This window comes from Phaseolus vulgaris, chromosome 7 (genome assembly GCF_000499845.2).
Source record: "Phaseolus vulgaris cultivar G19833 chromosome 7, P. vulgaris v2.0, whole genome shotgun sequence".
Taxonomy (NCBI): Eukaryota; Viridiplantae; Streptophyta; class Magnoliopsida; order Fabales; family Fabaceae; genus Phaseolus; species Phaseolus vulgaris.
In genome coordinates this window covers 9997160-10069248 of record NC_023753.2, presented here as the reverse complement: position 1 = coordinate 10069248, position 72089 = coordinate 9997160, and the positions used below count along the sequence as shown (strand labels likewise).

At 30.4% G+C, this 72089-nt stretch overlaps 4 protein-coding genes across 14 annotated transcripts; 2 read left to right on the top strand and 2 right to left on the bottom strand.

Moving 5' to 3' along the window:
- Positions 1–16675: 16675 nt before the first annotated feature.
- On the top strand, positions 16676–20131 carry LOC137828556 (auxin response factor 18-like). The gene is made up of 2 exons (XM_068635176.1): positions 16676–18227; positions 18985–20131. The coding sequence occupies exons 1-2, from the start codon at positions 17154–17156 to the stop codon at positions 19735–19737; spliced, it is 1827 nt and encodes a 608-aa protein (XP_068491277.1). The 5' UTR covers positions 16676–17153; the 3' UTR covers positions 19738–20131.
- An 11403-nt stretch (positions 20132–31534) lies between these two features.
- On the top strand, positions 31535–40952 carry LOC137829914 (uncharacterized). 2 transcript variants are annotated; one of them, XM_068636937.1, is made up of 18 exons: positions 31535–31873; positions 32213–32452; positions 32714–32786; positions 33925–34108; positions 34233–34285; positions 36135–36223; positions 36908–37144; positions 37346–37410; positions 38313–38373; positions 38457–38574; positions 38657–38738; positions 38845–38917; positions 39074–39135; positions 39446–39541; positions 39899–40053; positions 40136–40232; positions 40421–40498; positions 40594–40952. In XM_068636937.1, the coding sequence occupies exons 1-18, from the start codon at positions 31867–31869 to the stop codon at positions 40702–40704; spliced, it is 1881 nt and encodes a 626-aa protein (XP_068493038.1). In that variant the 5' UTR covers positions 31535–31866; the 3' UTR covers positions 40705–40952. The 2 variants fall into 2 exon arrangements, with proteins under 2 accessions (XP_068493038.1, XP_068493039.1); XM_068636938.1 differs by lacking the exon at positions 32213–32452.
- A 256-nt stretch (positions 40953–41208) lies between these two features.
- LOC137829916 (GCN5-related N-acetyltransferase 4, chloroplastic-like) lies at positions 41209–44064 on the bottom strand. Of its 3 annotated transcripts, none has more exons than XM_068636939.1 (3): positions 43758–44064; positions 42539–42935; positions 41209–41746 (listed from the first exon to the last, which is right to left on the bottom strand). In XM_068636939.1, the coding sequence occupies exons 1-3, from the start codon at positions 43903–43905 to the stop codon at positions 41470–41472; spliced, it is 822 nt and encodes a 273-aa protein (XP_068493040.1). In that variant the 5' UTR covers positions 43906–44064; the 3' UTR covers positions 41209–41469. The 3 variants fall into 3 exon arrangements, with proteins under 3 accessions (XP_068493040.1, XP_068493042.1, XP_068493041.1); XM_068636941.1 differs by having other exon boundaries at positions 43479–43945; XM_068636940.1 differs by lacking the exon at positions 43758–44064 and adding an exon at positions 43479–43727 and having other exon boundaries at positions 42539–42862.
- A 1510-nt stretch (positions 44065–45574) lies between these two features.
- On the bottom strand, positions 45575–62921 carry LOC137827720 (uncharacterized). 8 transcript variants are annotated; one of them, XM_068634002.1, is made up of 14 exons: positions 62825–62921; positions 62065–62436; positions 61166–61404; positions 58439–58595; positions 57078–57155; positions 55435–55509; positions 55219–55338; positions 54625–54789; positions 53927–54449; positions 53690–53846; positions 52091–52200; positions 50911–51023; positions 47079–47436; positions 45575–46063 (listed from the first exon to the last, which is right to left on the bottom strand). In XM_068634002.1, exons 2-14 carry the CDS (start codon positions 62398–62400, stop codon positions 45762–45764), a joined length of 2733 nt encoding a protein of 910 aa, XP_068490103.1. In that variant the 5' UTR covers positions 62401–62436; positions 62825–62921; the 3' UTR covers positions 45575–45761. The 8 variants fall into 8 exon arrangements, with proteins under 8 accessions (XP_068490103.1, XP_068490110.1, XP_068490106.1 ...); XM_068634009.1 differs by lacking the exon at positions 62825–62921 and having other exon boundaries at positions 53950–54449; positions 62065–62815; XM_068634005.1 differs by lacking the exon at positions 62825–62921 and having other exon boundaries at positions 58483–58595; positions 62065–62667.
- Between the last annotated feature and the right edge of the window lie 9168 nt (positions 62922–72089).

The window sequence follows — 72089 nt, the reverse complement described above, 5'->3', positions numbered from 1 at the left end:
ATAATAATGAATTATATAAATTGACAATAAAAATTTATGTGTCCTAAGTATGTTCCAGTTTTTTCAGTAGAAAAATGTTTTTTTATAGCTGGTTCAAAAGGATTTGTTCTTATTTTTATAATCATAATAAAAGTTTATACAATAAATTCGAGTTTTTAGAAAATTAATGTATTTCTCTTTTTTAAAATTGTGTTAGATTCATGCTAAAATTGTCAGAAATCCAACAAATATTTTTTGAATCGGACATTTCATCGATACATGTACTACGAGTGTTGTACAAATATCGGTGTCCGATACGTGTGTCCACATGAACACACTATTTGAAAGGAGTGTCCGACTCTTACACTTCCTCAGTGTTATCATTGTTTTAATTTTAATATTTATAGATATACCACTTAATAGACTAAATCACATTAACTTTTTATTCTTTTGTTAAATACATACAATATTTTAAAATAACGATACTGTTTTAAGAATTATTTCTTTGGAAAATAAAATGAAAAATCATACTTAAAATTAACAAAATTAAATAAAATTATCCGAAAATATAATAAGTAATTAAAAAATACAACTTAAAATAAAATTATATGAAACTGCTTTAAAATTAAATGTAAACTACTATAGTGATTAACTGGACTTCTTTTAATTTAGTCATGTAAACTTGCTGTTTGCATGTGATTACACATGTAGAAGCTGACTGGTATATAACTCATAAATTAAGTTTGGAACCTAACTTTAGGGGCTTATTACTTACATAATATTTCATAACAATTTTTTTCTGATAAAAAAATAAGAATTTGTTTAATATTTAAAATATTATTCATTTTAATTAATCTACACGTTTTTCTCTCTTTTTTATTGTAAAAAAATGCAGGTATACAATTTCCGTAAATTTAATGCACGACGACTATTTAGTGAAAAAAAAAAGTAACTAAACTTTTTAAAATTTATTATTTAATGACGTGATAAAGAAACAGTAAAAAAAGTTACTGTGTATTTTAGTCACAACTATTACGGAAGTCAATTTTTCCAATTAATTTAAAATACATAATTAAATAATCCACAAGTGTGTTTCATTCAAATTAGTTAAAAGGGAATAAATTTTTTGATGTGATAGTTTTGAAAAACCAACACATAATCATTTTTCAAATTTAATCAACTTCCTTTTTTTAATAAATGTATCATAATCACATAAAATTATCATTCCAATTAATTAGTGATGTTATATATCCAATCTATTAGTTATTCAATACTTTAGGAATGTCTTCACGAACACGTATAACTTTTTTATGTCTAATTTAGTTTCACATTTTATAAAAGTTGGGATTAAAAATAATTTATATACACATTTTTTTAAAATTATTTTTAAAAATAAAATCTTCAAATTCTAAAAGAGATAATATCTTAAATACTTTGATTGATATATTTTAAGTTCCAAACATATTAGAAAATTATTAAATAAAAATCAATTTTAAAAATAAAAAATAATTAATTAATATATTGACTAATTTAAATATTATTTTAAAAATTAAAAATATTATTAATATCTAAATTAATTTTTTTTATTGATAAATAATTTTTAAATTAATATCTAATTAGTTATCAATATTTTACTAAAAAAATCATTAAATAGAAATCAAATTTAGAAAAAAAAATAATTAGTTATTATATTAACTAAATTAGATATTAATTTAGAGATTAAAATTATTTTTCCTATCTAAAGTGGTTTCTATTATTAATAAAAATTTATAAAATGATTTTTAAATTGGTATCTAAATTAGTTACCTAAGTTTTCGCTACTAGTATTTTAGATTCTAAATTAATCTCTAAATGACTAATACAAATTAATTTAGAATATAGAATAGTAAGTAACTATAATCTTGATAGGGAATGAATAGAGATAATTTAAAAACTATATTATAAATTTTTATTAATAATAAAAACTAGTTTAGATACCAATAATTTTTTTAGTTTATAAAATGGTTTCTAATTTAGTCAAACAGTAATTAATTATTTTGATTTTTATAATTAATTTTTATTTAATAATTTTCTTGTAGTATTTTAGTTAAATTTAATTTTTATTTATGATTTATTTTAGTGGATATATCATTGTTAACACTACAAAATTGATTTGTTAAATAATTATGTGAAAGTGTGAACAGGATTATGTTGAATTATGGTGTTGAAGAAAAGAAACGTGGTTAAGAGTTATGGCTAAGATTTAATAAATGTAAGAGCTAAACAAGACTACAGAACAGATTGCCCACCAAGAACTGTTTGAAGGATATAAAAATTTACACAAAAACCTAAAAACAATATCATGTTCTTGGAGGACAAATATAGCATAGTGTGGCCCTTACCAATCTTTTAATGAAGACAATGAAAAGACTTAAAAAATTGTGCACCTCACCTATAAAAGTGACATTATTTAATGTGACTGATAACATTTTCAATCTTATTTTCATAATAAAAATAAAAATACATGTACTATTTTTTTTATCAACTCACTTTTCTTTAAAAAAAATTTGTATAGTTGCCAACTATAAAAAAGAAGAGAGAAAAGTGTGTAAAATTTTAAAATTTTAAATTTTTATTCACTTTTTGATATTGTAATTATATTATGTGGTAAAAATATATCAATTTTGATACTTTAAAATATATTAAAAAAATTAATATATCAAAATTTAGAATAAAAATACCAAAATATCAATAAAAAGTTTAAAATCAAAATTTTGTTACTTGTAAGTTTGTACTGTTGTCCAAAGAGTTGTTTGATTCGATCTATACTTAAAAAAATTATTAAATAAAAATTAATTTAAAAAAAATATTATTATATTAATTATATTAAATATTATTTTAAAAACTAAAATTTTTAATGATATTTATAAACTTGTCAGCTAATTAAATATTAATTTATATTTAATTAATAATAAAAATTATTTTAAATATTAATAAATTTTAGTTTTTTAAATATTGTCTAATTAGTCTAATATAGTGATTAATTTTTTTTTAAAATTATTTTTTATTTAATAATTTTCTTTTATTATTATTTTATAAATTTATTTATTTAACTTTTCTTTTATTTAACATATAATTCGATAGTATTAATTTATTTAGTAAGTTATTACATGACTTATAATAAAGAATTCAAGATTGTATATAATACATAATAAGTTAAAAATATCATAGTGACTCTTTTTTCATGAATTTTAAGTTCTTAAAATTTTATTATTATTGTAACTTATTCTTGTTTAATAATGATTATTTATAATGTTAATAGTGAGTTATTTTGTTTACAGGTCTTATATAATACCTATTTTTAATAAAACAGTATTATTTTATTTATTGTGTATCTCTTTATTTTTTTATTTTCTATTTGATATAACCAATTCATTTGGTCGGTTATCGATATCGATTAAAGTGGTTCATTCGGCTCCCACCAATACATTTATTAATTCTAATTTTTCATATAATATATAATAAAAAATTAATTTTAATATAAAAATAAATCTAATTTGATTATTTTTTATTTTTTAAGTGTGTTGGTGGACCACTCACGTGTTACAAGTTGAACCCGATTAGATCCAAAATTTTTATACATTATTAAGAGATTGTGTAATATAAAAGTAAATGTTGGTAAATGTTGGTGAATGTAGTTTTAGTGGTAATAGTAGTGGCAACATATATTTTATATTTTATATTTTATATTTTGAAATTTATAAATTTATCTTTTGAAAAACATATATTTATGTAATTTTTTAGTAAATATATATAATTATGTAAATATTAATATATTTTTACTTTTAGAATAGCAATAATGGAATCATCATTAAAATTAAGATTGGAGTAAATAAACTATTTAGACTCTTTTATTAGAGCAATTAGTAAGTATTACTTTGATTAACAACTTTTAAGATAATTTTGTTTTCATTTTAAGACTCACATAAACAAATTTTTGAATTCCTGGCTAGAGTATATTCAGAAACACTGAAAAATATGAGTGCAGCATAAAAAGTATTACGAGTGTTCAAAACATATTTCCTTATCCAAAGTCTAAAAACTGATGACATATATAAATGTTAAGATTCATTAAAAGTTGAAAAAAAAATCTTAAAATGTTTGTTTTCCATTATTTACTATAAAATAGACTAAAATATATTGTATAGTGATCTCTAAAAAAAGAAAGTATAATTTTTAAGAGGAGAATGAAAAGATGATATAAATATTAAATATCTTTTATGAAGAAAGTGAATTGTTATGAAGTGGGTGTATATTCATTTCATCACCACAAGTTTGATTGGTATTAATGATAGACAACTAAAGTTTGTTGTTCATGGAGTTGGTATGGTATCTATTTCATTACCACAAGTTTTATTGATATTTTTATTTTAGGTTCAGCCGTCAATTTCAGGTTGTTTTTCGCTGCAGTGGTTACAATTTAATATACACGTGAACATAAAAATCATAAAATAGATTTTATGGCCAATCAAATGCCATTAAATTAACGTGTGGTCTCATTATTTATTTCATTAATTTCTAAGACAGATATTATGACATGTTTCCAAAAGTGACTTAATTTACCAAATGGAGAGAAAAAAACTTCTATCCATAAATAGAGAACTTCGTGTAAGTACAACAACTTGCTCAATGATTTGTATTAAGATAGTTGATATATTAAAAAATGATTATTGTAGCTATCTTGTATTAAAGTAGTTCTATGCATTTACCTCATTTAGTTTATTTGAATTTTACAAAACCTTTCAAAACTTATTTTTTATTTAACTAACAATAGTTAATAATTTTAACACACCCATTGCAAAATGTATGCCACATAGGCATAAGGGTCAGAGTGGGAACAAGCATATATGTTAGTTTGTGAGCTTATAACTTGTGTTTTAGGGTAATTTTGAGTTCAACATTTGAATCGTGTCGAGTGATAGTTTGTTGAAAGAGAAATTGTTGAGTTGTAATATTTGTGATATAGTGAATTTCTCCATAGACATAGATTGAAGTAAGTTCATTAATATACTTCAGTCAAATTACATTAATCGTTGGCTTGTATGGTAAATCTATTGAGCTAATTCCTAGCAAACTAATGCGATGAGGTGTGGAGTTCAATCATCATGACATCTGCAAAGTACGACATTGCAAATCCATTAGTTTGAATGATTTTGGATTGTGGAGGTTGAAGATGCATGATCTTCTAGTTTAACAAGACCTCCTCGAAGCTTTGGAACGTGAATCCACACTTGATGCATCCGTGACAAAGAAGGATAAGAAAACATACTATAAGAAAATCATTAAATGGAAACTAATTTGAAAGACCAAAAATAATTAGTCACTATATTAATTAAATTATATACTATTTTAAAGACTAAAATAAATCATTGGTATCTAAATTAATTTCTATTATTAATAAATAGTTTTAAATTGATATCTAATTAACTACCAAGGTTACAAAAAAAAACATTAAATAATAACCAATTTTAGAGACAAAAAATAATTAGTCACTACATTGATTAAATTAGATACTATTTTAGAGACTAAAAAATTACTGGTATTTAAAGTGAATTCTATTATTAATAAAAAATTATAAAATGGTTTCTAAATTGGTATCTAAATTAGTTACCAAAATTTTAGTTACTAATATTTTATATTATAAATTTGTCTCTAAAAGACCAATAGATACTAATTTAGAATGTAAAGTAGCAAGTAGCTAAAATCTTGGTATCTAATGGTTAGATACTGATTTAGAAACTATTCAATAAATTTTTATTAATAATAGAAACTACTTTAGATACCAATACTTTTTTTAGCTTATAAAATGGTCTCTGATTTAGTCAAATAGTAACTAATTATTTTGGTCTCTAAAATTAGTTTCTATTTAATAATTTTTTTTTGTATTTGGAGAAGGCTTACAATGTAATCATTTTTAGCCTCGGTGATAAGGTGTTGAGGCAAGTCTCAAAGCAAAAGAGCACAACAAAATTATGGATGAAGCTTGAGAACTTATACATGACTAAGTCCTTGGTGAATCGTTGTATCTGACACAAAAAGTTGTACTTATATAAGATAAGTAATGAAAATGAATTAGTGAACAACACAATGATATCAACAAACTAATCCTTAATCTAGAGAACATTAATGTGCATAATGATAATGAAGATTAGGCGTTGTTGTTTGTGTTTATTGCCTAAGACGCACAATCACTTCAAGAAAACCTTGTTATATGGAAGAGAAACTTTATCTCATGAGGAAGTTCAGGCTGCTTGGAGCTCTAAAGAGCTTAACGAGAAGTTTGATGTTCAAGCATCTAATGCTAGAGATGTCCTTGTAACAAGGGGTAGATTGTCTACAAATGATAACAGAGGAGGTATAAGGAGGTCAAAGTTGAGGACGAAGAATGGTGGAAATACATCTTCTATAAGAGGTTACCATTGCATGAAGGAATGATACACAAAAAGTTTTGTCTAGAGAGGTAGAATATCAATATTGACAAATTGTCTAGATCTGACAAATTGTCTAATTGTCTGTCTGTGTCTGGTGAAGCAACTATGGTGGAAGACGCTTATGAATCATCAATGGTCCTTATGGTGTCAACAAATGTTGATGATTGTGAGTGGATAATGGACTTTGGATATTCATTCTTCATCTATGATTTCAAAAGTTTACATAACTTGAAGGAGGTTTTATTCTTCTTGGTGACAATAATTCTTGTAAGATAACTAGAGTTAGAATCATCAGGTTTGTCTACATGATGGAATTGAGATAATGCTTGAGGAAGTTAGGTTTGTACATAACTTGAAGCGCAATCTAATATCCCTTGGTGAGCTGAAAAAGAAGGGGTATGTGTTTAAAGGTGAAAGAGGAGTGTTGAAGGTGTTGAGGGGGTCCATGGTACTTATGAAGGGTGTGAAGAAGAATGACTTGTATGCCTTGGAAGATATTGCATCGTCTAACTCGACATTTACTATTCAGCATATCATTTTATCCAAGAGTGAGATAAGACATAAAAGGTTAGGTCATGTAAGCAAAAAATGCTTATTGGAGTTGAAAAAGCAATGCTTGTTTGGTAGTGACAAAATTGAATTGTTGAGATTTTGTGAACATTGTGTCTAAGGAAAAGCTTATACAATTCATTTTAACACAGTACAATAAAGGACAAAGGAAACCATTGATTTGGTCCATGTTGACTTTTGAGGATCTTCTACAACTCCAGCACACTCTGGTGCTAAATACTTCTTGTCTGTAGTAAACAACTACTCAGGCAAGATATGGATCTATCTTTAAAAGTTGAAGGATGAAGCCTTTAAGAATGTCAAGAGATGGAAGCATCTAATGAAGGACCATAGTCAAGTGGTTCAAAATTGATAACGGTCTTGAATTCTATTTAGAGTTGCTCAACATCTTCTACAAGGAGAATGACATTGCAAGGAATAAGAAGGTAATAAAGACTCCTCAATATAATGGCCTAGCTAAGAGGTTCAATAAAACCATTCTAGAAAGAGTGAGATGCATGTTGTTAAAAATAATATATAAAATAAAATCAAAATACAAATACAAATTCAAAATTAAATATATATTTTTTAATAAAATTAAATCATCCAGGTTTATATGTTAACAATATCTAAAATATTGTCATTCAATTATAAATTGTCTCATTAAAATATAAAAAAATTGTACTTTTGAAAAAGTATTACTTTAATAGAAAAATAAGGAAATAAATATAAAACATGTGATTAAATCAATTAATATTTTTTTTATATTTAAATATAATTTTAAGATAAGTATAATTATATTATGAAAAATACAACTATAAATATAAATAAAAAGAGTAAAAATATTATTTTATTAATAACACAAGGACATATTTAAAAAATTATATAAAAATATAAATTTCATTTAAGAAATTATAAGGAGGGATGAGATTAATTTTTAGAAAACTAAATTATTTCATTTTTATTTATAAAAAATTCATATTTGTTATATTTTTAAACTTTAATGTTTCATTAAATTTTAGTAAATATGTAGTTTTTTTTATATAAAAATGCTTTCTTGTTAGGCATCATTAAGCAACTTGACATCTCAGCTAGGCTGACACCTTAAGTAACAACAATCATTTGCCAATAATAGAAATTAATTTAGAAACAAAAAAAAGTTAGTCTAAAATGGTTTTTAATTTAGTCACTATAGCAACTAATTGTTTTTTTGTCTCTAAAATTGGTTTCTATTTCATGATTTTCTTGTAGTGTAATAACCAAAATAGCTCGAGAAACCTCAATCTTATTATGAAAACGGGCAAAATTCTTCATATGTCATATCATCCAAATAGAAAAAGTTATCACTACAAGCTTAATCAATTTAACCAAAGGACTACCATCACTCTTAATAAAAGAAAGAAGATCATCCTTATTAGAGAAATGAGAAGTAGGAAAAATCTCCCGAACCCAACTCCAAAAACCCAAAGCATTAAAGCATTCAAAAAATAAATGCGGAATAGATTCCTCGTGTTTTTCACAAAGCGTACACATAGAACAAATATGCAAACCTTTATTCTGAATATGTTAATTCGTAGGAAGTCGTCCATGAAAAACTTTCCAAAGTATAAGAGATTTGGAAGGCGGAATAAATGAAGACCAAATTAATTTACCCCAACCACAGGAAATTCCTGGTTTCAAGAAGAAAGTCCTACCCGATTTAACAGTGAAACGACCAGACTCATCTAAAATCTAATTAGGAATATCATGTTTTGTCCTGACCATGATATGACTAGAAAGATGAAACATCTATTGTAAAGACAATGAAATATTCCAATCACAACCTGTCCAAAACTGAGAAACTGTATCCAGAATGTTAGAACCATCAGATATCCCTTCAATATGTGCTAAAGAAGTAGTAGAACACCATTTATCATTCCTTAAATTAATAAAAGAACTTGTACCAATAGTCCAAGAAGTATAATCAAGTATAGTAGAATAAAACTACTTAATTCCTGGCCAAAGAGATGAAGATCTATAAACCATTCTAAGCACGTATTTTGATTTAAGAACCCTGGTTTTCAAGAGCAAAAACCAAGGTCTATTGGTATAAGCAAAGTTCCAAGCAAGCTTAAGAAGATAAGCATTATTTTCATGGTGAAGGTTAATAATCTTCAAACCGTCCTTCTCAAAAGGATAACAAACCGTAGCCTAATTACCAGCAATTATGCCTTTTTTTTCAGAATATCTCCAGTTTAAATAAAATTTCTACATCATTGCTTAACTTGCTTAAGAAGAGAAACAAACCATTTATACAAATTAAAACTATAAGCTAGAAGTCCCGTAATCACCGTATTAACCAACTCAATCTGACTCATCATGCTAAGAGATTTACCTTTCCAAGAAGCTAGCTTCAGTTTGACTTTATCAGCCAAAGGTTGAAGAAACCGATCCTTTGGAGCACCAACAAAGATAAACACTCCTAAATAAGTGAAAGGCAAACAATCATGACTACAAGAAAGAATATGTTGAATTTTGGTGACAAATCTTGTAGAATTATTCACGGTGAAAAAACTACTCTTAGAATTATTAACATCTTGATCCGAAAAATCACCATATGTTTTAAGAAAAATACTCAAATTCTTAATAGACTTATTATCCTGCCAACAGAAGAAAAAAAATGTCATTCACATATAGAATATGAGAGGGAGTGAGAAAACCTGACAGGCTAGCCATATGTAGAATCTTCTTATCATTCACAAGTTTAAAGAGATATCTACTAAGAACTTCCTCTACAAGACAAAAAAATAGAGGAGACAAAGGATCACCTTGTCTGACACCTCTACTACAAGGAAAAAATCCCACCAAATTCCCATTTATTCTGATTGAAAGCATAGCTGAACGAAGAATAGTACTAATCCAACAGACAAATAAGGGTGAAAACCAAAAGCGTGACAAAACTAATAGTAAAAGCTTCCAACTCAAAGTGTCAAAGACGTTATGAATATCAACTTTGTAAGCCGCATTACCTCCCCGAACCTTTCTAGAAAGCATGTTAATAGCTTTAGAAGTATTAATACAATCCTGAATATGTCTGCCCTGGACAAACCCATACTAATTAGGATAAATTATTCTGACAGCCACAAGAGCCCACAAGAGCAAGCCGATCTACCAAAATCTTAGAAATAATCTTAAATTTAAAATTAGCAACCACAATTGACTGTAATCTTTAATGAATCCAGCATCCTGAATCTAAGGAATAAGAGATATTATATTACTGTTCATTATAGGAAGAACACAATTTTGTTTAAAAATCTGTTGGACAAACACAAAAGAGATGGGTATTTTTTTCAAAACTAAAGAAGTACGATTGTTATTTAATGAAAAAATTACAAAATGAATTTATTTTGAATTTAAAAAAGTTATACAAGATGAAGAGTGATAAAGGTTATTTATGTTTTGATTTTTATTCAACCTTTTTTTTTTAACTATTTTGATATTTCTTAGGAAAGAAGAGAGGAGTGACAGAAGCATGGCCTTGGGTGTGGAAGAAATTGTAGCATTAGATAGTATGAAGTGTCTTTTCTACTTTGTTTTGTGTTCAAAAGCAGGCCCACCTCAGTAACTCACCGTATATTTTGGCTTTTGCATGCAACTGTAGTTCCTGTCTTACAAACATTATTTGTACCTTAACAATACAAACATTAAAATTACTACTACACTCATTTAAATGCCTGCACTGCTTCATTTAAAGTTCTTTTCAAAAATCATAATCCACTATATTAATACTATTTTTTTCAGAATTCAATTTTAATTCTTCAATTAATTTTACACTCATTTACATTTACGTTTTCTGTCTGTACTTCCTCTCATTTTTACATCAATTTCATTTTATTACGGCTGTGACTTCTGAACATATAATATCCAACCATCAAACCTTTTCCTTATCTATATCGGATTTTTATTCTTCAACTGTTTGCAATACTTATAGTTTCTTATTTTATTCATTTACTAGCTATTAATAAATGTAAATTATTGGTTATGCATAGAGGTGGGGTTAGGAATGAGAGGATAACTTTAATTTTATTTATTTAATTGAAGAAGAAAACGAGAAAATTATTTTTAAAAATTAGTAAAAAAAATTAATAATCCAGTATGTAGTCTCACATTTATTAAAGATAATTTATATACATATTTCTTCTTTAACTACTCCATACACTAATTATAACAAAATTGTCTTAAAATTTTACAGTCCAAAACAAACAATATTTCAAATTGAAAATTATCGAAGATAATTTATATATATATTTTCCCTTAACTCCTCAAGACACCTTTCATAACAAAACTGTCATAAAACTTTATACTCCAAAGAAAACAATATCTCAAATTAGAAATCATCAAGGATAGTTTATATATATTTTTCTCCCTTAACTCCTCCAAACATGTTAAGAAGTGGGTTTTAAGCCTAACTCAACCTCATAAAACCGACTCAATGAGGTGAGGTTTGCACCCATTTATATACTATGAAAGGCTGGGGTTTGCATCCATTTATATACTATGAAAGGCTCTAATCTCTAGTCGATGTGGGATTTCCAACACACCCCCTCACGCCGAGGCTACCAACTCGTGCGTGGAGATATATGTTATGGGTGGTCCGATAACGGCCCAATGGCGGGTGGCCTGATAAACTCAACAAATGCTCTCTAGGATAGGCTCGAAAATGGCTCTGATACCATGTTAAGAAGTGGGTTTTAAGCCTAACTCAACCTCATAAAACCGGCTCAACGAGGTGAGGTTTGCACCCATTTATATACTATGAAAGGCTCTAATCTCTAGTCGATGTGGGATTTCCAACAAAACACCTTTCATAACAAAACTGTCATAAAACTTTATACTCCAAAGAAAACAATATCTCAAATTAGAAATCATCAAGGATAGTTTATATACATTTTTCTCCCTTAACTCCTCGAAACACCTTTTATAATAAAATTGTCATAGGACAATATTTCAAATTAAAAATCAAGAATAATTTATATACATATTTTTCTCTTAATTTTTCCACATATCCTTTAATAATAAAATTATGACAAAATTTTAAATTTTAAATAAATAATATCTTAAATGATCTTTCTCCTTTAAAGACTTAATTTTTTCTGAAAATATTTTCAAGTATAAAACCAACTCTAAAGGGAATAATACTTAGATGATTTTTTTTATGAAATAATTGATATTATCTGTTTCTTTATTCGATAAGGGGAAAATTTGACATTAAGCGGTGGCAGTGACAGTAGTTAATTTATTTGTTTGCCGCTCCTCATATTATGGGTCTGAGGAACCAAACCCCACTTTTATTATTGTTTAGGCCTTAGCCTTAGGGTAGGGCCGAAGAGTTAGACCCTCCCTTAATGCAACTCTATTTCTTTTCCTTATTTTCACCACTCACATAAAACTCATTTCAAATAATATCAACTAAAACAAAACTTAAACTATTAATTTACATATCTTCTGTTTTTTTTTTATCAATATTAAACTTTTTTTTCATTAGTCTTTCTACCTTATTTCTCCTTCACGGTACAAAGTTGTAAGCCATGTGAATTCTTAAAGACATGCTTCGCCCATTTTTGTTTACTATTTTACTATTCCGAAGAAAATTTGTCAAAATTTGAGTAGTTCATATACATAATTTTATGTTCAAGCATTGTCATGAAAATATGTAAGATAAAATGAAAATAAACATAAAACAAAAGGGCCATGACAAAAGGGAGATATTTTCAGGATTCAATAATTCAAAATCCTTTTAACCCATTAATTTTTTGGTTCGGTCATTTCATTAAGTAATAGTATATGAAGTATTTTTTAAAAGAAATTGAGTTAATAACGTACATTATCTTAATTTCAGATATATTGAGTTTCATTTTACTTAACATACTTTTCATAAACCTTATTTTTATTTATTTTTTAATCAACACCCAGTACAATCACTTGCCATGCTAATTTTAAAGGTTAGCACACAAATTCTTGGATGTTTCTTTTCTCTTATATTCGTTGAAATATATATATAATTTTTATTTTTATTTTTTTGATTGTGTTCTGTGAGCAGAGCTGGATTCCCTTTTGACCTCATTAATATTCATGATTTCACATTAAAAGCTTCCCTTTCTTATTATACGATCTGTTGCATGTGTTACATTTAAAGTTTGATGATTTGATAAGTATTGGCATTAAATAGAAGTGGTAGTATCAATATTCGCAACTTTAGGTCACGACTTTATTTGCATGTGCTTTATTTATTGCAGCATTTTATATTGCTAATTACTGCGGATTAGGAATTACAAATAAAAATATTGTAAATATCATATTAAATGTTAGTAATGTCTTTTATCACGGTTTTACTAAAAATATGTACTTCCAATGTTTCTAAATAATGTGTAGTGAATTATGTTAAGACTGGCTAAAAGGAAAACATTGTATTTTCAAAATATTAATATAAAAATTAAAGAAGATCGTAGTAAAAATAATCCAGCTCTAAATAATTTTAATTCGCGGCTTACACAGGTTAAAAGTTAAACCTAGCTAGTTGCTAAAGTATGCGGCAAGCAACCAAGGATCATAAAAACACTTAATTAAAGCTTAGGAACGGGGTTTGCGAATTAAATTAAATAAAATAACTTAAACGAAAAAGATTTAATTAGATAATTAAATATCTAATTTAAGAATTAAGAGAAAATTAATTACACTTAATAATGAAATTCAAAATGGATGATATTCTAATAGAATAAATATATTAATTGTATTGTAATATTATAACATACACGTCAACACGAAATATTTTAACATTTTAATCTATGTTAGAAATCACATTTAAAAAAATTTGATAATGATCAATTTTAATAGTTTTCTTATTATAAGTAAGCAGGAGTAGATTTAAAGTTAGGATTATGAACAAAAATTAATTTTGCGTGAAAGTATATGACAAAAAATATATTTAATCATATTTTAGTTCAATGGTTAAAAAATGAATTTGCATAAAATCTCAATTAAAATCAATAATTACAAAAAAAAAGCTTTGTGCATTTTATTAATGCAACTAATTAAAATTCAAAACTTCTATAATTTAATCAAAATAAATTTAATTTATATGTCATGTTATTGATCTTAATTTTCCAAATTTAACTCTTAAACCTTAACTAAATATTGATGACCAAATTTATTTTTAATCAAAATTAAAATAAATACGTTCAATTAAATTATTTTTAAATATTGATGTCATCTTATTTTTAAAAACTAATTTTAAAAATCAAAATAATTAATTATTATTTAATTAAATTAGAGATCATTTTATAAACTAAACAAATTATTGGTATCTAAAGTAATTTCTATTATTAATAAAAATTTATAAAATAGTTTTTAAATCAGTATCTAATCATTAACTATCAAAATTTTGACTACTTACTACTATATATTCTAAATTAGTCCTTTAGAGACTAATTTATAATTTAAAATATTAGTAGTTAAAACCTGGTAACTAATTTAGATATCAATTTAGAAATCATTTTATCATTTTTTATTAATAATAAAAATTATTTTAGATACCAATAATTTTTTAATTTCTAAAAAAATATATAATTTAATCAATATAATGATTAATTATTTTTATCTTTAAATTTAATTGTTATTTAATGATTTTTTTAGTGTCATAAAATTATATAAATTGAAAACTTTAATTTAAAATAAAAATTTCAATTCATTGCTTAAGATCTTAATTCTTTAATTAAATGAAAAAGTATTCTTCCATAAATAAAGGAGCACAAAAATATGTGCTCCCTAAATAGACTTTTTTTTTTAATTTTTCCATATTTTTATTAAATAAACAATCAAATTTCAAAAAATCTATAATGTGTAAAATTATCATAATTTTGAGTAAAAATATATCTTAACCAGTAAATTATATAAATTTCCTAATTTGGTCCTGTAATTTGACTTAAAATTTCATCTAGTTCGTTTTATTGTTTGAAAGTCAATTAAAACTCTAGAACTTAACTTTCATGTCACGAAAATAAGGAAAATTTACGTAAAGGGGGTAATTTAAGGTATATATATATATTATAATTTAAGATAAATATTTTTTACTATAAAAATAGATAAATTGTGTCAAATTAAAGTTATTTTAAAATGAAAATATTTTAATTAAATAAAAAAGAAGTTGTGATGTATTTTACTATTTGTGGTGTGAAAGAAATTTTCTTTCAGGGAAAGTGATATATTGACACAATAAGTAATAAATACATACACCTAATATGCTAAAATATTAATATTTTTATTTATTTTATTTTATTTTTTAATTTAAAATATGATTATAAAGAGTTGTGAATTGTGTGTGTTTTACTATTGTCCTTTAGTGTTATAGGTGATTCGCTTATGAAGTAGTTGTAGATTAGAACGATTTCTTGTAGGACAAATTCATTTATATTCTGTAGCTAGTTGGATCAAATTTTTAAAAAACTATTTGTAAAGTTTTTTAATTACTTTTTTTCTATTTAAAAAAATTATTATTATTTATTTTATTTCTCACATCCATATATTATTTCCCAAACGACCTATGATAGCTTACGACTCAAAAGCAAAAATGAAGACTATTTTTCGCAAAGATCTTATGGGATGATACCGTAATATTTGTCTGCGCCATTTAGATATTACAAAGGAGAAAACATAACTACTTAGTATTGTCTAACCGTTGACCTAATTATTTGGTGAACATTTAAAACAACTCTATTTATACTTTATCCCCAGTAGTTTAATTGTGTGTGCCTATATATATAAATTCACTATTTTTTAAAATTACTTTACTGAAACCCTTTTTATAAATACTACTTCAAATAAGAAAGATCAAATAATTAATTTAATATATATTAAAAAGAAATAATTAAAACTTCATTGCAAGGTGAAAACATCAGTTATTTTAGAACAATTTTATATGGTTAAAAGTGTAGTTATTTTAGAATAGTAATATGTAACATTTTTTTATTAATATAATTAAGTAAACTCAAAAATTTAATATAGTAAGAATAAAAAATATATACAACAGGCACAAATCTATTTATTTTAATGTTTAGAAAAAATGTCCAGATAACAGATACAAATCGAATTTAAAGTTTACGTAGAAAATTACAAATTTTAAAATACTTTATAAACAAAGCCTTATAATATTTTGAGAATAAAAATATATTTAATGTTTCAATAAGTGATAAATAGCCGATTAAAAAACAAGAATAAAAAAGGAAAAGAAGAAAAAGAGAAAAAATGTATTAAGAAAGAAAAGAAAAGAAAACATCAGAACTATAGTTGGTTATGGAGATTTCATAATTAATCATTATCACGTTTTTCAAATATTTTTAAATAAAAAAGTATATAATTAATAAATATATAATAAAAAGTTAAAAGTTTCACTTATATATATATATATATATATTTCAATCAAAACTATTATTTTTCACTTATTTCCTTATTTTAGTTATTTTCTTTATTTTTGACTTATTTCCTTATTTTACTGAGTTCAATATTTTATTTATTTCTTTACTAAAGGAAAATAAGTAATATATTTATATATAATTTGATAGTGACATAAAAAAGGAAATTATTATATGGTTTTATCATTTATGAGTACGTGAGTTGTAAACTGTAATGTCGATTTTCAATTCATGTTTGTGTTATGGTCGGCAACTGAGAGAACCACATACGCGTGTGACAGTGAGAGAGAGAGAGCAGTGTGTGTCTTTATGTACTTCCAACATCCCACTCCCTCTCACTCCCACTCATCCTTTTTCTTCTCTTCTCTTCTCTTCTTCCACATCACATATTCTCTCTCTACTTTTTCTTCATCCACCAATCACCAACACGTCCACTTTTCTCTTTATTTACAACAATCTTCTTCTTCTTCTTCCATCATCAACCGTCACAATCTAACCACCTTCTCTTCTCTCTATCTCACTGATCATACCACATACTTCAAACAACCCTTTTCTCCTCTCTGCATCTCTGTCCTTTGTCCTTTATTTCCATACCTTCATCTGCTATTATTCTTCTCGGCCACAAAAAAAAACCCTCATTTCCTTCAAACCTTTTCTCTGGGTTGCCTTTTCTCGTGAAAAGCAAGGATATTTAATATTTTGCATTGAGATGTTTAAGGTTATGGAAAACATGGAGAGGAGTTCAGAAAGGTGCTTAGATTCTCAACTGTGGCATGCCTGTGCTGGTGCCATGGTTCAAATGCCACCTCTCAACACAAAAGTCTTCTACTTTCCCCAGGGCCACGCGGAACACGCTCATGGGAAAGTAGATTTTGGCCAAACCCGGGTTCCGCCACTCGTCCCTTGCAGACTCTCTGGAATGAAATACATGGCAGACCCTGACACAGACGAGGTGTATGTCAAAATGAGGCTGATCCCTTTGAGGGAACATGAATTGGATTTGGAGGATGATTGTTTCTTGGGGAACACTGGAGTGGAGGGTCAAGAGAAACCTCCTACCTCTTTTGCCAAGACACTCACACAATCTGATGCCAACAATGGTGGAGGGTTTTCTGTGCCTCGTTACTGTGCTGAAACCATCTTCCCGAGGTTGGACTATTCAGCTGAGCCTCCAGTTCAGACAATCATCGCCAAGGATATGCATGGACAGTGCTGGAAGTTTAGGCATATCTATAGAGGGACGCCTAGGAGGCATCTTTTGACCACTGGATGGAGCAATTTTGTGAACCAGAAGAGGCTTGTTGCTGGGGACTCCATTGTGTTTCTGAGGGCAGAAAACGGGGATCTTTGTGTTGGGATAAGGAGGGCTAAGAAAGGGATTGGTGGAGGGTCTGAGTTCTCTTCCGGATGGAACCCTCTCTTTGGTGGGGGTTCTGGATTCTTGTGTGGGAGTGAGAGCAGCTTGGTGGGTGGTGCAAAAGGTGGCGGTGACGAGATGGTGGGAAGAGTGGCTGCTGAATCTGTTGTTGAGGCTATATCTTGTGCTGTTAATGGTAGTCCCTTCGAGGTTGTGTACTATCCAAGAGCAAGTTCCCCTGAGTTTTGTGTTAAGGCTTCTGTTGTGAAGGCTGCAATGCAAATTCAGTGGTGTTCTGGGATGAGATTCAAAATGCCCTTTGAAACTGAGGATTCTTCTAGGATTAGCTGGTTCATGGGAACCATTTCTTCTGTTCAGGTTGCAGATCCCATTCGTTGGCCTGATTCTCCTTGGCGTCTTCTGCAGGTACTGTACACCCCATTATGGATTTCCTTTTACTATTGCGTTAACATGTTAACTTGTTCAGATCCCCTTCCTCAACTTGTCTTTGCTCAGAGCCTATACTTTATTCTCTCAGTGTGGTACTGATTTGACCACAGTGACACTGCTTCGTCAATGGTTAAACTATTCATTGGATTTCCAGTTAACTCCTTTTCACCCTCATTCTAAAACTGTTCAATGCTTAAAAAAGATGTAGCACAGTTTACACTTTGTCAGACAAGATGATTATTTCCTGATGCAATGTTTTTCTTTATCTTTCTTATTTATGTGTTGTGTTCCTTTCCTATTAAATAGTTGTTGGATTATACTCTGACTATAGCAAATTGTATGAGCTGTATTCAGCAGCATTTTAATTTACAATATAATTGTTTTCTATAAATGGATTTTCTTAATGTTCTAGGTCCATTTCAATTAAAGAATAACGGTCAATAGTAATAACTGTTGAACTACAGTAAAGTAGCAAATCATTTTAAGCGTGTCTGTTCAGTGCTGACAATTCTTTCTAGTAAGTACCATGGTTGCTTCAATTAGGCACTGCTCTCGATAGAGTGCCTTTGTTGATTGAACTTTACTTTTGGAAGTCCGAGTTACCTTACTTTTACCTTTTAACATTACTATGGCAGGATATTTGTCTTCATTTTTTTTTGTTGGTTGGTACTGTTTTGGCTTAAAGTATGCTTCAACATGAAAATAATCTAGAATTTGTGATGTCATGTTTCAGGTGGTGTGGGATGAACCAGATTTACTTCACAATGTCAAGTGTGTAAACCCTTGGCTGGTTGAACTAGTCTCTAACATGCCCACCTTCAATCTCTCTGCATACTCACCTCCTAGAAAGAAACAACGCTTCGTTCATGACCCATATTTTCAAGTCATCAACCAACTCCCAATGCCATCATTCTCTAGCAACCTTCTCAACTACACCAATTCTCTTTGTAACATTGAGAATAGTAGTTCTGCAGGCATACAGGGAGCCAGGCATGCTCAATTTGGACTATCTCCATCTGATTTTCCCTTCAACAAGCTCCCAGCAGAGATGCTTCTAGGAGGGTTCTCTAGGCTTGACCATGCAACAAAACCTATTAGGCCTCCTTGTGGAACCTATAAGAACAACACTTCTAATACTACTACTAAGACCAATGTTGACATATCTTGCCTGTTGACTGTGGGAAATCCTAACCAGAATTTCAAGGAATCCAATGCTACAAAAGCACCTCACATCTTGTTATTTGGAAAACTCATTCACACAGAGCAAAAGAGTTCAAACACTAGCTCTGCCAGTACAACTGGGAATAGTGTGTCCGAGGGGAATTCACTCAAGACATCTAATGCTTCTGATGGCTTAGGTTCTGCTTTGCACCAAAATAGCCCAATTGAGACGAATAATTCTGATGGAGGGTCTCCCTGGTACAAGGAACAGCACATGGCTGATCTTGGAACCGACAACGTTAACACGTTATGCATTGCTTTGTAACAAATGAACTTATTATTTTCAGTTGCTGCGCCAGTGAGTTCTTGAAGAAATCGTGCGGCTAACTATTTTTAACATATTTCAATAGCTTTAGTGCTTCCTTTTGTTGTATAGGTGTTGTTTTTCCTTCGGCATAATTCTCAGGCGCAAGTTAACAAAAATATTACCCATTTGATTCAGAAACATAATAGCTATTATGTGTTATTATTCCAACCAAGTAATCATGAACTAGAGGGGTAATATTTTTGTTAACTTGCACTCAGTTAAGTTTTCTCTCTTGCTACATTTCTTTAATGAGGGAAAATCCCTCTCCAATTATGCGATGATGTAAACTCATCATAGAGATTGTCTTTCTTCTTGGTTTAATATTCAAGTTTCCATAAACTTCTCATGGTCATCTTTATCCAAAAATACCAATCCCTCTCTGTTTCGACTCTTTAATCATTTCTGTAAAACCCGAATTCTCAATCAGAGTAGTTGTACTGCGTAACACTTGGGGATTGTAACGGTCTGCAAAAACATAAACAAATGAAACTTAATGCAAAACAAATCGCCTGTCCCCGTTTCTTAGGAGTGTTTCCTAAATTAAACCTTAACATGGGAGTTAGGGAAAAAAACCCATCTACAAGACTGTTATTTTTAACTACGTGCTGTTTTTTTTTAATTAGGAAAATCAAGACATAGGTTTTCTATCCAATTAAACACCACAATCTGCTGAAATAAAGATACTTGCCATATAAACAGTGATTAGTCTTCAAGACTTCACTTCCTTGATGTAGTGATTAGTGTTCCTAGAAAGCAAGATGGAGAAGTGGTGAATTAATTAGTTTCCTCTTTGTAGTTACTTTAGGGGACAATCAACTAATCAGCAACTGTAGTCCCAAATAAAACAAAAATCTTCTTTCTTATTTGAATTTCAGAGAGTTATGGCCCACGTATCGGTGGTGATCTCAGGATGAAGGATACACTCACTGCACACGAAGTTTTCTATGACATTGGAGCATTAAGACAAGGATATGAAGTCTGAATAAAGAATGGCAATACAGAGATGGGGTGAATAACATAATATGATATGAAGTTGAAGTTGGTAATCACAATGCAGGCAACATCAGCAAATTTTGTGCTTAAAGATATAGCAAGTAGCAGGGTCTCAAGTAGGGAACAGCACCTTGTTGTAGACTCCGTTTGCCGTTTTACCCCACAATTGGACAATAAACCGTGTGACTAACTTGGAAAAGTATCTACTTCAACAAGATTCTCCATAAGCCTCTCTCCCAAAAATAAAAAAACAAACACAGAAAATGATGATGTTACGTGGTAACAACTGCCAAATATTGCCATCATCAATCATGTTGGGAATAATTAAAAAACAAACACAGTTGTCTCACATCACCAAATATATTTATTTAAATGTACCTCAACAAGGTAAAGAAGTGAATGAATACAAAAAAATTACTATGTACATATTTTGTTGGTCTTTTTGGATAAATATCGTAGTGGTGATGCAATAGTTAATCCTTCTACTGTTATCATGTGAAGCAACCTGCATCTAATATCCCAACAATCGGTTAGTATATAAGATAAGGTTCATCGTCATGGGCTGGCCTTCATAAACTAACTCCGCAAGTTCTTATAATATTTTTTATTTACCAAACAAAGAAACTATTAAATGTTTTTTTTTATGTTTTAAAAAAATACGGTTAATTTTAATTTACTATTTTATATAATAACAAAAAGACATCAGAAAAAAATTTATAAGAAGATAAAATATTTCTCGATTCACAAATCATCATCACAGATCTTACGATTGAAACTTCTCAAAAGAAAGCAACTTTAATGAAATGCATATATTTAAGTGTATTGTAATTGAATTTCTCCTCGACGATGTATCTTCTCATTAACACTACAAAGAAAATCAATAAATAATTTTTTTTTAATTTTTTTATTATACTAATTAAATTATATATTATTTTATAAACTAAAAAATTATTGGTATTTAAATTAGTTTTTAAATTGGTATCTATAAACTACCAAAATTTTAACTACTAACTATTTTAAATTCTAAAATTAGTAGTTAAAATCTTAGTAACTAATTAGATATTAATTTAAAAATTAATTTATAATTTTTTATTAATAATAGAACTAGTTTAAATATTAATATTTTTTTTTAATTTTATAAAATAATATATAATTTATATATATAATAATTAATTATTTTTTTAATAAAGTTAGTTTTTATTTAATAATTTTTTAGTAATGTAAATATATATTTCTTATAATGGTTGTTGTGATTGAAGGATCAATCTTTGATTATGTGCCTTGTTATTAGATTTTGATTTCTACAAAGGAATAATATATATACTACAAGGTTTCAGGTCGTTGAATGTAAAAGGGAAAATGGAAAAATTTCATTATATATATATATATATATATATATATATATTGTGTGTTAGCTGGATGGTATACCTAAAAAGTCTACTGGAGAAGAAAGTGGTAGATGATAGTATAGTAGAATATGAAAGAAAAGACATTAATTTGGAGAGAAAAAATGCACGTGAGGGTCTTGTTTTGAGAATAAAAAAAAAATGGAAATGTGACGTTGTTTAATTGTTAAGGTTGGACATGCTTTATAGAATTGAATGACCGCAAATAATTGGTAGTTTAGTATTTTTAAATGACTTCTGTATCACATTTGTATGCAACACTATATTAACTTCTTACCTAAATTCTTTCTACTACCTCATGTATATGTATGCCTCTTTTACTATAAATTTCTCTTAGGTGCTTTTATATATATATTGTTACATAAACCATGTATTTTCGAACTATAAAAAATAAATTTATTAATTTCGATGCATATGTAGGATATGTGAAATTTTGTAAGATTGTTAGGTCTATTTTCATATAACCCCTTTTTAAATAGATTGGGAAGTTAATCAAATTTCATAAAAAAAATTATTAAATAAAATTAATTTTATATATTAATTAAATTGAATCTTATTATTATTTTTTAAAAATATTGATATTTAAATAATTTTTATTATTAGTAAATAAATTATGAATTGATAGCTAATTTATGTTTTTAAATATTAATTTTATAATTTAAAATAATTCGTAATTAAAACTAGATAGCTAATTAGATATTAGTTTAAAAATTATTTTAGACGTTAATAATTTTTTTAGTTTTAAAATAGTATGTAAGTTAATTGATATAATAGTTCATTATTATTTATTTTTAAAATTAATTTCTATTTAATAAGTTTTTTTTTACTGAAACTTGTGATCTGCAATACATCTTTCCTTAAGAAAACACTTAGAATTAATTATGGTTTGGGGGATTTTAGGTGATATTGTTGGTTTCATTTTGACTAGAGCTTTACTTAATGAAATTTAAGTTGGCTTTTTCAATATTAAACTTTTCCATTAGAAAGTTCAGTTTAACATATAACTGTAAAAATGGTGAAGTCAGAGAAGATAAAGTTAAGTAATAAATAGTTGAATTTGGATATGGTTAATCTGCATATTATAAGTGACAGATAGCAATGACATTGACCAGTAATTATACTGCAAAAAGTTGCTCACATTTCATTCTGTTGTAAGTTGGTATAAACAATGGGAACAAATAAAGAAATGGCATGCAGAAGATAAGAATATAGAAAAAAGAAAAGCTACTGTTCCGCCTATGAAATGGCGAAACGAAATAGCTTAGTAATCCACATTCCGATCCCCAAGTATGGCGCAGTTACAGGAAAAAGAGTAAATGATCTCTTGGGATCCCAGTTATATCAATTTTTTTGCCCTCACATGAACTTCAGATTGTGACTTACTCAACTGTGTGTGGGTGCGTGTGTTGTTGTTACTATAATATATACTTTCTTTTTCCCAAGCAAACACAGATATAGAAAGGTCAAGAAACACAGCTCAATTCAACTATTTCATGCCCCCAACATCGGCACAATGTGTGTTTTTGTGTTGGACAAAGATTATGTATGCACACTTGTTTACTATTTTAATATAAGGTTGTAGGGTTTGCATGTGAATGTTAATGAAGGTTATTATAATGGCTACAAATAGTTGGCTAACCCTGGCATGTTAATTTTTTTGGATCAGTCACAGATCCCGAGAGGGTTCTTCGTAAGTCAACTAATGCATCAGATTTCCCACATGGGGATTGGCGATTGTCCATTGTCAACTTCATCTGGTTCCATGTCTTGTTCGACCATAAATTTTTGATCGCTTTTAAAACATAATATTGGCATGGAGAACATCGAAATTCAACAAGCTGTTTGTGTTTCTTGAGTCAGAAAGTTGGTATTCCAAAATTTAAAAAGTCAAAAGCACCATTTTCAAACATGGATGTGATTCTAGTTGTCATCTGTCTATTGAGTTGACTCTATATCTAAGCCATTACTTGAGTGATCAAATTCACAACATGATCACTCTAAGATATCAACTTCAATTATTGCAAAAACCTGCCCCCATGCAGTGACTAAAAGTAATAGTCATATTAAAAATTTACCAGCAATAAAATCTTATATTACAAAGAAATTTATAGATTTACGTACAGGTTATTACATACAAATTAATATATCGATTATTACACTCGAATTTATACTTGTATGTAAAGTAAAAGTTATATATAGATATTTATATACGGATTATTATATATAAATTTTTTTATATAAAAATAAAAAATTTACATACGAATATACGTAATTTTGGTGTCATCGATAAAAATCAAAAGTTTACGTACGAATAAAATCTGTATTTAACGTATTAAAATTTTATTAAAAAAACAGAAACTCCTACATACCGATGAAAAAAATGGAAACCCTTAATATATATTTTTTTTCATGAATGGTATCATGTAAGAACAATTCGTATCAAAATCAAAGAAAATCCTTCAATCCGAGTCTTGGACTCTGATATTTTCTGGGATTTTGGACTAAATTGTTTTCATTTTTGGAAGATTGTACGTTACTGTCAAGCCAAGATAAAGATTCATTTTGAAATATTTTTTTATTTTGTAGTCGATCCACTTTGAAGTTCTACGTATAGTCTTAGAGTCCAGCAATTAATTATAGTTTTTTTCGGATTACATTGATTCTATAAATCTAAATCAAATTCAAACTGAATCAATTAAATTGTTTTAGATTATTTTGATTAATTGAATTATTTTATTTTGAATCAAATTCTAACTATAATGAGTTTGGTTCTTGAATTAATAGTTTTGAACTCAATATAAAAATATTTACAGTTATATACAATTTATATTCTAGTATTTTAAACTTTTCCGCCTTTTTGTTTTCTTTTTTCGTTTGTTTTTAATTTTTATCTAGTATTCCTAAATTTATTTGGTTATGTTTAGTATCTAAATTCTTTAAGACATTAAGTAAAATCAAATTTATAAAATCATAGCTGTATAAATGTTATTATTAATTGAAAATAATATTTAAAACTTGAAACTTATTTAGTTTTTGTTAGAAATTTTCAAAGAATACAAATCAGTTTACAGTAATATTAATTTTAAAATTTATATTGTAAGTAAAGCATAGAAACTTGAAAATATAATAATTTGTTTAGGCTAACCCAGTGACTTCAATTGAATCAATACAATTTTAATCAGATTAGTGCAATTTGAAGTATCTAATATTTATGTAGAGAAAAAATTGATGGAACGAATCTAATTAAATTTGATCAGTTTATATTTTATTATATGGTGGAACCAAACCAACGAAGTTGTGGTTTTTTGTGGTACGTTAACTAGTCTGGGCTGCTTCTTCCTGCACCTCCACACAAGCTAATCCCATAAGTTTTTTTATTCCAAAAATACCCTTCTTTTAATATTTTGGATTACATAATTTGAAAGACTTTTTCTAGATCCATAATTAGCTTCCTGATTATGTAATTCAGAAGTCTTGTGTGATTAACTTCTGGATTACATAATCCGGAAGTCAATCTCATATTTAGAAAAGATTTTCGGATTATGTAATCTGAAAGTCTTTTTTTTATATGTGTGATTATTTTTCAGACTACATAATTCATAGGTTTATTTCAAATCCAAAAAAGAGTTTCAAATTTTATAAATCTCAAGAACACTTCCGGATTTAAAAACATCTTCTAGATTATGTATGAGAGTGGAAAAAAAATGATAAAACAATATTTTTACATTTAGTATGGGGATGACAATGAAGGTGTAGGAAGAAAGAGTCACTAGTTCGAATGCGTTGTTTTCAGGTTAAGGTACATGATTGTGTGGGCTGGAGAAGAAGGATTCATGAGAAAAATGAATCCATAATTGCTGCCATTGTTGAGAATACCTTGGACTGGGCTTTTGCTGCCAAATGGATATTCCCTAAAGAAGAACACAACATGCTAAGGGCTTTTGCTTCCTGTAGTTCCATGGTTACTAACTGCAACTCCATGTTAACTACAAAAAGACTAATACCTTTCCTCACTTCAACATGTCGTTGTTGCTGCTACAACCATTGCTACCATTGTGTCTTTTTTTTTTTCTGGGTTGCACTCACATTGTCCTTGTACCTTTGTTGTTGAATATCATGATGATGACGACATTAATGGGGTGATGTCGGAGGCTTTTAGGAAATGTGGTGAGAAGAGAGAGAGCAAAACATTATATTTGTTAAGTTTCGTGGAGATTATAAAATATCATAATTTTTTTCTCTTCTGGATTGTTTAATACAGAAAATTTTCAGATTCTTCAATCTGTAATGTTTTTATATTGTTCAATTTGGAAAGGAAAGATTAATGTTTATGTAGAATTCGGGAAAGTTTGTTTTTAAAAGCTTATTCTATAAAGTTTGTTACAAAAAACATCTTTATGTTTCGGAAAGCTTTTTCTATAAACCTTGTTTTGGAAAGTTTGTTACGAAAATGTAAATCAAGAAATCTTGTTCTGAAAAACTTATTTTGAAATATTTACTAAAATAGGTAATCTATAAATCACCATTAAAATATGGTATGAAAGGTATAATGGCTATTTTTAAAATTATGGGAGTGCAAATAGTAATTATGAGAGTGCAGGAAGTGAAAACCCTTGCTAATTTACATTCCCCTTTTTCTTTCACACTACACTAACTCAAAAATTTTAAGGAAGAGAGCATCAAAGTGTTGTAAATTGTGAGTATTATAAAAGGTATATAGACTCCAGGTTGTTTAGATTACACATTTTTAAGGGGTTTATATATCAAAATATTTCTTACACTTTTAGTGTGGGTAGCAAAGGAGGTGAGTCTCGTGCACATGAAGTTGTAGGCCTCATTTGGGTGCACAGTTCAATTCAAATCCCGTTGATTCCTCTCTTGCGCGTGTGATTAGGAAGTCTAAGTTCTTTTTACCACTTGATTTATTCATTTATTTTCTTTTGTCTTTGGTTAATATATATTTTGAAGTTTTTAAAATTCCTTAGATTTTGGCTTGTGAATATTGGAGACTAGGGTTTACAGGATCCTTGACCTTCAAGTTTCATTCACATTAGTGTTACTTTCTCTGCAATGTGTTTTCTACAATATTCACCTTATTTTTCATAGTCTAACCGAGATCGTGGGATCTTGTGAATGTGTAGGTCAAGTCTTCACTCTGTATAAATAGATGTTCCAAAACATACAGACTCAATTTCCTCTTTTCTCCAACCTCATCTTATCTTGGGTTATTTTCTCTAAACAATTTGCTTGCTAGTTTTGTGATCATCGGCACCACCCAAGAAGTTCTTGTTGTACCTTATGGGACTTCACAATACATTGCAGATAAATCCTTAAGGGAAGTGTTCATCCACGCCTCGGGAAACCATATTTTTGTGTGTGTTTTCTATCAATCGCTACTACAATCTTAGAGACTTATGGTTGATGGCATGGGTATCGACACCAACTTTGCGCCAGAGAAGCCAAATGGTGTTATTTTGACACAAACCATCTTTATGAAACCGTTCCAAGACATTTCGAAGATTGAAGTTTAAAACTTCAATCATTGACATGAACGTTTGTCTATTGTGCTAGATATGTATGTAGTTATTTTTACTCTTACGACTTTCAAACCTGAATGTAGTACATCTACAAAACACATTAAAGACTAGATTTATGCGAATAAGGTATGTTGTCATATTTTTCTTAACTCATTATTTAGCGATTTGTTTGATGTGTATTATCCCTACAAGGAAGCCAAAGATATTTACAATTATCTTATTCTCAAATAAATTATTGAAGATGTTGTTAACAAAGGTTTCTATCGAAAAATACTATCGCTAGGAGATGATAAAAGATAAGGACATTAAGATACAAATCAATGAATACCATAAGCTACTTGAAGATATTAAAGCAGAAAACATAACCTTATCTGATGAATTCCTTACAAAATTGTTGATCGAAAAACTTTCGCATTCTTAGACTGACTACAAACAACAACTAAAACACAAACAAATTTCGTTGACAGATCTTATCACTCATCTTATAATTAAAAATACCAATAGAAATGAATGTGTTGTTGCAAAGGCCAAGGCATTATCTGCTAAGGAAAATATGGTAGAAGACAAACCAACTCAAAAAAGGTACGAAAAATAACATGATCACGAAAAGAAAAATAAATTTAATTTTTTCAATCCCAATGGATTTAAACCCACCTTCAAGAAGAAGGGAACTTGTGTTTGTCTATAGAAGGCTAGATCATCATGCACCTCAGTGTAGGCATATAATAAAGAACGAAAATCCTCCTAAGGTGAATATAGTCGAAGGGGAAGATATAATTGTTGCAATTGTTTCGCTAGTGAACATGGTAACCAATGTGAGCAAATGAGTGGTAGACTCTAGGGCTACCAACACATATATGCAAACATAAATGCATATTTCTCCTACGCTAGTGTGGGGGATGGAGAAAAACAAGTTTATTTCAATGATTCTAGGACAACTTCGATCCTAGAAAAAGAAAAAGTTCTTTTAAAGCTCACATCTGAAAAGACTTTGGTTGTAAGCGATGTGCTACATGTGACATCTATTAAAATTAATTTAATCTACGTGACACTGTTGGTAAATGTTCGGGTTAAAGTGTCATTTGAATATGACAACATTGTTGTGATCAATGTATCTTTGTCCTTAATATTTCTAAAAATTGTTAATGATCATGAAACCCTTATGGAGAAATTTGATTTTAGAAACATCAAAGGGAATGAGACTCAAGCCACTTGCAAATAAACAAGTGATAAAAACTCAACCTTTGTAATTGAGATCCCATGAATAAGATTCATACGGGTAAAACCATGTCACTTATCAGTTCTAATAACACAAATTGATTTAGAATCAATTTTGTTCATTTCTATGGTGTGTACAATTTTGTATCATTGAGAGGATAAACTTTGTAGTTAAATTTTATGTGATATAAGGAATTTTAATGTTGAATAAAGTTTTTAATGATTTTCATATCTTGTACAGGTGGTGTATGATTTGTAACATGCACTTGATGAAATCACTTATAAGAGTATCAAGTGGAACCACTTGCATGAAATCTTGGTAATATCTCTAGAACACTCATTAATATTGGGCACACACATAACTTAATAAATGCAACACAACAATAACAACATGTGAAAGTATATTGTATTTGATTAACCGCTAACACATATTAAGATTTTTTTTATTCATATAACTTGATATACCGATGTGTTAAGTTTCTCAATTTAAGCTAGATTCATATAACTTCTTATATCAACTATGATGCATTACATCTTATATGAGATCCATGATTTTTGTCTTTCTTTCTCTTGTATTTTGCAATATTTGAAAAATTGTTATGAATTATGAGTATAATAAAAGACATCAGTCTCACATTGCATAGATTACACATTATCAAAAGATTTATATATCACCACACTCCTTACACTTTTAAAGTAAGTAGTAAAAAGGACAAGTCTTACACAATACACCATAATTAAATTCTTAATGGTAATGTTCATTCATATTTTGAAAAATCATCTTGATCTTATTCTCTATAGTCAATACTACACAAAGTATCCCAAACTTTTACCATATTAGAATTTTGTGTTTTATATACTACATATATTGACGTCGAATGAAATAACTAATATTTTTTTATTTTATTTGTTAGTTTGAATGGAATTAATATTTTATATGTTTTAGTTGAAATAAAAAGCGAAAATTATTTGTTAGAGGTAATTTTTTAATAGAGGTTAGTGGGTAGTTGTTTAATGTGTGTTTCACGTTTATAATTTTATTCATTATTTAAATAATGTAATTAATTTAGTGTTTGACTTTATGGCTGTGTTTGGATTGGGGAGGAGATTTGAGGGAGTAGATTTGGAGGGATTTGAGAGGAAAGTAAGGTTGTTTGGATTAGGGTATGTAAAAGTAGATTTGTGAGGAAAGTTTATTAAATTTTGAAAATGATGTGATGGTTGTGTGAATTTTTTTTATTTTTTTTAAAAGTATAAAATGTAAGTTTATAAATTTATCTTTATTTTTAAAAATATATAAATAATAAAAATAATGATAATTATTTTATATAATTATTTATTTTAATTAATTAATAATAATATTATTATTATATAAATAATTATATTTAATTTTAGTATTATTAATTATTATTATTATTATTTATTTTTATTATTAATATTATTATATATTTGATACAGATAAAATTAAGAATAATTTTGACTTTTTAATGTATTATATAAATTTTTAATAATTATAAATATATAATTAAGATAATATATATTTTGACTTGATAGATATAATAAATTATAAAATAATATATAATAGTTTATTTATTTATATTATTATAAATTAATTTTAACTAATCCATCCCCGCTGGGGCAGAGAACCCATCGCTGTCTCGGCTGTGCTACCGGATAAAAAATAATAATTTTATAATTAATTAATAATTTTAATTTTATTATTATTATTATTATTTAGTTATATTTATTCTTTATAATTATTTATTATAATTATTATTTCATAAGTTTATTATTTATTATAATTATTATTTTATATATTTATTAATATTTTATATTATTTTAATAATACTAATTATTTTTTATATTATATTATATAATTAATTGTATTTATTTTATTATAATAAAATATTAAAATAATATGAAAATATAAACTTATATAAAATAAAAAATATAATTCAAAATCTTATAAATATATATTTTATTACATATAATTAGTTTCTTCCGCAAATCCTTTCAAGTTTAGAAAAAAAAGTTATCAAAAGAAATTTGTTTCGTTTTCTGCTTTTAAATAATATTTTATTTATTGGAATTTGTGTATTTCGTGACAATCTGCGCTTCCAAGAATTCACGTGAGAAAGAAACAAAGTGTATGTTTTAAAATAAGTTTAATAATTAAATAACATAAATAAAATATGAGGCAGAATTATATTTGACAAATAAAAGAATTAGTATATCGACACAAATATAGAAACAATGAGGAAGAAACCAAATATAGAGAAAGAACAAACCAGCTCTCTAAACCAGTTTTATTTTGAAACTTAGTGCTTCACATTCATGCTCCAAAGCAACTATTTGGATAAAATCTAACTAGTTTAATTTAATACATATTTATTTTATCTCATGGGTTTATAGTACAAGTTAAAGAACATTAAACACACTTTTTACATTTTTAATTACTCAGAAAATAAACATTAAATAATTTTTCATCTCAAATATAAGAAATATATTTTTGAATAAAATTTATATTCTTTATTTACTTAATATGAATAAGATAAATTACTTTTTCATCACAAATATACTGGGTCAGTGGATTAGGATGCTATGGTGCAGTTTATCTGACGATTGTGCAAGACAAACACCCAATGTTTGGCTCTGTTCCTGTTATAGACAAAACTTGAAAACCACAGGAATAGGAATAAGAATAAGAATAAAAATGGGAATAGGAAATTAGGAATAGTGAGATGGGTGCAAATGTATCACATGTGATGTCACGTGTGCAAGTTTTGTTTGTTGTAAAGCGAGTAGGTGGAACTGAAGTAAACTAAACTGGAAGAAGGATACAGAAAAATTGTAAACACAAACAGGTTCGCATTTGTCTCTCATTCTCCGTCAAGGCTCTTCAAGCACCGTCTCTGCAACTTCCATCACATCACATGGCAGGTCTCTTTCCGTTTCAACCCTTCACTTTTTCTTTCATTCTATTCATCCATTCAATTCAATTACAAACCATCGTTCTCAAATTGCTCATTGAATTTTGATAATAATAAGAACAATAATAGTTGAAATCGGAACAAATGTTGGGTGTTCGTATAATCCAAGTTTCATGAATTTTAGAGTGAACTAGAGCTAGAGAAATAATTCACTCCACATGATGACCAGAAAGATGTAATTGATGAAATTTTTTTGGTTAGGAAACGAGAGAGAGCGAGAGCGAGAGAGAGATTTTATGAACCTGGAAATCTGAATGAATCTGATAAGGGTGTGAATGTTTATATGCAGCAACAACATCAGGGAAGATTGTCCAAAATGTTTTTGTGTCACACAGCTTCCAACAGAATACACAGTTGTTCGCTTCACAGTCACAGGGTCGAAGGGACTATAATTTTGCCCCTTATCCCCGCAACTCAAACCTTCCCTCTCCGCTAGGGAAGTTGGCATGGACTGCCTCTTCCATGCAATTGCGCACTTTATACAAACCCAAGAATCATTTTAGTATCCAGAGAAATTTTCACTGCAATGGTCTGTTCTAGATTCTAATTATGCTGGTTGATATGGAGCGAAAATACTCATACATTTTAAACACATTTAAAATATTGTTCTCTTTTACCCTTCTTTTACAGGCTTCTTACATGTAACAATATTGTGTTAGTATCTGTATATAGGCATACATTTCACTTGTGTTTTTGACAGAATTTGCTTTACTCTTAACCTTTTGGTGGTTTTTAACTAGCGTGTTTTCTAATGGATGCTTGTTCCTTCCATTTCATTTGGACTTTGCAGCTTCTTCATCTGCATCTGCTACTGCTTTGCCGTATCTAGACAAGACAGATTTTCTAAAGCTTCAGAATGGCAGGTGAAGATCACTTCATTACAAGCAATCTAGCCAATAAGTTTATATTGCTACAAAATCTACTTCTTCAGCGGACTATCTGCCCCCTCCTTTTCCTCATCTTAATAGAAATTTTTCATGCCTTCGTTTTTTTTTCATACCTTATTTTAGTCAAAGGATGGTGCGTTCTGTTAATTATGTGGAGAGAGAGAGACACTAAGTGCTGGAAGAGATGAAAACATCAAAACAGGAAGCAAAGTACTCTGTAAAGGTTCTGAATGGTAAAAAGAGGAAACGAGATGAACATGGAATATAGTTGAATCCTTTTGCTCCTTTCCTTTCCATTACCTTGTTAATTTTCTGTACACAATCTATGTTGTGTATGTCAAGGCATTTAGACAAAATAGAAGAAAAAATAAAACTTAATAATAGCATTCTATTTAATTCTGAAGAGCTTATTTTGCCACTTCACGCAAAAATTAAAAGTTCCTCATTTCATAAAAAAAATATTTTGTAATGACTATATAATCTTTTCACATTCACTATAATAATGACTGTAAACTTCTATTTTAAAGAAAGCTTCTAGCTAAACAATCTCATCGTCCTTTTTATTAAGATAGCTAGGATTTATACAAGCAGATTAAACTTTTGAAGTTGAACTCTTGGGTGTTATTCAGGCTTTTGATATCCCTCTTCAAAAAGGTTGAGAGCTCTTTGGATAGAAATCGATTTTTTGCTTAACGTGAAAGCTTCTTCTTATAGTTCTTGAGTTCCTTGGAAGCTAAGGAACAGATAGAATAATGTTTTTGGAGTCTAGTAAGGATATACAATCTAGCTTTTCACACATTTTTTGGGAGGGAAATAGGAGTATGGATAGTTTAGCCGCTTATGCTTTTAGAATTTTAATTTTTACATGGTGAGATGGAGTGCTTCTATGTATTGTCTCTGAATTTTGTATACATTTCGGATTCCCTTAGTAGGTTTTGGTTTGGTCCCCCAATTTTGTATTTCTTTTTTCTATTAATTGTATTAAAAATGCTGCATATGATTGGTGGAGGTTGTGGTGCTAACCTGGTTTGGATTGTAACCTGTACAGTGATGCGATAACATTTATTGGGCTTACATCCTGCACACTGACTTTTAAATGATTTTAATTTAACAGTGACATACGTGGTGTGGCTATTGATGGTGTCGAGGGAGAGAAAGTTAACCTCACTGAACCTGTGGCAGAGGCAATAGGAACTGCTTTTGCTGCATGGTTAATTGAGAAAAAAAAAGCTGATCCTTCTCAGCATTTGAGAGTTTCTATTGGCTATGATACCCGAATATCTGCCCAATTATTACAGGTTTAGATTGTTCTGTATTACATTTGTTTTTTTTAACACCCACCTTTAAATATAAAGTGATTGTTTATTGTGTTAAAACTCTGATGGTTATGAAACTAAATGGTTGTCCATTGTCAAATTTCAGAATGCAATTTCTCGAGGTCTTGCTGGTGCTGGCCTAGAATTTGTCCACTACGGGTGGGTGATATTAATTTTTTCTTAAACAATATTTGCATTTTTTATTTGTATGGTAAAGTCTATTGGTTTTAAACCCCCAATTTCTGCAAATACCTGGTAAGCAAGAATAGATCTTTAGACTGATACTCTTTTTTCAAGATAATATAATTTGATTTTAGCATGGATATTCTGTGAATTTGATCAAAACTATGCAGAAAGTTTTGGTTTGAAGCTGGGAACTGTGAAGGTGAACGACAAACTCTTAGTACATTATAATTTGAGGATGGCAATAGTGATGGGTTTACTTGTTGAGAATTACTAAAATTAGTAGGAGACACGCTAGAGTTTATAGTGAGTTTGTACTAAAATTTGGGATGAAATTTGAAACAAGATACAACACATGCATTTTATAATTCTTATGTTTATAAAGTGGTTTTGAGTGTAAGGACTGGACTGGTAATGAACTTCTGGCATCGATGGTGTGATAACCACTAAAGATTTCTTTGCTTATGGTAAGGTATTGGGTAAGATAACAAGATGTTAGCACTAAAAACAAGAATGAGTTGTTTGGAAACTAGTAAGTATTTTGTTAACAATTTTATTATTGATCATCCAAAAATTCACAAGAATTATTTGTGGCTTCTTGTGCTATTTACTGAGGGATTACAAATCAAATTGCAAATTAAAGGCTAAGGAATTACTTAGTTTTTTAGTGTACTTCTAGATTGTTGTTGAGCCTGGTTTTTACCTGACTATCTGGCTATTTTATTGTCTAATCACCTGTACAAAAACTAACTTGAGTGTATAAGCTGTAACTATTATGTGGCTATTATAATTTGCATATCATAAGTATTATTAAGAAATGGACTTTAAACTTAACTTAACCTTATAAAACCGGCTTACAAGGTGAAGTTTGCACTTACTTATATACTATGAAGTGTCCTAATCTCTAGTTAATGTGGGATCTCCAACACACCTCCCTCACGCTGAGAGTGACAGCTCGTGCATGAGACAATATATTTATGGGTGGTCCGATAGAGTCCGGATAGCGGGTGGCCTAATAAGCCCAACAAACTCATAGGTTCGAAATGACTCTGATACCATATTAAGAAGTGAACTTTAATCTTAACTCAACTTTATAAAACCAACTTATAAGGTTGAGTTAAGTTTAAAGTTCACTTCTTAATATGAAATGTCATAATCTCTAGTCGATGTGAACCTCAAAAAATAAGATTATTGATAGTGACTAGTTTATCTCCTTCATGGTTGTATCTTATATGCATAACCATTGGCTTAGCTCATTTTTTCTGATATGATACTATTTTCTTGTGTTCTGTTTTAGCATATTCTTTTGTTTGATAAATTTTACCTTGGATACTTGGTATTATAAACATAAATAGGCTTCTAGTCTCTGTAAAATTAATGATTTTGATTTTAATCCTTAAAAATTGTTGAAATCTTATTTCCAGTCCCTGCTGTTATGTGACACTGATTAATTACATATATTTAACAGAAATTAACCATCCCAAGTAATACTTGCTAGTGCTTGAAGTACAATGTCTACCTCTACATTTTTTCTAAACCCCTAAAATCAATGTTATTTATTATATACCTTGAAATGAACTTTAGAGACAAAAAGCGATTTTGGAGACAAAAATATTTAATAGAGATTAAAATCAAGACTTTTTTATTCTCTATAGGGACTAAAAACAATTATTTAAAATTTTAGGAGATAGTAAGCAAATAAAATATTACATAAGGACAAAAATCAAAACATGATTATTTTATATGAACTAAAAAGAAATTTCAGCCTAATATTATTATTACCCAACTGTTTTCATGGCCTAATGTACTTTCTATTAATTTCTAGATTAGCATCAACACCGGCCATGTTCAATAGCACACTCACAAAGGACGAAGCATTTTTGTGTCCTGCTGATGGATCTATTATGATAACAGGTACATTATAAAGTTCAATGGCATTGTTTTAACTTTTAAGATTTCTCCAACTTGCCCATTTTTGCAAAAGCCATTTTCGATGGATCTATAGAGACTATGGTATCAGATTTCATTTTAAAACCAATTGCCATTAAGTGAAGTTGTCTTAACAAATATATATGCTGCACTACATGAATTGAGGCAGAGACTTCCGTACACTCTTTTCCGTAGATATGTGCCAAACTAGGCGAGTCTATCAAAATAAGCAACTACCAAAATGAGTTATAGGCTCTAATACCATGTTAGATTTCATCTTAAAATTGATTGGAATAAAGTGAAGTTGTCTAGTAGATATATAAGCTGCACCTCAAAAATTGAGGTGGAAGATGTAAGACTTCCCCATGTGGGGACATAGCACAACCTCCTTTTGCTAAAAATTTAACGAATCATGTAGAATAGATGCACTTGAAAGCTGAGACACTATGTGAATACCAACAGCTTTGGTTTTCTCGTGTAACCATTTTATTTTGTACGGTATTTCACTTATTATTTTGCATTTCTTGTTTGTTAATGTCCATGCATTGTGAATGCTGTTTTCTTTATGTTTCAATTTGACTATGATAATTCATAAATTTATTTTTCGTGGATAAATGAATTTGGACATTGGTTTGTCTACTAATTATTAAATGTTCCGTCTGTGAACAGCAAGTCATCTGCCTTTTAACAGAAATGGATTCAAATTTTTCACTAATGCTGGTGGGCTTGGGAAAGCTGACATCAAAGATATCTTAGAGCGAGCTGCAGACATATACAATCAATTTACCCCAGAAAGTTTGAAGAATTCAGAGAAAAAAGCTTTATTATCTTTTAAGAAAGTTGATTACATGATTGCTTATACATCTGATCTGGTAAAAGCGGTTCGCAAAGCTTCTGGAAACATAGGCATGTTATTTATATAATAGTCAATATGTTTGGAGATATCATTAATGGATTGTTCTCTAAATGAAGAGGAGGAATAATGCAACTCTAATTGGGAGACATGTTTTTATCATTCAAGTTATTTGTGTAAAATTTATAGTTCTTCCTTTTGGTTTTTATTTCCTTATCTTGTTTGCTAAATTTTATTGCATTGTTTACACCCAGAGAAACCATTGGAGGGTTTCCATATAGTTGTTGATGCTGGCAATGGAGCAGGAGGATTTTTTGCAGTAAGTTATATTTAATCTCTTTAATTTTATTTTTCTGTTAATAATTTGCTAGTATTAATATCTATATAAAATATTGTGAACATTTTACTCTTCTAAAGTGAGAAATGTACTTTAGAGGGTAAACTAAAGGGCAAAGTTATAACCGCTGATAAAAAAAAATCAATGGTTAAGATTATGGTAAAATACATTCACATGTATAGCAAACTCTGATGTTCAAAACTACCCCAATATTTATTTCTATCCAATGGGTATATCCACAATTACACTTAAAAAACTTCTATTATGCTTTTTCTTCTTCTGACAAACTGTTTTGCTTAATAATTACATATAATTGTGTCTCAATGAGAAGTCTTCTATATGTTGTCTTCTTTTCTTTATATAATTTACCATTTGAAATCAGTGCTTTGTTGCCCTATTACAAGACAGTTGTAGTTAATATAATATAATTATATTTTGCTTTTGATTGTTCGTTAAAACAAGAGTTACAAACATATGCACACTATTTGAAACTGCTCTAGAAGTAGAACAGATAATTTACAGTGAAAATGTTTACAACTTTGATATTTTTACTGAGATCTGGAAGACTGGAACTGAGTATATGGTACTTTTATAGGATCTTAAAAATAAAATCAGCTAAGCAAATTATTGATGATGACCATTTTATATAATTATATTATGCATTATTTTAGTAAAATAATCGTTTTTCTGGATAGAGTTTTAGTATTTTTTCTAAAATTTCTCATTTGTTTACACTGGGAAAGACTAGTAATTCATAAATTAGTTAATGGATTAGATTATTGTGTATAATTTGAAATCATTCAGAATTTTAGAATGTTTTTATCTGGTTAAGGTTCTCGCTCTTGCATCAAACTTGATATTTGATATTACTTCTTGGTGAATAGGAAAAGGTTTTGAAACCTCTGGGAGCAAGAACTTCTGGTAGTCAATTTTTGGAGCCTGATGGTAATAACTTTATCTGGTGGAGTGATTTCAGCTGGGTATGGTACATGCACTGTTAGTAACAAATCGATTTTGTATTCATTCAGGTATGTTTCCGAATCACATCCCAAATCCTGAGGATAAGGCAGCAATGAAAGCTATAACCCAAGCAGTCCTGGACAACAAGGCTGATCTTGGAATTATCTTTGATACTGATGTGGACAGGTAAGATTCTTATTACTAAGCGATTTCACAAATGTGGCTACTGTTTTTAAATTTATTGAGCATCAACCACTTTCATCTGTAGATCTGCTGCTGTGGATTTCACTGGTCGTGAATTTAATCGGAATCGTTTGATTGCCTTAATGGCAGCTATTGTTCTTGAGGAAGTAAGGCTTTTAGCTTTGGCTTATTCCAGACTGGATTTTTAACCTCACATTTTTTTGTATCAATTATTTCTACTCATCATTCTTTTCCTTCTCTCATTTTCTGTAGCATCCTGGAACAACTATTGTCACAGACAGTGTGACTTCTGATGGGCTTACTACCTTTATCGAGAAGAAACTTGGTAGGAATCTAGAGTGCCATGAGCTTTTAGTTTACCCTTCTCACCATCTTTTAAGAGTTCATCATGAAATACAACACTTTTTTTTATTGAATTCCAATAGCAAACTACTTGGAACCAGATTAGTGTTAATAACTTGCTGGTGCTTATTTTTCTTAGGTGGCAGACACCATCGGTTCAAGAGAGGCTACAAAAATGTGATTGATGAAGCTATTCGTTTGGTATGACGAGAGCTTGCTTGCCTATAATTCATTAAATTATGCATCAGATTAGTTATGCCTGGTGATCTGTGTGCCTGTATTTTAAATTTGAAGCTTGCACATTTAGCTAAATTTATTCAAAATGGGTCCTAGTAGTAATACCTGTGTAAAATGTAAAACGGAAGCAGTTTAAGAAATAATTTGCCTTAAGATACTTAGATTCCATTGTGCATTTTTCATGTTGCTTCTTTTAATATATTTTTTTAATTTTACAATTTCATATTTTCATAAATATCAAATATTTGACTTCTGGTGCTAATATTGCTGACAGAATTCTATAGGAGAGGAGTCACATTTGGCAATTGAAACCAGTGGACATGGGGCTCTCAAGGAGAATCACTGGCTTGATGATGGTGCATACCTAATGGTATATTATTGTAGTCACATTGAGGAAACAAAATAATCACCCAATTACTTGCTCTTCATTAATCAATTATTATGATATTATACCTACTCAGGAGTAGAACCGTTCAACTATAAGATCAAGATGTTAGTAGAGGACCATAGACAAAGCATATGTACACCTCTTGAACCAAACTTCCCTTGACTTGACACTACGTTGTGTTAGAATGTCAATAGCACTGTGTTGTAGAATCAAGGAGTATATCAGATTGGGTTAAAGAGGCTCTGATAACATACTGCTCTACTAAGCTAAGCAGGGTCCAAGATTAGTTTTAATATTCAAAATTATTGCAAAGGCCTTCATATGACATTTATTGTGCAGGTTAAGATCTTAAATAAACTTGCTTCTGCAAGAGCTTCTGGAAAGGGTGGTGGAAGCAAGGTTTTGACTGATTTAATAGAAGGGCTTCAGGAACCAGCTTTTGCTATAGAACTGAGATTAAAGATAAACCAATTCCATCCAGATCTTAAAGAGGGGTAAGCAAGTGTATAAAGGTTCTCTGTTTGTGTGCATCCATCCAGTATTGTCATTGGTTCACTGACATGTCTGAGCTTTTAGATCTTTTCGGGAATATGGAGAAGATGTGCTGAAACAATTGGAGAAGTCAATTGGCTCTGATCCAAGTCTGCACAAGGCTCCCGTGAACCATGAAGGGGTATGTTTTCCCTGCTTATTGCTAAATTTGTAAGCCTGTTTGGTTAAGCATTCAGGGACAAATTATGGAGACAGTTAGGACTAACATGTTCCAAAATTGGAAATTGCATTCAACTCTGCATTGATTGGTTTGCTGACTTTCTGTTTCCAATATAAATTCATTGCTTCTCTGATCTAATCCTCAACCAGATCCGAGTTTCTGGCTTTGGTGGATGGTTCCTTCTTCGATTATCACTCCATGATCCTGTACTTCCCCTTAACATTGAGGTAAATGTCCTCACAGCTCGTATTGGTATTCGGGAGTTTATATGAAACTTTTAAGCAATGCAAGTAAATCAGAATTAACATAATTGTCACTGTAGGCGCCTAGTAATGACGATGCTGTGAAGCTCGGACATGCTGTGCTTGCAGCTGTAAAGGACTTTGGAGGTTTAGACACATCAGCCTTGAAAAAGTTTGTTGGAGCATCATAATGCAATGCTTCGTACAAAAAATGAGTTGGCTGATGGAAACGCTTTCGCTTCTATTTCTGCATTGTACAAAGAGGTTCTCTATACATGCATCAGCGGCAACAGAGGGTGAATTAAATTATTGTCACGAGAATGGTGTGTTGTCTTGTGAATTAGTAATATAGAGATCTCCATAAAAAAGAAATTTTAATGACATCAAGATCTATGGTGTAATGTGCTTTGCATTTAATATTATTGACATTTTTCTGACATACTTTTGGACCATTAACCAGACAGGATGCGGGCCTTTCCATTTTGCTGAAGGAATCATCTATTGGCTATCAACTTCTCTTGACAAGAAAAAAAAGTGAAAAATGAGAAAACATGAAAAAAAAAATGAATGGACAGTCCCTCCGACTATTTAAGTTTAATCCATAAACAAAAACCCTAAAAACCTTGAAGACGTGTTCTTTATGTAAAATTTAGGGGAAGGTGTTAATTATATGCCAGTAGTGTCGGGTTGGACAATTTTAACTCCAATTCTGCCCGTTGTTGTTTGTGTGAATGCATTTAGATACAAAAGAATGCCAAGTACTATACAAATTCTTGCTACTGGAGCAATCTAAAAGCTTCTCAAGTGATTTTTCCTCTAATTCTTTGGTTATTTTCATGAATACAGTTCAACAACAGACTGTTTTATCCGTGTGCCTTTTTTTTCTTCTTAAAAACATTATCTTTCAGAACATAAATACTGCCTACACCGCAGTATCTATTTGTTTTAGAAGCAGCTTAGTTGTTGAGAAGCTTCATCATGAAGTTGAACTTCATATCTGGTGAGGTCTTTGGCTGAGGCCAGTTAGCTCCTGCTGGAACCTTGATAGACCTGAAACCTTGGCCTTGGTATAACTTTGTGGCAGCAGGATTTCTGAAATCACAGTGTAATGCAATAGCACGACAGCCCCAACTTCTGGCTTTTGATTCTGCCTTCGCTACCAAGTGTTTAGCTATTCCCTTCCGCCTAAATTTTTCCCGGACTGCCACATTTGATATGTATGCAATTCCAGTCCTAGCATTATTTAAAAAAAATAATTACAATCATCAGCAGAAATTCAGGGATAAAGTGATGTGTCAACCAAGAATATCATGATCCGCAGGACCATGTACACAATTAGAAAAATCAGAAGCTAACCAATTTGAAGGGTAAAGGTGGATACAAGTTTTCAAATAGTACCAGAGAAAAATGCTAGTAACACATTATCCAATATGTTTTTAACACTTTTTCATTGAAATTTATTGAAAATCGTAAAATTTTATAGATATTCTCATCTAATTTAATGAACCTCTAATGATTTTGTAATTTTCAATAAGTTTTAACCAAATGATAGAATGCAGTAGAAAGTGTGTTGTGTTTGTACTCCTTGTTACAAGATTTCATAAAAGAAGAAGATTTTGGGCACATTCAGTTGGAAGGTTACATTTTAACCAATAAAGAAACTCTGGATGTGAGGAAAAAGAGCATGTAATCAATTAATACAATTACTAGTTTATGAGGAAACAACAATGAGACATGAACCAATCCCATATGAGGGATTGGGACTATGACACCATCTCCAATCCAAAACATTAATATAATGAGTTTGTGGGTATTCTTTGCTCATCTTTCTCATTTCTACTTAATATATGATTCAAACTCCCACTTGGATTCCTACCAGAGTATTCATTAAAAGCAACAAGATGGTGAAGCATGAACTATGAAAGATACTCACAAGTCAAAGGTTGACAAGATTATATCGGCCACATACATGATGCAAATAAAAAAATACACAAACCTAAGTTTGAGAAGCAAGCTTGGACTCACCTTTTCTGCCGCAATGGCCCCTTCCTAGGTAGAAAGTCAGCAACGGTATCTACTGTTAATATACCAACCACATATCCCTTGTTGAGGCTGAATTTCCCATCAAAACCACCAACCTTTAAATCATCACTTCCAAATACGATAGTTTCACCAAATGAGTTGCCAATAACAGCAACCAAACAGGTTCTCTTGCAACCGTTTGGTAAAGTAAATCCTGCCAACATGGCCACCAATCTGTCCATCCTCAGCACAAAATCTAATGGGAAAGAATATTCAGGGAAGAAGGAGCTGCAGTGAGTCTCTGCCACTTCCCAACAGTCCTCCAACCTGGCCTCACGCACAATAATTTCAGGAGACACAGTTGGGAACAAATCAGCTACTTGACTTGCTCTACATAATCCTACATCCAAACATCACACCCTTACTTCCTAATTCCTGTCCAACTTTAACATCACAGAATATAACAAGTATGAAGGATCTAAATCCTCTAACAGTACAATGTATATGTACCCTTGATTCAAAGAGCACTAAATTTGTGAGACACATACAAATCAAGAGTGAATACACCCTTTAGACAAACTAGATCCAATGAATAGGAAATATTTCACTACTCTTTGACTACTATCCCTTACTCACTGTTGGCTTACATAAATAAACTAAACCAAAACAAGTATAGTTCTGTATAAGGTGAAATCAAAATCCATAGTACTGAAAATGGAAATAAGAGTTTAACCTTGCTTATATACGATGCTCCTCATTGATGATCAAGGTATAATTTCGGATTATGCGAACTAAATGATGTGTGATTCCAAATAACTTTGGACAATGGCATTACCTCTTTCTTGTTCTTAAAATGACATTAAGTATTATTTTAAAAACTTTTTTTACTATCATATCTCCCCAGCTTACTCAAAATCATATAGCTTAATCCTACTCCGATCACCTGTCTTCATTTTCTTCACAAATTTCCCTAGTCATCTTCCTAAGACAAGTTGTCTCCCCGCTTTCAAAATTCTCAGACATCATCAGCTTCCAAAAATTGGATAAAATTAAAAGGCCCATTAATCCACTTGATATAATAAAATTTAGGGTTTGTCACAGACGTGCTAATACATCAAATTCAACAACCCATCCACTGAATTCCTTAAAAAAGAAAGAAAAATAAAGCATGCATAATCCAGCAGTGAAACAGAGTTTTGAAAAAGAACAACAAATTAGGCACCTGATTGGGAGAGAGAGAATTCATGAGGAGGAGTTGAACCCCAAGATGGAAAAGTTGTTGGTTTCTTAAAATTAATATTGAAAGATGATATTTTTGAGGTGTTTAGAGGAGTTGGAGATAGTGAGGTTCCCAGAGGAAATGACCGCATTTCTTGGAGGGGTGTCTTGCTCACTCAAAGAATCCAAAGATTCTCTGTGAGATTGAATCATCACATAACATGAAAGGGTGAGTGAACAGAGAACAACTTGGTTAAGCAAAGCTGTGCTTACAAGAATTTCCAAACTTGTGGGGGCCACCTGATAATGACAACCAGACTCACAAAGATTAGAGTTAAATATTTGTCTTCTATTTCCATCCATGTCTTTCAGATTTTTTTTTCCTGCATCTGATAGTACAAAGGTTTAGGTAGTGTTTTTAGATAAACTTCATTTTTTATTCTGTAATACTTTTTCTCCAAAATAATCTTTGGATAAGCGAACCATTTCTATGAAATAATATCATCATCTTTATTGTTTTTGCTTTAAATAAAAAAGGTAAAAAAAAACACGAGATGGAGTGGTTGGTTTTCTTGCCAAACATGTTTTTGTTTTGTTTTTGACAAAGGTAATTTGAAATTGAAATAAGACATGTTGCGTGGAAGTAGAAACACCTTCCATTTCTCACTTTACTGAATGGTAGCTAAAAAAGAAACTGCATAATTATGAGTGCAAGACTTACAGATATGTTGATTCTAGTATTCTAACGTTGTGTGCTAACTAAAACAGTGTACAAGATTAACCAATCATCCATCGCTATAAGTTAAGTGAAGATTATTTAATTCTATATAGGCGAAATTTTGGACTTCATTATTAGAAATTCTAAATTTTTTATTTTCATTCAAAATGGGTCCATAATACAATTTTTTTTTTATAAAAGATAACACTTCACTCTTTAATATACTTTTTTTTATACATTCTCTATTACTAATTAAAATTTATGAAAGAACTTGTTACATGAAAAGTGAAACTCAAAATTTTTATAATTTCTAATAAATTTTAATTTATAATAGAAGGTGTGTTTAAAATATTATGTTATTAAAATACTTTTTCAAATTTCTCTTGGTTTTGAGTGTGTCAAAATTATTTGTTGACAGGAGGAATAACATCGTGTCTAAGGCTTAGTTTTTTTTAATCAAAAGTTAAAAACTAATTAATCGATGAATAGAAAGATTAGATATAATTCTTCTGATTAAAACCTGGACTTAGTTATATTCATTTAAAGGGAAATTCTTCTTGCATCATATCAATTTACATCGATTTTTTAACTAAAATATTTATATGAATGAAGAAAATGGCCTTAAATAAAAACTGTGTGTGGATAAAAAAAATCTTTTATTTTTTTTTTTCATAATAATTTTTAAATTTAGATTCATTTCTCATACAAATCATTTTCAGAATACATTTTAGATTTTGTATTCTAAATTTTTTTTTCAAAATATATTGACACACACATATATATATATAGTAATGGTCTCAAATAAAGTTTATTCTTAAAATCACAATTCAATTACTTAATCACAATGAAACATGGCCTGAATTTTTTTTTGTCGTCGGTTCCTGTTAGTAACATTTCCAGGGAATAAGGGAAATATCAAGAACACGTTAAGAAAAATATATTTAGCTATTGAGCAAAATTGTGAGAGACAATAAATAAAAATAAGATCACTCACATTATTTCATAAATTCTACATTAGTTTTCCATAATGCTAACATGAAGTTTTATAAAAAAGATAAATTTTTTACATTAGTTTAATCAAACAGTAGAGTATGGGCAGCAAGTAGTGCAGTGCAATAAAATTTAATTGCTGACTCCCCATAATTAAAGTCGTTAAAAACATCATTGTAAAAAAAAACTATATAAATGTTTTCACAGAAAATAAAACAAAATTGACACCAAGAATTAGTGCTCCTACCATATGAAGATTTTAAGACCTATTCTATAAATGAAGGTCACAGTTTGAAGTACCTAAAAATTAAGATGCAGATTTCTCAAGAAAGCAAAGGTATGAGGAGAAGTAGACTTTCCAAACAAAGAACACCAACGAGGAAGCTTCTTAAGGACTCGTTCGGTTATTGGTGTTACTCTATCCACATCAGTTCTAAGCTTCAGAATAGGAGCATCAGAGTTATGAGTTGAACCTGACCTCCAATAAAGAGTCAGATCAAACAACTTTGGTGCCTTTTTTCCTCCAGAAAACTGAATAATGTGCCAACCATCCACACCATTCTTTTTTCCAACTGAAATCAATTCTTCAGAATCCCTTGCATCTGAGGTTGAGTGAGAAAAATGACACCACTTTAGACAAGGAAATATCATAATATCAACACTAGGAAACAAGTATCAAGAAAGATCATTTTAATCAACGCATGCATCCATCTCCACTGCGCAAGTTTGTCATAGAATGTGTAAAATATGATTTTTTTACTCATGCCACTTTGTTTAACGTAAATGCAATTTTAAATTATATAAACAAGTTGTTAAAACTCAAGGCTCATACATAGACCCTAATAAAAGTAATTATATTTTCTAGTCAACCTGTGAAGGCAAGAGGTTTTTACTACCCGGAATAATTTCATTTCCATGCTTTATATACCTTAATTTTCACTCATTTCTAGATACTCTACAACCCCAATATTTACCTTCTGGTAAACAAACAGATTAGTCATGTGAAGCATGCTTAAAAAAAATGAAAAAGAAAGAAAGAGCATTACATCACATGCCAAACTACCAGAGTAGGTTGTTTTCACAAGAGACGACAAGCTTAACACTAGTTTTAAGACAGAAAATTCAAAGCACATGAATAGGCAATGCGGGTGAGAAAGATCCCAGCAGGGATCACATTGCCAATATACATTAACTTCAAATCATCATGTAAAAGATTTGAAAGACAAGAAAACAGTTTCTATTTCATGGGCATGGCCAAGAGCCACTTGATACCAATGTAATGTACTTCTATTCCTGCATTAAAGGTCAAAGGGAATGTTTAGTACTTTAGCTAGCTCGCATTTATTCTTCTGGTGAATCCTTAACAATTCATCAACAGAGCATTTACCATGTCCAACAAAAGTAAGATCTTTGTTGGTGATGATGATGATGATGTTTACTATAGATGTTGGTACAAAACCATTTACCTAGAGCTTAGGCCTTCTCAGGATAATTGGCTTATGCTGATAGACACACACACATATATATATAGTATTAAGAATTTGACTAAGCATGGGTTAGCCTAGTTTTGGAAACTCATGTTCAAACTGATGATTATTTAGAAACACAAGTCAGTACCTTTAAGCTCAAAATCTTCTATTTCTTCTGTATTGATTGCAAGAACCCAACGGATAGAACCCTTTGTATCGATTGAAACTTCTGTTATTCTTCCATTTCCTTTAGCATCACTAAGGACATGCATTGTAGGAATATCCATCTCAGACCAGCCATTAATGGTATCATTATAGGTCCAACAACCATATTTGACTAAGAAAGTCACAAAATCAACTGTTTTGTCTCTACCACATACAAAACTCTCGTTAATCTGTTCGACCTCCTTGTTCAAATTTCCAGGAGTAGTAGAAAATAAAGATAAATATGATTTAGGATTTTGTCCTTCATCGGGTTTTCCTGTGGCATCAACAACATGTACAACCTGAAATAAAGAGAAATTCTTAATTGTTATACTAGCTTTACTTGGTAATGTCAAATTAAAAGGATATGATAGGGAAGGAGAAAGACAAATAAATAAAATAATAGGATTGATGACATTATATTCAATATCGTGTGTAATAATGTGTTGCAATATTACAGACTTTTATTAAAAGTTAGGTCAAATATAGTAGTATCGCTAGTACAAGCCCAATCCCTATGGTAAGAAAATTCAGACCAAGAGAAAAAAAAATCATCACTACTAGAAAATCATTAAATAAAAAAAGATTAAAAATAATTAGTTATTATATTAATTATTAGATACTATTTTAGAAACTAAAAAAATTATTGATTTTTAAATTAGTTACTATTATTAATAAATAGTTTCTAAATTAGCTACCAAAGTTTTAACTACCAATTATTTAGATTCTAAATTTGGTAGCTAATTATATACCACTAATTTAGAAACTATTTATCAATAATAGAAACTAATTTAAAAACCAATAATTTTTTTAGTCTCTAAAATAGTATCTAATCTAGTCAATATAACAATTAATTATTATTTTTTTAAAATTAATTTATATTTAGTGATTTTTTTTTGTAGTGAATAAACATTATGAATAGGAAACAACTCATAATATTACTTCCTCAATTAGATGACTAGTTGATTCTAAACCCACACAACATATTCTATAAAGTTTTTAGGACATTTCATAAGATGATATATATACTGACAGTAAACTTAAGATTATCATGAACACCATTCTCCATAGTAAGTACAAAGACCAATGTTCAATGATAATTATAATTATGGGTAATGATCACCAAGGCAATGAATAGGTAAAGAATCATCTTTGTTGCCACTTTCAGATGAAATATCTTGCAGACTTCAATATTTCTTGGGGATAGAGGTGGGACAATCCAAGAACGGTATGGTGATCTCCCAAAGAAAATATGTGATGGTCATCCAAAAGGATACATGATTGATGGGTGCTTAACCTAATGATTCTCCTATCCTATGAATCCTAATGCCAAACTTTTATCAAGATAAGCGAGTTATTTTTACACCCATAAAAGTACAAAAGACTGGTTGGAAAATCGAACTATTTGATTGTCATATGTCAAGGTATCTCCTTTGCATTCAATGTAGCAAGTAAATTTCTTAGCTCTCCATGTGAAGGACCCAGAGGTATCTCCTTTGCATTCAATGTACCAAGTCTCTTACCCTAGCTTGGCACTCAATCTTCTAACCCTAACCCTAACTTGTCACCCAAGTTAGGGTTTACTTGACCTACTTGGCACTTCAATTCTCTGTGGGGTCAGGTTATGTAACCTAATCTAAGTTTAGCCCAAATATAGGGACCAAAATGAATTTACATGCTACTTCACCCAAAATACAAGGTCCAATATAATTTATATACTACTCGGTACAATTATTTACAATTGACCCAAAATACAAGGTCCAATATAATTTATATACTACTCGGTACAATAAAAAGTAAGACTCTTCAAATATGGGTTCCATCTTCTTCAGTTCTCAGCTCAAGATGTGGTGGTTGGATGGTCCTCCATCACTAAATGTCAAAGTGAATTAAGGAAAAAGGAGATGAATGACGTTGTGAGAATTACTGGGAAAAAAACTATGATTGTGTTTTTCCTAATTGACATAACTTACAAGACAAACTTGGAATAATCATTAGGAAATCTATGTAAAGCCAATAACATAAAAACTTTGACTATTGCTTCAGTTCTTGAGAAGGAGAGAAGGCAGGAAGCAATAAGTCATTGAAGTAGTAAAGAAGAACATGAACTTTAACCAGATATACAACCATTGTACCTTCCGGGAGAAAAAATATTGAGGAGATTTTGACACACATCATAAAGACATTGAGTAACAATAATTTAGTCTGTTCCCAAACTTCTAAACATATCTAATAAGCACGAAATATTTTGTTTTAAATGAGTGAATAGTAGACTTGAGACAATGCATGATTGAGAATAATTTTAAACTAACGTGAACCTCATTTTCAGCAATAATGGCCACACTATGATTAAGATGTTAACATAACCTTGACTTGACTGTTAAGTCATTGTTTAAGTTTGATGCCAAGTATCATAATTAATTCCATCCAGTTTGTCTGAATGAATAGATGTATATTGATATAATTAGTATAGATGGACGGATCAGGCTTAGTGAGCAAAAGTGGTCACATATGAAGAGGAGAGAGAAAAATCCTAGAGAAAGAAAAACTCTAAAACATAAACAAACTCCGGTCAAAATGACATGGGCAAATAAAAAACGATAACGACAAGACAATATAGATGTTGGTGATCACTGTCGGAAACAGGGTTAGACGCACCGCCATGCATGGTGGAAAGCGGTGGCGGTGCTGAGGCTTGGAGAGGCGCGTGAGGGCACGTCGAAGCTTTGATTGTTGCGATCTTTGCGGCGCGGTGGTTGCTTGGTCGGGACAATCTGAAAGAAGGTGTCGCCGGGCCAAACGACGATGGTGGCGAAACAACAACAGTGGCATTAAAAGGTCACGGTGAACAATGGGTTCACCAGGAAGGCAAGAATTTTAAGTTGGCTCTGATATCATGTGAAAATAAAGTATGGGTTAAGCGTTACATCTAACAACACTAATGTGATAATCAAACACCTTACATGTTGCCTTAAATATAGAGATAAATTTCCATTTATTAAAGGAAATATTATCCGAAGACATCACCACTAGCTTTGTCAATTCAAATGAGCAAGGAGAGTTGTTAAAAATATGTAATTATTAGTCAAGTTATGCTTTCTTTATCTTGGAAGTCATCTCAAATTACACAAGATATTCATAGTTCTTTTTCTAACTGCATTATTAGTCAAGCTTTGTCCCCTTTAGATTTAGTCTTTGGGGTCGAAAACCATATTTCATCTACAATTGAGTCAAGATATTGTTACTTTTATAGATGAATTTTACTACTATACTTGTTTATATTTAATGAAAAATATTGGTCAAAATTATCTTCTACTTTTCAACTCTTTTTCATGAAATCAATTTGATGTCCCTATTTGTACTTTACAAAGTAATAATGCACGTGAGTATCTATCTACTTAATTATAGAACTTTATAGCATCCTTGTAATAATGAGTTGCAAAAAATATTTTGTCCTCATACCCCCAACAAATCAGTGTGGTTGAATGAGAAAACAAACATCTTTAGGAATCATCAACTACACGCCCTCCTCCATCATGAAAGGTAAATCCCTCACCAAGTTCTATATCCTCACCACTCTCTTTAGGAATCAATTTAGACATCTCCGATGAAATACAACAATATAAACTATACTACTAGTAGATAAACATTAAATCAAAAACCATATAAACCAGGGAAGTTCTATGTGTATTCATATTATGAGGTAGAATAAGTGCTTCTATTCACTATTAAGTGACAAAAAAGACCATAAGATATATATGCAAATAAAAACTTACATTAACAGCTCTAGCAGTGTCTTCAGAAAATGGAGGAATGATACCCGATAATACAATTGTAAGTGATGAAGTAAATAGCATTAGGGTAGCTAGGATGATTGCCTTTTTTGCACCTGGACATCAAATTTCAAATACAAGAAAGAACATCGTGGAATGTTAAATTTCAAAATGCTTAAAAAGCATTCCTTTATATTTTACAAAATGTATCATTTAATTATACTTCAAACTTATGGTCAACAATTCCTTAATAACCAACAATAATGTGTAAAGAACGGACCTTTGGATTATAGACTCAAATACCTAAAAGTTTTGGTCCTTGATGTTTGTTTTTAAAGGTATAAACATGATCAAGCCAAACATGTTGAAATTGATAGACATTTCACAAGGAGTAGATCAACATTGGCCTAATTTGCATGCCTTTTGTTCCTACTTCACAACAAGTTTGACATTCTTACTAAAGGATTGTTTAGGCCCAACTTTGAGTTTCTTGTAAACAAGTGGGGTATGTTGGACATATATGCAGCAACTTGACATGGAATGTTGACAATTGTATGTCTATATCGAAATTAATTAGACATGTTTTATTTTCTAGAAGATTAAATAATTTAATTAGATTATTCTTATTTGATCTGATTTAAAATAATTAGGGTCAGAATCAAATTATTCTAATTTGATTTGATTTTATTATTATTGGGTCAAAATAAAATCTCTCTAATTTGATTTGATCCCTTTTTATTTACTTTCCTTTCTACATTTACTATGTAATAGGCAGCCAAGCCTATTTACGTAAATCTTTTATTCCTAAATAATACAGACAAATTATTCACCCCACTTGAATATTGTGGTTCATGTCCCTCTATTTCTTTCTCATTTTGTATGGACCTATATACTTAAATTGTGAGACTTTTGCCAAAATATGCTCTTAAAACCTCTAACCAAGGGTAATTGTGCCTCTAACTAAATTTATATTTCATATAACTCCCACTTAAACGAAAAAGAAGTTTAAGGAAAAAAGAAAAAATACATGTCGAAATTTTGAGTTCAAATCAAGCAGACAATATGTCAGGTGACAAGAAATTCTTTGGAAATTGGCATCCATTTATTGAAACAAGTAGCATCCCCAGTATCATAAATAATAAGACTGAAGCATTGCTTGCAAAAGAACATACAGTAAACAAACCTGAAAGATGGACATATGAAAGAAGGTACACCAAGGACAAAGATAGAAGAGAAGCAATAAAAGCAGCAATCACAAAACCTCCCAGCCATTCAGGAGTACCACCAGGATTCCTGCAGGGTAAAGAAATGTAAATTAGATGTTAACTGTAAAACTGAAAATTGACATGTGAAAAAGATGGATGGTGAAAATAGTGGTAGTGAGTCTAAAGACAATGTCATTGGCAACAAGGGACAAGTGAAGGTGAATGCAACTGACTGAAGGAGGCAATCTGATAGCAAGCCAGTGATTAAGTGTATATTAAAAGGAAGTAATTGGGCCACGGCTAAATGGGCCCCGTTTAGGGGTAGTTTTATGTTATAAATTAGTGGGATACTACTAGACGACTCTTCAGAATTAGAAAGTTGTGAGAAGTGGACCAGACCTCTAAAAAAATCTGGAGTGTGTAAGATTTCATAAGGAGATATTTCTTATTTATCAATAAGATTTACTTTTTCTTCTTATTTCTGTCAAGAGTTCTATCACAATCGTAGTGGATGCAAGGTATAGATAGAAAAAATGGAAATGGTGATAGTGACTATGGAAGCAGAACGGCATAAGCTGATGTAACAGGAAGTTTATGGAAAACAATACTGGATGACAATCTCGTAGGTCCTTATTCCTTGAGCTTGAAAAAAAGGCAAGTCCCTAATCCAGGCATGGAAGCAATTGGAGAAATCCAGGAGAACAAAAGGGAAACAACGGTATGGTTATCATGATTAATGATGTATGGAAATATGAATATAGCTGCCAGAGAGATGAAATTAAAGCCAACTGAAAACACAATAATGCAATAGAAAGAAGCTTCTTGCATGAGATGATGACAAAGTTCAAAGGCAAAGGTCGTGATATATGATACAACACCGATGCCATGTTGAGTTTTTAGGGATTCAGTTCAGTGAAACAAAGGAAAGAGATTACTTCATTTGACTATTTGATACAAATAGTCAGTGATGTGTGATGTCACACATGACATTGGCCTTGTATCCCTTTTTATACTAATAATCTACGTCAGGTACAATTATAGTTGAACACCAGAACTGCTACAAACCCAGCCCAATAACACTTAATCATGACTCCTATCCTAACACATCAATGATCAATAAATAATTTAACAATTCTTATTGGACTTCCTTTTCATGAAAGATTTCTTATTTCCTTTTTATAATTTAATTTTCTTTATCAACAAATTTTATTTTATAACAATAAACGCTAGTAAGTTTGCATAAGAATGGCCTCCAACATAATTAAAAGATGACTAAAACTAGAAATTCCATTCTAAAGTTTGGTTTCAGCATTGGCTATAGCCCACTAAAAGGTAAAACATTTTCAGATCCTTCTTGATCCTTTTATCTCTTTTCATAGTATGCCTTTTATGTTTCTATTCTTACGCTGAAATTGGCTGCAGCAGACCATTGTAGAATAAAAATATGTAAAACCAAAACAGGCAGGAGGAGCACTCACACGACACCGAAAAAAGACATCATTATCAAAGCACTAAGAAATACTTTAGCTTATTTACAGACCAGTCCACGTATACTGATTAGGGGGAAAAGGATTTACCTATCAAATCGAACCATACCCCCTATGAGTGTGGCACCAAGCCGAATAAATATGCCTGCAGAGAATAAAATCGGTGTGGCTAACCCCAGAAGTAGTGTTATCAGCTTGAGTGGCTTTGGTAACCTTCCTGAGGTTAATGTTGCTTCGAAAAAACCATCTGGATAATTCAACCAAAATTTAGTAGCAGGAGAAAAAAGGTTGTTCTAACAAAGGAAAATATAAGGTTGTGATAGTTACATGCAAATGCCGGAGAAACTAACCAAACAAGAGCCAAGTAAGAAGAGCCAATTTTAAAATAGTTTCCCAAAATGAGAAGTATAAGCCATTGAAAGGATCCAGCTTTAAAGAGCCATCTTTCAGCCTCCATCTTGACAACAGCAGCTTTAATAATGGGGGACAATTGCCTTCTCTTTGAGTGTGCATTCAAAAGATATTTTTGAAGTAGAAGAAAACCCAAATGTTGACCAATCAATGCTCCGAGAAAAGCTGGTGCACCAAATAATCCAACCACCAACAATGGGCTTGAAACATATGGTACTGGTGATGAAGATATCAAAGGAAGGAGAAATGCAACAAGGAAGGAGAAACTTAAGGCAAAGATCCACATGAGGAGAACACCGAAAAACGACAAAGCCAATGAAACTGCAGCTGGTATACCACCCATACTTAATGATGTAAACCATATTAGAAGTGACTGCATTATCACTGAATTATGGAGCATATTAGCAAACTTTTGTCGGTATACAACCATATACATTCCCTGAAAAAATACAACATTGACAATGTATCAGAGCCTATTAGTATGACAGTAGAATACCAAGCTACAACCACCCTGCTATGTGGAAAATAGTACGTGATTGTACACACTAAAGCATAGAATTGGAGCATGATTCGCAAACGAGAAAGACCAAATATTTTTTCCGGTAATAACTTACTAAAATGTCAAAATATATGGCACTGTTCTTGATTATATCCTCCTCTGCTTCAGTTGAATTGCCTTCTGGAATATGAGAAGATGCCCCAATATGAAGCAAGAAAGCAAGCATATTTTCCCCCAGATGTTGAAGAGATCCAGTCTTCAAAAGCTCTAATTTATCATTCTGCACAAGGAAAAACATAACATTATTATTGTCATTGGATATGAAAATATTTTAATAAACCCTTTATTTCCCCAATGATATCTTTTCATTTCCACCGCTCATGATGTCATTCAATATTGTAGAACACAATCAATACATTGTAGGCTATAAAACCATTATTTGTCATAAGAATTTGGAATTGGACCCAACTCATCCTTGCAAAACTAGCATGTGAGATGAGAGTTGCTTCCTACATATACACTCTTTTGTCCTTATCATTAGTTGACTTGAGTTTTTTACCATATTAACTAGAGATATAGAGCCAATACACAAATGAGGAACAAGCATCATCTTACACGAGTTAAACAAAAAGTCAAATTCTAAGAAATTGTTATTGTAAAACAAAAAGCAGTCCAAGTATTTCATAAAAAATTAAGGACAGAAGGAAACCTTGGTATGATATACAGCAGTGTTGTCTACATATGCAAAATCAAGCCCAGAAAGGCCAGCAACCTCTTTATACACTTGAAAATCAGTTGCAGATTTTATGGCCCCAGAAGCAAACACATCCTGGAGGACAAATATTGGTAGATTTGAGTGATTATTCAAAAATATAATGATATAAATCAGTAAAGGTCAAACGTACAATCAAAGAAACCTACAAACCTGTGCAATAACTTGACCAGATGGGTATTTTGCTGCTAAAGCATAGTTCTCAATAGCCCAAGGATGAGGTCCAGCCTACTAAATGCAAAGCCATTAAAAAGATACATGAACTTGTTACAAGAATTAATAAACTGCAGAAAGAACAAGATTTAGATACTAAATAACAGGATACTATTTATATTTTAAAAGTCTCGAGGCAAGATTGAATAATAGTTTTTAAGGTTGAAAATTGAACATAATACACGAGAAACCACCAAAAAATAATGACTTGTCAATGGAAGAATGGAAATTATTTTTCACTTGATCGTGTTATTAAAATCACGAGGAAATAAGCATTTTTTGACAACTCAAGTCTATGGATGGATGTACAGAAAAGGAAAACAACAAGACCATTAAAAGTTCTAATTAAAATGAACACATCAAAGAATGAAGAATCTAGGAAATTTGGGAAAAGACAGTACAGGAAACAATGAAGTCTCTAAGTTTTTCTAAAACAACCTTTTTTGTATGAATAATTTTGCAATTCATTTTCAATATATTTGTTTTAATAGAAAAACATTATTTTTCAAAACAGTAAACATGTGGCAATGACAGGTAGAAACAATTATTTTGATGAAATAAGGCATCTAAATAGAAGTAACAAGGACCTGGAGAATAAAAGATAATCAAGCTGTGCAACTTCTGCTGCTACTGTCAAATTTTATTTTAAGCCTTAAATGGTTGAAAATTTTGATTTGATATGAAATACTTACAGGGTGTCGATAAACGATTCTCCTAAAAGTTACATAGTTCTGTGTGAATGCACAGATTGATTTTATTCCTAACTCACCCCCTCACATGAGAGCCCTTTGGTCTTGTAGCACAGCCAATACTCAAGCCAACTCAACATTGTTTTGGAATTCAAATTTATTTGGAGGGAGGGCAATGAGATTGAACTTAGGATCATTTGGTCATAGTTTTACCTACAAAGGCAAAAGATTACAATTACTAGGACCAGGTACAATCAAAACAGACTGAGATAAACAATGTTCATACCAACGAAGGTAGAAGATTGGTTTTATTCCTAACACAGGGAAGATTTTATATTCATTATTGTCCAACTGAAACAACTATGACAGCATTAAGATGTGTTATCTATTCCATCTTTTTCACTAACCAAAGACACAGAAAAAATATGCCAACAAACAAAATGAAGGGCCTGTTTGATTTGAGAAAATGTTATGTTTCATTTTCTGTAATTCGCTTATTGTCATTGTCACCCTATTTTCATTTTGTTTCTCATTAATAGAAAAACAGAGAGTGGATGTAAACTAAGAAAAAGTATTTCTTAGAAGTTACTTACAAAAAGAAAGGATACAACTATTTATAGAAGATAGTTATCCTCAAAAGGAAACATAAACAAAATTAACTCCTGTAACAAACATACGGGCTATCTTCAAAACAAAATAGCTGTCTGTTAACTAACTATATTTGTACCAAAAGAATTCAGTACTCTAATAGTAATACCCATAAAAATCTTTGAAAATAGAAAACAAGATGAAAACAACGTAGCATTTTGGTGAATTAAAGTGAAAACATGGATACATTTTCTCAAAGTACACACTACAATTTCATAAAAAAATAATAGTTATCAATAAACACACCTGGAAAATGCTAGACTTCCCTCCAATGCCCATGGCCTCCAAATCAATAGCCATTCGAACAGTTTTGCTCCAAGGATGCTGCATCAAAAATTTCGTTTATTGGTAACAAGGATTTCTATACAACAAGTGTATTTTAGATACCGATAAAAAATCATTCCTACATTTTGTAACAGCTTGAGAGAACTTCTAATGCTAACATATTGTGAAAAAAAGAAGAAGGAAATAATGCATTTCAGGCGTCACTAAGCAGGGAGTACAAGATTTTTCAAGCATCTATGCTTTAATGCCGTAAGTTCAAAATCCACAAAGGAGAACAAAGTACAGCAACAACTACAGCCAAAAAATGAGGAAAATCCAAAGGTGGAGAAGACACAATATCAAAGACTTGTGGGAAAACTCATTTATCTATCACACACTAGGCCAGACATAGCTTATGCAGTTAGTGTGGTTAGTCAATTCATGCATGATCCAAGAGAAAGACACTTGCAAACGGTAAATAGAATTATTCAGTACTTAAAAGCTTCTCCAGGGAAAGGATTGCTATTAAAAAAAGGCGAAAACTTATTCATGAAAATATATATTGATGCTGATTATGCAGGATCAATTGTTGATAGGAGATCCACCACAATCTAATGCATGTTCCTCGTGGAAATTTGGTGACATGGAGGAGCAAGAAACAAAATGTAGTTGCAAGATCAAGTACAGAAGTAGAATTTAGAGCCATGGCTCAAGGTGTTTGTGAACTATTATGGATGAAGATCATACTCGATGATCTCAAAATAAAATATGAAGCTCCTATGGGTTTGGTGTGTGATAATAAGTCCGCCATCAGTATTGCACACAATCCAGTTCAACATGACCGAACAAAGCACGTAGAGATAAACCGACATTTCATTAAGGAAAAGCTGGATAATGGTCCTATAGCCACCGAGTATATCCCTTCGAAACTCCAATTGGCAGATATGTTTACTAAGGGACTTCCCACAAAACAATTCAAAGATCTTACTTGCAAGTTGGGAATGATAGATATACATTCACCAACTTGAGGGGAGTGTTGCATAATCAGGAGAATTATTTTATAATTAAATGCAGATTTCATTCTCTATTTATTAGGACAGATTTGTTATCCCACATCGACTAGGAATAAGGACATTTCATTGTATATAAGTGGAATGGCTCAATTGAAAAATGAAATATAGTCCAATAGATTTAACCCATAAATCTTTGTAATTTAGATTTCTTCTAATCCCAACATCATTCTTATAATCTGTAAATTTAAAAATCATATTTTCAAAACAGATGAGAAACAAGAAAACTACTTAATATAAGGATGCATTAACAAACGGCAAACAATTCTATACCTGAGTTATGAAGCTATGAGCACCATTAAGACCCTCCTCCTCACCTGTGTTAAATAAGAATATAACAGCTCTCTTCAATCCATGAGCCCATTGAGAAACACCACGAGCAAGTTCCAGCATAACACCAACACATGAACTGCAATCTCCAGCTCCTGCTCTGTTAAATCAATGCTATATTTTTAGCAGCAAATAATGGAGTGCATTTAACTGATTCAAAATTTTCAAATACTCAAATGAAAAGAAAAAAATTTAGAGCTGTAACTTTGCATGCTTGCTAGGAATTGCAGAAACATAGCACCGGACTATAGCATAAGAGAGTCTAATGAAATTTTTTAATAAATTTATGTTTATTAAAAAAGTTTGATTGCAAATATTTTTCAATGTGATGTAGAATTCTTATCGATGTCCCCTTTACAATTTCCAATTAGTAGAAAAATGTCACTCCTCAAATGTCCTTCCAGGACCAATAAACTCCTACTTTCATAATGTTATTGCTTAATGAGTTTAATTTTGATCCACAATCAGTGTTATAAACTTCTTTGCAGTTCCATCCAACCACGCGTTGCCAAATTTACTAAAATTTTGGCCTCTAATGCAGCACCACATGCTTGGACATATGCGAGTTTAATTTTGACAAACGATAATGAACAAAATCTATTTAAACAGTATTCCATTACATATGATGTACAACATATGTAAAATGTCACTTAACTTTAACTAGCACAAAACAATAAAATCAGCATATCAAAGTAAGAATTGAAAAACATTACTCTGTAACCAGTTTCTTTTAATTTTTAACCAAAGATGTGATCATTTTTTTGTTATGGATCCCTAGCTTGTATTCAAAAGCCACTTTGGACCTTGACTAATTTGAGACCAATTAAGAGGGCCCATGTAGAGGTACAAAGATCTTATACATAAGATAACATAAATCTGAGATGCTGGTTAAGGGGAACCAAGCTCCCTGCCTCACATCCACAAACATTGGTAAGTTGCAATGTAATGACCAGAACAACAATAATAAATAAATGCAATGACAACAATAACAAACAGCGACAATAATATGCAAAAACATTCATATTATAGCATATAAGATTGGTTCAATGTTCAATTATATCATATCATCCGCCATACTTAAATGTCAGCATATTATAATTTCAATTTATTAGTCCATGATCATGTACAAAAAGTATGCCTTCTGTTGTTTCATGGAGAAAAAAGAAAGTTTTCTTTGAGTATAATATTTATCCTTTGACCTATAGATGTAAGTCATAATCGCATCAAACTAAAAGGAGCTGCACCTTGAGCCATCTTAATGCAGCCTGTCAAGTTGCACCATCAGCTGTATCAGCCCTAGGCTACCAGCTGAGTTGTTAGCTATGTTAGTGGTATCTTAACTATATCAGTTGGAATCACCAACTGCAGTAACCTATAACTCTCTATATAAGAACTTGACACTCACTTCATAAATTGGCATCAGTGATTCTTTTATTGCTAATTTTACTGCACTAGTCTAGTTTCCTATATGTATGAGAAAGAGCATTAAATAATTATTTCTTTTTGTTAGGATCTCACATCAATTAGAGTTATGGTCAAATTATACTATATAAATGAATGTAAATCTTACTTAACTAGTTGGTTTTATGAGATTGAGTTAGACTTAGTACACTTACAAAGATGCTAGAGACCATCCTAGTAAAGTTGATTGGGTTTATATTGTCACTCGCTATCAGGACCCCTCCATTCTCACACTCGAGATGTTCAGTCCTCGATGTGAAAGGGTATGCTGAAGATCCACATCGGTTAGAGATATGGACGAATTATCAGTGGATAAGGGGGATGGGGTAGCCTCGCCCCCCAACCCGTCGTTAGATCCACCTTTCCAAAGTTTTTTCTTCAAGAGTCTGTGTTGTTGGTGATTAAAGAGGGTGCAATTGTTCTATATCATTTGTTCACATTAAAGGTAATGATGGTGCAGTACGCGTATAGGAGGAAGAAAAACTCGCTCATACTACCTTGCGACCAGTAGAGAATGGACTCTACTAACTTTGCATAGAGATTAGTTTGAGTATATTATTTTGACTCCCCAAATTACTGGTCAAGATCCGTCATTACAAATTAATATATATATATAGGTATAAATCTCATCTTACAAATTAATTTTATGAGATTGAATTAGGTTTAAAATTTACCTTCTAATACTACTAAACCCAAAATTTTAAATTTGCAGTACCACATCCAGTAGTGATGCAAGTTACTCATTCATTGCTGACTAATTAAACAATGAAAGGAGATTTCTCAATAGGAATATTTTAAAATTCACGACAGTTGTGAGGATCTCATTAATAATTAGAAGAAGATAGTGTTTTTCTCCAGCCAACTCTGTGGTATCTGTATAATTAGTATCCTGCTCTTACTGAGCAAAGAACTTAATGTTCCTTTATTTAGAACTAATGCGAGGATACTTAAAACCAGCCAAGTACTCCCCACAATGAAATCACCCACCCCGCTCCCCTCTCCAGCAGCACACCAAGCAGAGTCCTATATTAGTGGTCCCTCATATACCATACATCGACAAAATTACATACACACACAAACCCCCTTGTACAACACATTTATGTTAGGATATCAGGCCACAATGATAAGCGCTTCCCAGTAATAAAAATGGACAAAAACAATGATTGATTAAAATAGAAGTGTGAAAGCAAATAGATGAAGAGAACATACGTTGAAAAAACAGTATCAATATGAGAGGAAACCAGAATAGATTGCTCTCTTGCTTCAGATACATATTTCGGCAAGATTCTTACTACAACGTGGTTTAGATCTGAATAAACAAGTGTTCTCCCTGAAAGTAAGCCACTGGCTAGATTATTTGCACCAGACTTTGCGTGAAAAATATCCACTTCAACATCTACCTCCCAGAGAGCTGTTTTCTTAATATTTTGACATGCTGTCAAAACGTACTGCAGTAGGAAGCTTATCAGGGTAAACATATAATAAACAGAAAACAGACTAATAAATTACCACAATCAGTCGTATAGGTTGTTTTTACTCCTGCTGTTCATTATAAAGTACAATGAATATTAATAAAAAAACCACACATATAATAACCTATCATTAAGAACTTGAAAGTTTACAAAAAGGATGTTTACATCCAGAACATAAGCATGTTTGAGACAATGTAATTATATCGCAACAGACTCAGCAAGGAACAAAGGATGGCCGAGATACCCATATCTGTGGCATCATCACAGATTACCTGTAACAGGGAGGAGGATGGATACCCAATGGGTGGTGGGTATTATAACGCCCACCGTATGGATACCTGTTTATTTACAGAATTTATATTTATTAAATATCATATATAGATATGATTTTTCTACCACTTGGGATGAGATAAAAAAAAGTTATCATTCCATAATTTTTTTTTTCAGAGATTAAGCACATAACGACATTATATGATGTTAATACAACATTCAATTCACAAATACTCCCGGGTCTCATAGATGCTCGCTACCCTATTGGATACCTGCTAACATAAATGGGGACGAATAGAGGGAAAATAAAATTCAAGCAAGAACAACAATAATTAAGGAAAAGATTAACAAAGTTGAAGAGTTGACCTGCAAAGCAATATCCAGAGCTTCAGAACCAACTGGATGAGGCCCCACCTCAGTTAAGGCCTTCACATGGTTGAATGCTTCGATCTCCGAAAATCCCCTCTTGCCAGCCTCTTCTGCTGTAAGAGGCACTGGCATGCTCTGAAACTGATAATGGTAAATGGATGAACAGGAATAAATGATAATCAGCAACAAGGTCAGCCACACAAATGAAGACCTCCTTGGGTTTCCAATACGAACAGCCGTGCGAATTTCAGCACCATCACTGGACATTTCACTTGCTTCTCCACTGATTGACCCTTCAGATGCATCTGAAGCAGTTTCACGCCTCTGCCTCATCTCAAACAAACTTATGCTTCAATTACCCCCTCAAGCCTGTGAAAAAGCAACTACCAAATCATAAATACAAAGTAACAGCACAACAGCTACCCATAAAAAAATAGGATGGCAAATACTTGTTCATTGATCAATGCAACAACTACTAAAAAGATAGACTTAGATGGATTCTCAAATTAAGCCTAATTAAACAAGAACCCAAAATGCAATTTTAACGCAAATAAGATTATCAAATTGCTCAAAAACAAAATAGCTGCAGCCAAATTTCACAGGAAAAAAAATAAATAAACTTTATCACGTGTATATGTTTATTTCTAAATCAAACATATATCATTATCAGGCAACAAATTGAGAGTCAGAGAAAAAAAAAACATGATATATAACATCTAAAGTGACAAAGAAAAAAATGAAGTGATGTGAGAAGAACCTGTGTTGGTGAAAAAAAAAAACGGCGGAGAAATCAATTATGTGGAGTTGTTAGAAATGACGGCAGTAGAGAGAAAAGAAAACAAAAAGAAGAAATTAATGAAAAGAAGGGTTATTTGATTAAAAAGGTGAAAAAAAATATTTATTATTGATATTTTTATTCACTAATTCTAATATTATATTTTAATCATTTATTATTATTAGAAAAAGAGAGCAAAATATATTTTTAATGAATTATGAGTATCAAAAATATATTTAAATTGAAATTTTCAATACTGTTATTGATTATATACTCATTAAATTATTCTTCGTCTAACTCTCTGAACCCATAAGAGAATGCAACCAATAAGTTAAAAGTCAAATTGTAAAATCAGAAACAAAAAGAAGATTCATAAGACAGAATTTTTTCAGTTTCAATTTTATCTCATTGTTTCTTTATCTTTGAATTTTTCTCTCAAATAAACTATATATTTCATATCTTACTGTTTATATATTAAAATATTATATCTCATCTTTTTTCTTTAAAATATTTTTTATCATTTAAATTTAAATCAAATTTATCCTTATATAGGATTAAAACTAACCTTACTAATAAAAATATCAAAGAATTATTTTATAATAAAAAATTTCGCATGAAATTTTTTATTTTTTTATAAGGAAATTTTTAATGTTAATATTTTTTAATATTATTATAATATTTAAATTTTGTTATTATTTAATCATTGGGCGTACATAAACCTATCCAAACTAATAAATGCATATACGTTAATATCTCTTTCCATTCCTATTACCATTAAAATAAGTTGTGGTAATTGAATTATTTTTAAATATCTGAAATCTAAAGTTCATTTTGATTCTAAATAAATGTATAAGTTTAATTAAAATTTAATATAAAATAATATACTAATTTTCTCGACATTTATTTACATTTATTTCCTTATTTTATAGTGTAAGGTTACTCACGTATTACACAAACACTTGACACCCTCTCCCCCAACTATATACAATTTTAATTAAAAAAAATCCTCATGTGTATTATTTTACCCAGAAACAAGCTGCATGAACTATTTTCAGGTGCACACATTAGATAATATATAAACATATTTATATATAAGTAATAGATATAATAATTTCATTATTCTTTTATTGAAATAGTGAATTAAAGAACGATTTTACTTTAATTTTTAAAAATTAAAGAAATCCTAACGTTGTGTTATGAAATACGAATAAATCTTTAACCTTTTTTTAAAATATAGAAACGGTACTTAGAAACAAAGTTATTTCATAATTGTGTTTTCAAGTACTTACCTGTTGTGTTAACTTTCTTTAAACTTATACATATTTTTATAAATAAAAGGGAAAAAATTATAGTCCAAAATATAAAAAAATGCTGCTCAGGACAAAAAGAAATTAAAAGAAAAAGAAGGAAGTGGGAGTGGATGAAAAATAATTGAGAAAAAAAAACAATTGCTTAAAAATATTATTTAGATATAAAAAATTGTCATTCAATTAATACTTGTTGTCACCTCTTTGCTACTTGCACTTCCACAGTTTAAGTAAAAAGTAAAAAATGTTCTTAATGGGCTTTTTAAATTAACTTAAATTTCCTTATCATAAATTTTTATTTAAAGTGGAAAATAAAATTGTGTTTTTAAAAAAGAAATGGATGCACAGTAAGATTATATATTTTGGAAAATTCAAAATCACGAGTACGGTTTAAAACAACGTAAATAAGCTAAATAAAGTCCCGGCTAAATTCTCTTTTGTCAATTTTAGTGCCGGAATGTTATTTTCAGAATAAAATTATAATTTAATTTTATATTTAACGTTTTAAAAATAATGATGCAATGTAATTCTCGACTCAAAATTAAAATATCAAAATATTTTTGAAAACATATGTTTTAAATTTTTGTGTATTATATATTTCAATTATAATAAATATATAGATATGTTTATTATGAACTATACTCATAATTATGTTGAAATAAATGTTTATTTTTTTAGGAATATTTTAGTAAGATTGAGGATAAAAAACAACAGAATGATAATAATTTATTACAGATAGTTTATTGGGCCTCCTATGTGTATAGAGTGTATGGGCTTTCCAACTGTAATACACGGACGGCCTTTATTTAGACATGTGTTCCCACAAAGCCTAATTCTCCCTGCACCACCAATTACTATGACCTACACCCAAAATTATAAAGAAAATGTTTGTTTTACCCTTATTTTTCTGGATATTTATATACACAACACAAATAAGTCAGTTTATACAAATCCGAAATTGAGATGTATCTTCTGGATATAACAATCCGCAGCACAGTAATGTCTTTCGGATGCTAAAATCCAAAAGTTTTTTTTCATTCCAAATATGAAAATCTGGAAAAAGATGACAAGGACAATTTGGAGTTTAAAAAGAAATGATGGGTGCTTGATCTAGTGCAGGGAGAATTAGCCTCCCACAAAAAAAACTACTAATTTATGAATCCCAATATAAGGCTTTTTCACTTTTTAATTTGGTGTTTAACTCTCCCAATATATATGTGTCTATATACAAAATAATAAATTATGTTGTTCATGTTAGATATCGTTTTAAGAAAAAACACCTTTCAGAAATAGTAAAGGATTTCTGATTACAAACAAAAGAAGTAATAAAGGATTTCTGATTACAAACAAAAGAAATAATAAAGGATTTCTGATTCACTTAATTTACTCTTTAATTTATCTCAATCTTCTAGGAAAAAGAAAAAACTTATCTCCCCTTTTCTCTCTTTCCCCTACTTCCCTTGACTCCTCAAGATTTTCTCCTGAAAATTAGTTGAGAGTATTTTAGCTTTTCGAATTTATAGATTTGAATTAAAAATAATTAAATTAAATGAAATATTATGCTCACTCAATTCTCGTGATTCTATCAGACACACTAGCATGTTTATATCATAAGTTGAAGATTACATGTGTCAAATATAAAAAAAAAAAACTTAATTTTATCATTATTCATTTGATCTACATAGGCAATATCAAATTAGAAACTAACACTAATATCATATTTTGAGTTTCTTAGAAGCATACTCCAGATATAATAAACGAATGATTAGATACGCGGTTGAATTGTTTGAATTTCAAATCCAGTACCAACTAAGGGAGACAATCAAGTTTCAAACCCTAACTTACAAAAACACTATCATCTCGTTAGTAGTTAGAAGCGACTCCCAAAGTCGAGCTGACATGCTTTCAAGGTTAACTAATACCAAAAAGAAAGGGCTCCACCATTAGGTAATTTATATAGTTCTAAAAAACCCTAGCACGGACAAGTGCATGACCATTATTGAGGAAGAGACATGGATGACACTTATCTGACACTTCTTAGAAAGTGGTGAGTGTGGAGCAAAAGAAGAGAAAGCAATAGATAATTGTTAAAATGTGTGGATCATTCGGTTCTTATTGGCCTTGATCTTTATCGTCGAGGGTACACTCGGCTGTTGTTAAAATGTGTCTCAACTAATCAAGCCAACTACGCCATGCGTGAAATACATGAATGTGTATGTGGTAGCCACTCGAGAGCAAGAACTATGGCTGCTAAAGTACTTAGGGAAGGATATTATTACTCAACCGTTCAGGGTGACTGCATCGAGTTTGTACACAAATCCTTAAGGTGACAAGAGTATGGCATCCTATCTCACTAAAAGCCACTGGTGCAGAAAGGCAAAACAAATACGACTATTTTACATTTATAAGGACGACTATATAGCCGCATTTGATGAGCACGCATTCTTAAATCGAAGAGATAAGAAGGTGGCTATATAACTGCATTTGTAAATCCAATTTATAAATGCGGCTATTTTTGGTAGCCGCACTTGTATATGCTTTTGAATGTTTAAAGGATAATGCATTTACAAGTGCGGTTATTACCATAGCTGCATTCATAAATGCGATTTACAAGGGCGGTTATTTACCATAGTCGCATTTATAAATCTTGCGATGTATTTACAAGTGTGGCTATTAACATAGTCGCATTCACAAAAGCAATTCACAAGGGCGGCTATTTACCATAGCCGCATTTGTAAATCATATTTATGAATGCGGTTATGGTAAATAGTCGCCCTTGTAAATGGTGTTTTTTTAGTGCAATTTGTTTATATATACCCAACCAGAAAAATACATAAATTTATATAAATTCAGATAATCAAATTATATATATATTGATCAAAATGTATTACAAACACTAATAAAATTATATATAATTCCTACATTATTGATCAACTATCCTAGAGTTATAAAAAATTATGAAATATGTGGACTAAGAATGTCTCACATATGTTATGGCTTCTGAAAACATTGGTGCCTCATCCATGAAGAATTGCATTTCAAAATATGGTTGACATAAATTAGTTTTAAGATACATATATGTTCAAGAATTATAAAAATAATTTAACATATAATGTTACTTCTTGCCAATCTCTTTTAAGGCCTAGTCTTACAATGGTAATCATCCATTGCATAACGTAATAACCACACTCGTAATTTCCTGGTTGTTTATTACACTATAATTCAATAAAAAGTAAAAGTTACTATATTGATAAACAATTAAAAGAGAAAGAAAAAAATTACAAACCTTTAGTCTTATCCAATCCAAAAGCCTACACTACATTATCTCCTCATGGCCCTTTGCAAAATGGGAGATGGACATCATTGGGCCCTTCAGCCTAGATAAAGGACAATGTAAGTAAGTTTCTCTTAGTGGGAATTGACTATTTTAACAAATGGATAGAGGCCCAAGCCTTGGCGGCCATTACAACACGAAATGTTCTAAATTTCGTGTGGAGGAATATCATATGCCATTTTGGTATACCCCACGTCATTATAACCGATAACGATCAACAATTCATTGATCGTGGCCTTGCAGAGTTTTATGAAAAGCTTAATATTAAGTACATTACTAGCTCAATAGAACATCCCAATTCAATGAGCAGACCGAAACTCCAAATAAAGTAATTCTTAACAAATTAAAGAAAAGGCTCGGCCTAGTAAAAAACAAGTAGGCAGAAGAGCTCATCAAAATCTTATGGGCTTATCAGTGTACACCGCAAACTACAACTCAAGAAACTCCATACAGCTTGGTGTATGGTATTGAGGCTACGATCCCTGTTGAAGTCGGGGAACCCTCTCTACGACATCAACTATTTGATATCAACATCATTAAGAGAGACTATTGGTCGAAAGCAAACTGAAGCACTCCCAAAAGAGAGGTCGGCACTCGGACGAACTCTTGAAAGCTTAGAATCAGAAGCAACAACAAACGTAGCAAAGTTCGAAAAGCATCCCTATTTATAGATTTTCAAAAGCAAAGAAATGAAGTGTCGACCCTTCTGGCATCATTAGATTTGTTCCATCTAAGGGTGCACAATGCTCGAATTTGAAGTGACACTACCTGCTAAACCGTTAGATCTCTTCAATCAAAAAGTGAAAAACTCGAACGACGTGTTGAAAAGACGTGTTTCTTATCTCTGACACAACATTTAATGCGTCAAAGTCACTTCACATTTCGAAACGTCCAATAGTCACATCTAAATTCTTCTTAAGTAAATGTTCATCGAGCCTGGAGGGAAAGTGTATCGGTCACGACTGAGTGAGCCATGTCACTCGACTTCGACAACCGACCGACATATTGAACTTATATTAAAAGCGCAATTGTAACAAATGATAATTAAGATAGTTATGGAAACTCCCTATGAATCAGGGTCACATCCCATCAAATTCAGGTTACACCTCAAGAAATCAGCTAACACTGATTTATGAAAGATATTCTCCAAATAAAGCTCCCTATAAATCAAGGTTACCTCCCGAGAAATTAGCTAACACTGTTTTAGTGCAAATATATGCTAGATTCGGCCCATCAGTCAGATTACCCATGACTCAATGCTATAAATAAGTCCTCTACAATGAATTAAAGTACGCTTTTATCAGTTCTACAATACATTATCGTAATATAGAGTATTTGCTTGATCGTTAGAAAACCTTCTACAAGTTTACTCTTAACCGAATGTTGAGGAATTAAGGAGAAAGAGTCTTAAAGTCTGGAGGAGTGAAATGTTGAAGAGTAAAAGAGCAACCGAGCAACCACATTTACAACAATTGTTATAGCCAATCTCAAATATTATATAGGCCCACTTTATCTATATAAGTACAAAAATAAAGAAAAATAACTAAAGCATGAAAATTAAAAACTTAAAAATAAAAACAACTTAGAAATATTATGACATTCTTTCCTTTTATAGTTACACAAAATTATATAAAAAAAAAATTAATGCATAAACGTTATAAACATACATTTATAATAAAATACTTGATTATGTTAATATATATATATAATTTAGTTAAAATTAATTTATAATAATATAAATAAATTAATATTATATATATTATTTTATTATTTTTAAAATTTATTATATTTATCAAATTACTTACAAATAATTTAACTTTTCACCTTATTTATCTTAATCTAAACAAACTCACTTTTTAAGAATATTTTTTATTTAAATTCACTTTCTAATCCAAACAAAAAGATAAAAGAAAAGAGTTTTTTTTTTTGAATTTACAACTCAATCATTTTACTACATTATCATGTTGTGTTTGGATTGATATGAGAATTTGTGGAGAGGTGAGAGAGTGGATTTGTGAGAATGTGTGAGTTTGTTTAGATTGAAGGATAATATAATAAATTTATAAGGATGATTTACTGATAATTATCTTATTTATATAAAAAATAATTATTAACAAAATAAATAAATAAATATGGTTCATCTAAAAGATGATCCAACCTTATATACTGTATATACAACCACATCAGTCCCCCCCACAAGAAACTCCCGTCTTCTTATTTGTATAGTAGGTTTCACAAGCTTTGTACTTAGTCAATTTTGTGACCTGTGCTTTTTGTTTTGCAGGTTGTATTATATTCCAAACAAACAATGAAATCACTAACTAATAGACTAGGAATTTAAGAAATGCGACAGTGCACTAACAACAGGGTAGAGAAACAATATATAGTTGGATAGTAACTGGGCCTTCCACCACTACTTTCAAATTACCTCTTTTGCTAACTCTTAATTTCTATGTAATGTTAAATTAAACATTCAATTCAACTGCTCTAACACATCTCTGACATTATATCTTTCTCTGCCTTCTTGTCCTCACACTTTCGTTGACCATGGTAGGTCCTTGCACTGCAACTTGCAACCATAGGACCAAAAAACAAGTTTAGTAAAAACCTACAAGTATTCATTTCTTGAAAGCTCAGAATCTTTTATTCAATTCAGAATTCACTATCATAATTAAAAATCATTTTATAAATTAAATTCTTAATATATCATTTATCATCTACCCTAATAAAAAATTTATAATGAGATAAAATAAAGCTTAAAATAGACTTAAAAAGTCTAGTGTAATAATGAACCAGAAAATATTTGGCACGCTTATACTTTTTGGTGCAGTATTAGAGGTTGGTCAAAGAGGTTCTGATTTGATTAGTGGTGGTACAGGCTACAGCTGGTGCAAAGTACTGTAAGTGCAGTGCAGCTACTTCATCTGGGTGGACCTATAAAACCTTCTCCAACATTTTCCATCAATCATGTTACTTTTTTTCATGTGATGATGGGTTAATTTAATTTGTGTTACTTGTTCCAAGTTGCTGAAATGTTTCATTAATCAGAACTCAATTTTGAAGGAAGCAATAATATGAAATAGACCAAACAAGTAATACTGCATCAGAATTTAACCTAGAAGACACTGTGAAAACAACCAAAGAAAAACACTGATTTTTTCTTCTCTCAGTCAATACTCATCCTTAACAATGATGCACGAATGAAGCTATGTTTTATTCCGTGTTGCATTTTGTTTCTTTGTTTATTCAATCTCAGAAATGAATAAAACATGCGAAACTCGTGCCAATATAAAATTATCCAATCAAGCTTTCAAAACACTCTCACTCATAGTCATGCTCAATTCTCTCTCCCATCAACACACTGTTTTAAAACTTAAAAGTATTCTTTTAAATGTCTGATAGATATCAAGATATTTAGTAGCATTTTATTCTTTCAATTTTTTTCTAGTATTGTTCTTCTTATAGATTTTTTTTTTACTTTTTACCATTTGAATAATACATGATATTTAATTAAAATTTAGTTACATCCATTTTTTTAATGTGCTTACTCTCTTGTTGGCTCTCTCTTTTCCAAGTGTTTTTTTATTAAGTTCTTTAGTATTTTATATTTATCAAATAATACTATTATCCATCATTACCATTACCATTGATTAAATCAGTGTTTTAATGCAAAGATAGACATTTGTTATGACAAGAACATACAAATGTTTAGTTTTTTTTTTAATAATATTTGAACCATTTTATTGAGACATAATTATGATTTTGTTATCTCTAGTGCTCCAATTTGAAGTATGTATTTTTTTCAGTACGATCAATAGTTTCACATTATTTAAGAGTTGAGGTGAATGATAATTTATATACATATTCTTTTCTTAATTCACAAATGCGTCTTTTAAAGATAAATTTGTGACGGACCTCTAAACTTCAAACTGAACAATAACTCGAATGAAGTGATTGACCATGACAATATTATTTCAACAGATTTGAGGTCAGAACATGTACACTTTAAACAAAACAATAATTAGGGTTCTAAAATATATTATATATTCAATATAAGAAAAATATGCATACAATATGAAATACGAAACATAGTCATTTAAAGGCATAGTTTAAAATTACAAAATGGACGGTGAATATCGAATGGCTAGAGTAATAGTGATTTTGATGGAAGTAAAGTACATATGGCGATCCCTTCAAGCAATTAGGATATTTCACTACATAGTTCATTACGGTCAAGTAACTTTATTGATGCTTCTCTTAACAAATTACATTTTGATGTTTTTTCAATTCCTTGAAAATCTATACTACAAATAGGTTCAATTGTAATATACAAAGGGATAAAATTTTAGTGAGGTTAAATTAGGTTTAGAATTTTACTACTTATCTATTAATGTGATATTAGAGTTATTAAGAATGTATTTTGGGTTGTTGGGATTATCGTGTCATTTGTTATCGGATCTCGTCGATTTCCATACTCGATGTCTGAATTGGAACAGACCATGTTAAGCATTTCTCCATCTTAAACCTCTCTAGCACCTTCATGATATAAGTTTTTTGGGATAAGCATAACATCCTTCATATTTGTTTTAGAATATTTCTATTCCTA

Bases quoted from the DNA above. Each gene is read 5' to 3' on its own strand.
- LOC137828556 (XM_068635176.1), top strand. From the start codon at position 17,154: ATGTTTAAGGTTATGGAAAACATGGAGAGGAGTTCAGAAAGGTGCTTA. The intron at 18,228-18,984 runs GTACTGTACACC...GTCATGTTTCAG, and splicing joins CTCCTTGGCGTCTTCTGCAG to GTGGTGTGGGATGAACCAGA.
- LOC137829914 (XM_068636937.1), top strand. The intron at 36,224-36,907 runs GTACATTATAAA...GTCTGTGAACAG, and splicing joins TGGATCTATTATGATAACAG to CAAGTCATCTGCCTTTTAAC. The intron at 39,542-39,898 runs GTATATTATTGT...TTTATTGTGCAG, and splicing joins ATGATGGTGCATACCTAATG to GTTAAGATCTTAAATAAACT.
- LOC137829916 (XM_068636939.1), bottom strand. From the start codon at position 43,905: ATGCGGTCATTTCCTCTGGGAACCTCACTATCTCCAACTCCTCTAAAC. The intron at 42,936-43,757 runs GTGCCTAATTTG...GTTTGGATGTAG, and splicing joins ATTCTCTCTCTCCCAATCAG to GATTATGTAGAGCAAGTCAA. The intron at 41,747-42,538 runs GTGAGTCCAAGC...AAATAATGCTAG, and splicing joins GGGCCATTGCGGCAGAAAAG to GACTGGAATTGCATACATAT.
- LOC137827720 (XM_068634002.1), bottom strand. From the start codon at position 62,400: ATGAGGCAGAGGCGTGAAACTGCTTCAGATGCATCTGAAGGGTCAATC. The intron at 55,510-57,077 runs GTGTGTTTATTG...TGCATTTAGTAG, and splicing joins GGAAGTCTAGCATTTTCCAG to GCTGGACCTCATCCTTGGGC. The intron at 52,201-53,689 runs GTAAATCCTTTT...TTTACCCTGCAG, and splicing joins GGTATGGTTCGATTTGATAG to GAATCCTGGTGGTACTCCTG.